At 40.9% G+C, this 72,089-nt stretch overlaps 1 protein-coding gene and 1 long non-coding RNA gene across 2 annotated transcripts; both read right to left on the bottom strand.

The window, feature by feature from the left end:
- Window positions 1–385: 385 nt before the first annotated feature.
- On the bottom strand, window positions 386–4,965 carry LOC118972895 (uncharacterized). The gene is made up of 3 exons (XR_005062031.2): window positions 4,883–4,965; window positions 2,049–2,221; window positions 386–692 (listed from the first exon to the last, which is right to left on the bottom strand). It is a non-coding gene; the product is annotated as an uncharacterized lncRNA (long non-coding RNA).
- A 14,026-nt stretch (window positions 4,966–18,991) lies between these two features.
- On the bottom strand, window positions 18,992–59,609 carry AQP9 (aquaporin 9). The gene is made up of 6 exons (XM_017671202.3): window positions 59,215–59,609; window positions 35,049–35,175; window positions 31,020–31,157; window positions 29,556–29,674; window positions 24,781–24,998; window positions 18,992–20,911 (listed from the first exon to the last, which is right to left on the bottom strand). Exons 1-6 carry the CDS (start codon window positions 59,323–59,325, stop codon window positions 20,737–20,739), a joined length of 888 nt encoding a protein of 295 aa, XP_017526691.1. The 5' UTR covers window positions 59,326–59,609; the 3' UTR covers window positions 18,992–20,736.
- Window positions 59,610–72,089: the final 12,480 nt, after the last annotated feature.

Here is a 72,089-nt window from a genome sequence, read left to right as displayed (position 1 = left end):
GACTGCCCAACCCATGGCATTCTGCCTCCACCTGGTGGTAGTGCATGGAAGTTATGTCCTGACCACCACCCACCTCCCCATTTCCCGTGCGAGCTGGGAGCCTCCGTTTGGGGACCTCTGAATCTGTAAAACCCAATTATAAAGACACCAGTTTGTCTCATATGATGCTGTCATCCTTATTTGGAATGCAGGGTCAGTATGGAGCAAAGACTATGTCTTTATAACTGCTTTACACCTCACTCTGTGAGCCCATGAAGCCTTAAAAAATAATTACCTTAATTGCCTAGAAAATATAAGAATATTGTAAGCAGACATGTGAAGTGCATAATTTGTGAAAATGTCTTAAGTGTATAAATCTTACTAGATTTTAATAATCAAATAAAACTCATAATGAATTTATTAATCAGATATGGTTCATCATATCCTGAGTTATCACAGAGTTCCACAGTTGTTAGCTGTCATCAGGGGACTTCATCCAGATGCTTTCACACAGGTAGATCTTTTTTTCTCTTTGCATTCTTTTTTCTCTTCAGTTTATTAATTCTTCAGCACTGAAATAATTGCTGAAGTTCATGAGTTGTTTTTCTCATGAACATACTTCATGAGAGCAGAAAAGGCTCAAACCTCACCTGTGCATTTCACTTCTTCGTTGGGGGACGTCATTTCACTTTGCTGGGGCTGGGCTTCTGGGTCTGTACAATATAGATAACAATTATGTATGTCATCAGGTTGGTGTAAGAGTCAAATACATGTGTGGGCATGTGCGCGTCTGCTCTCTTATTCAAATGTTAGTCTCGGCACCATCACTTGCAAACTGGAGACAAAGTTTACGGATCTGACTTCCTAGCCCCTAGCTGCCTTCTGCCCTCTATTTAGATCCCAGGACTGAGTCTCCCTGGAATATATCCAGGAATTCTAATTCCTTCTCAGCCTGCTGGTTCTCCTCCCTGCCAAGACCTCTCCCAAGCCCACACCCCCGGCCTCTCCCCCACCCTGCTCCTGGCCCCCGCCGTAGATGACAGCTACTCGTGCCAGAGAAGAGGCAGCAGGCCTAGCCTGGCCTGCAGTTCTGTGGCGTGGGAAGGGCCCCTGTGAGGGTGGATGGGGACCTAGATGTTGCCACAGAGGGGACAGATAGAGTTGCGGGAAATGGGGGGAGTGCAGGGGTGGGGAGACGAATCCCACTACCACCCAGGTCCTCTGATATAAATAAAACAGTAATATCTTCAGGTTGTTTTAGGAACAACCTGTGTGGGATTAATGGGATTAATACATAAATCAAGTAATATAGGAATCAGATGTCCAAATACATATGACCTGATTGTTTCTCCTACAACTCCTGATGCATGATCAATAACAGAATGAGTAAAGACAAAACAGTTCCTACAACTCGTCACCACCCTCACATGGTTTCCGTGTCCTTTAGGAGCATCACGCCCTAGGGCTGGACTCAGGGTCAGATAATGATTGTGTGTTGGTCATGTGTTGAACCCCCTACTCAGAATTCTTTGGATGTTTGGGTTCATTTGCTCAATAAATATGAGGAGTGCCTTTTCGGCATTACTCTTGCACTGTTACGCCTTGAGTCACCTGGCTGGCCCTTCCAGATCTTCGATATCTCATCGTGTCTCCTCCCTTATCTGGGGGACAGAGGCAGGGAGGGGACTGACAAACCTGACTCCAGGGGGAGGAGAATCTTATATCTCCTTGCCCTGCTTATCTCACCGAAAAAAAGAAGTTGGTGCCATCCACACTTTATCACCTCTTCCAAGCTTGCCTGATTGTTGTTCCTTCAGTAAGAGGCAAAGCCTCTAACTCCCCAGAATGAAAGGTGTGAGACGGGTTCTGGGAACCCGGAGGGCCCCCGGGGAGGAGTGGCTGAGTGTCAGAGGGGGCGGTGCACCCGGCCTGAGGAAGTAGAGCTCCATCAGTGGAAAATGGAGTGTGAGAATCATGGTCCTCACAAGAAAGGCAAATGCTGTCCTGTCCGTCCAGGCCTCCACCATGCTTTCTCCTGAGCTGGGCTAGGGCCCCTTCTCACACCTCACCTTCCCTAACCTGCCCTTCTCCACACACGTGCGCAGAGGGCTGGCTTGTGTTTCTTGCAGAGCTCATCCAAGTCGTGTAGGATCATGTGGCATGCATCTCTGAAACACCGCTTTGATGCCACACTCAATCTTACAAATCTAGTGTTAATTTTTGTCTTCATCTTGAGTTCTTCCTAATATGGAAAAAAAGAAAACATTTCAAATCTTCTTTTGGAGTGAAGTTGAGGTTTCCAACATTTTGGTCATTTTTATAAGACTTCAACTCACTGCTGTTTGGGGCCTCTAATGCCTCCCCCAACTCCCTTACTCCCTTCTGTGTAACGTCAACAATTTAGGATTTGCCTCTTGGCTTCTAAAATCATTCCCACCCTTGGTGATGCAGTTTCTGCTGAGCACTGGCTTTGCTGGAAAACCTGCCTCCCAGGTGATGGAGGCTGTATTACCCTATTGGAGTGGGAGAAGCTGCTGAGTTCTTCCAGAAAAAGAAAAAAAAGAAGAAAGCATGTGCTGACACTCTTCCTGCTGCTGAGGCCCAGGCTGCTTCCTGGGCAAGAGCCCACATCAGGCTGTGAACCTTCCAGAAAAAAATGCCAGCCTACTCCCTCCTGTCTGGAGTCTGAAGACTAAGGAGCTGTGGAGGCCCTGCAGCGCCCGGGGGATGTGTTGGGAGATTGGTTCATCCATTCATGGAGGCACGGTCCATGCCCAAACCTCACTTTAACACGTCTGACGTTGGAGGGGAAGGCCCGCTGGAGGTACCACTGTCTGTACGTCCAGAGCCTGCAGGCTGCCTCTCGGGTGGGACGACAGGGAGGCCAGAGCACCTAGGCCCCGTCTCCAGTGGGGTTGGCAGAATATTTCTGAGATAACGATTTGCCTTCAGAAAAGATTTCATGTGAGGTTTCTTCATTTAAAAAGCTTTTCTGTGTTTGAAACCATAACTGGTGAGACTGTCAACTATCTCATGTAACACCTTTCATATAAACCCAAATCAAAGTCTTTTGCATGAAATTATTGCCAGAAAACATTTTTGTTTCTATAGATAAAATTCTGGCTTGAAATGGAAAATGAGAACTATATAATCCAGTACCTTTTCCTCCAAGTCTCAGGTGCCAGAGAGCTTAAAGCCAGTCATTGTTCAAATGTCCTTACCTGCTCAGGTCAAGTACTTGATACATACTTTCCCTCAGCTGTTTTTAAAAATTAGACTATTTGTCTGTCCATCCATCTCTCCATTTTTTTTTTTGGACTGTGTTTTATTCTGTAAAAGGACCTGAGTCCCTGGCAAAAGTGGGTATGCAGGTACAGACCAAACTTGAGCTTATTCCTTGGACTGTAGAAAACATGGCCCTTTCAAAACTGCAGTAATTTCTCCACATAGTCAACTTCAGACACTTTTCAAGCATTGCGTGGTGAAGCTAGGAGACCCAGAAGGGGACCAGTTTCTATTTTTTTAAACAGAATTGCTGCACTCACTAGGTGAGAGGGCTGGCGGCGGTGTTGAGGGCCCAGCAGCAGGGGTTGCATCTGGCAGGCAGCTGCATCCTAAGGGATTATTTCTGTGGCAAGATTTGGCTGCCTTCCTGCTGCCTAGGTTCCAGCCCATGCTCCTGGGCTGGCTCTTCTGCTTCTGGCCACTTCTCTGAGCTTCCTGGTAGCTTTCTGTTAAGTTAATCACACTGAGTTTCTATTGCTTGCAACCAAGGAGTTTGACGCATTTTTAGTCAGCACATTACTCGCTTCGGTGATTCACTCCCTCAGTCAGTATTCTCTGAGCAACACACCTGTGTGGGCAGGCTTTCTCTTTCTTCACTTTATAGATGCAGAAATTGAAGCTCATGGAATATAAGTTCTGAAAATTAGTATTTTAATCTAGCATGTGGTGTTTTTTTCATTTCTGTATGATCTCCCTGCAAGCAGCAGAGTCAACATTTCATCTCAAATCCTGGAGGGACTTTTCTGATCACTGGGAAAATGTGCATGTTCAAGACCCCAGCAGTCATCTGCTCACTTGGCGTTACGCTCTTATCTAGGAAGAGCGTAGGTGTGATAGCCAGAGACCTTTCCTCTGTAAGAACAACATAAGCCCCGGTACCTGGGGCTCAGGGTAGGACCTTTTAGAACAGCACCACTGGGAGGCTGAATGGTGGGGAGGCAAGGGAGGGATTCGAAGGTCGTGTTAGAAGGACAGTCATATGTCATGATCATCATTTCTGCAAATTATCCTGCCTAGAATACAAAAGAAGCAATAGTTTTGCAAATTAATTCCACTGAAACAAAGAACTTCTTTCTCTGTTATTAAGACTGGGCTAAACCTTTCTTTCCCTTCCAGTGAAAGAAAAAGAAAGCAGTGCCAACAGTTGTAAAACATAAAACCTCCATTTTCCAAAGCCCTAAGCAGGCAATGGGAGATTTGGGGTTGTTTGATGAATTGATGATATATAGACAACCAACTTAAGGCTATTCTGCTAACTTAAAGGTCGCTGTTCTGTAAGGCATAGATAACAGAACCCTTCTTAATAAATATCTAGCAAAGGGAGTAGGGTTGGGAGTTTCGACAGTGGAAAGTAGTAAACTCCCTTCTGAAGGGGAGACCGTGGCCTTTCTTGGAGTCACATGTGTTGCCGGTGAGTAAAGGGAAGGGTGCGGTGGGAAGGAGGAAGTATTCTGTGGCTCCTGGCTTCACTTTTAATGACCTACAGATGAGCTGTGGAATGTAGTAGAAATTCTTAATCTGACACTCCCTCTTTGCCTGTCGTGCAGCATTCAACTTGTTCTTATAATGCTATTTGCTAATCCTACATTCCTTTTTTACTATGATTAATGTCACTTACCAACGTCTCCATCTTTTAGGGAGTAATTTAGCTTGCACAACTGACAAAGCTGTCATTTTTCAGTTCACACTGTGGACGAGGTGAAGGTAAGCTGTCCTCAGAGGCATGATAAGGGACTCAGCCGCCATCAGAGCCCTGTGTTGATCATGGTGTCGGCTTTATGTCTTCCTGATACAGGTAAACTTTCTCCACTCAACGGGGGTGTTGCTATCAGCAGCTTCAAGGTCCTTAGCCTCAGAGCTTTGCCACCAGAGAGGAAAAAGCCTTTCTCCCTCAGTTCTAATTTTTACAGTCCTCGGAAGGGACTCTAATTGGCTTGGATTGGGTCCTATGTTCAACCCTGGGTCAATCATTGCAACTAAAATATCTAAATGTAAAAAGATAGCCACTCTGATTTGGATCACATGTTATAATATAAAAAGGGATGGGGGCAAGAAATTGTTCCCCCAAATGAAGGAGGCATTATTCCCAGAAGGGAGAGGTGCTTGGCTAACCAACAAATATTTATTGAGCACCTATTATGTGCCAGAAAGCACTTTTAGAAGCAGGAGCCATGCCAGAGCTCTGAGCATTTTCAGAAATCTTGTGGAAAACTTTGGAATCCCACAGAGCATGGAATGGGGCTTCAAGCCCATCTTAACCATACTGCAAAGGGTTTGAGAGATCTTAGCTGGTATCTGGGTTACACTGTGTTAGAAATCAAATGAAAATAAAGTATTGTCTTTGATGGCAAGTAACTCTAAAGATAAGAGAATTTTTTGCCCCAGAAGTTTTCACTACTGGCATTAGTGTTCTTAGTAGTTAAGAAAATTGGTAAGGAACTGAAAGGCCATATGGTAATAGTGCAACATAGTAGATTTGTTGTCAGAAGACTTGGTGTCTAGTTTTGACCCTACTCACAACTGGATGGCTTTGGGTGTCTCAGGTGGGGCTCCTCAGAAGGCAGACTCTGAAATGGAGATCAATATGTAGGAGGTTAACTAGGGCATGCCCTTGAGATCAACACCTAGGGAAGGAGGAAGAAGGCCTGGGCAGAGGGAGAAATTGAGCTGGGATGCAGTCACAGCCAGGGCTCAGCCTGCCGCATGGGAGCTGTGGAGCTGACGTGGCCCTGCAGAGTCGTCCTGAGTTGAGACAAGGGGACTGCACTTTACACCCTGCATATCAGTCTGTCTTTGGGGGCAGGCTCATCTCAGAGAGGAGAGGGATCTTTGTTGGGGCAGCTCTTTGCAGCCCAAGGCAATCCTGGCAGGGAGTGCCAGCAGCGGGCTCTCAGCCAGCAGCATTCCTAGCAGCTGCGACTGGCTCTTTAGTCTTGGAGGGGCATCTGGTCAGCACAGCACAGCATCTGCTGCATGGGATGAGTCATTTCACTCCTCCAAGCCTCAGTTTCCACAACTATAGAGAAATTGGCTCACTTGGTCTTTAAATCTATTTCCAACTTTAAAATCTTTCATTACGGTATCAGGTATTTATTCGTGCTTGTTTCCTGAAGTCTCATTTCCTAAATATGCCTTTGAAAACACCTGGTGACACATGAGAAAGAAAAAGGAAAATGTTTATGAGTGAATTTGAGTAACTTTTAGGATATATTGTTAAGTGAAAGAAGAGAGGTACAAACCCCAGGTATAGTAGGATATCTTTTGCCCAGAAAGAAGGGAAAATGTTTGTGTGTGTGTGTGTGTGTGTGTGTTGCAAAAAGAAACAGAGGAAGGACAAACCAGAAATTAATAAAACTTACAAAAGGGAGGGGTAGGCCTGGGGTGGAGGGAATGGCTATGGGAATGTCATTGTCTTATATACTTGGAAAATTAAATTAAACTAAGGAGATGGGAAGAGGCGAACTTTATGTTGGAATGTAATCAAAAGCAAATGAATCTAGCTCTATGCTGCATCGATAAAATAGCCACACAGAGAAGAGAACTGATTCAAGTCAGTTTTGATACTGGGACTCTGGCTGACCATCCTTTAGTGGGATATAGTCTAAGAACACAAACAAGTCAATAGCATCTAAAGCTTTAGTGTGTTTATTACATTGGTGATTAGTACTGTTAGTATTATAATTGTGAAACTATATATAAATACTGGAGGAAAAAGCAAATAAGTAGATATGGTAATATTATTAGGAATTAAGACTTTACTATAAAATAAATGAAAACAGAAAATAAGCTTTAAAGTCTTTTATATTAAATTTGAAGAGATGAATATATATAATACTAACATGTTATATATATATACATTTATAGTTATATTTCCCAGCTTTTCCCAATTTAAAAATTTACAAGTAATGACACTTATTTACAAAGAGCACACTTACGCGCCAGATCTTGATGTGACTATCATTTTCCATTAAAAAGAAACAGGATTCCTTGGAGAACGGCTGAATCTAGAATTGGGCAAGGCAAATAAGAGGTGAATCAGAAATATTTTATATTGCTAGACAGAAGGAGGGGCTCACAAACCAATGTGTTCTTTTAAAACAGGATATAGGATCCATCTTAAAGGGGCTCCCTCTAGCCAAATCTGGGACCATTTGGACATCAAAGAGAATAAAGTAACTGATTATATCACATTAAACATAAAGGAAATTCATGAGACTGTAGTAATATGAAGGAAGGGGAGAAGGAAAGGAGGTTGGGGGAGACAGAGAGAGGAAAGAGAATAAACAGAAAGGTCTTTTTTTACAGAATATATAAATACAGAAGGAAGGATAAAATGAGGCAGTCCTTCTAAGCCCAACATAATGATGGATGCAGGTAAGGATCTTTGAAGGATGCTAAACAGGCGGGTGATAGGTTTATTCATACGAGATCAAAGTATTATCCCACAGGTTACTATTAACAAAGGAGATGAACATGTACCTTTACTCTGGAGAGATCTGGCTTTCCCCACCTTAACCAAGGGATCAAACTAAACATTACAAATACTGGGGCAGCCTGACCTAACGTGGCTCCTGCTATGATGCAACATGAATACAGATTGTCTATGAAGCATTCTTGCAGGGGATGTTTAACCTGAATCTGATCAAGTCAGCAGACCTAACCTTCAGCGTGTAAGGACACATTAAATTTCACCTTGAGGAATCAGCCAACCTTATCCAGAATGTGTAAAACATTCTATAAAATAACTAGACTCCTGAAAAAGTCGATGTTAAATACATTTTTAAAATAGAAGAAGAAAGAAAAAGAGCACTCTTCAGTATCTTAAAATGTTAAAGGCTAAAAGGCTAAAAACTAGCAATGGAGTGCAAGAATTTGGTACAATTGTAGAAATATAAATGCAAACTGGATGTTAGATTTCTGGAATTACTGTTTTTCTTCTTCTTAAATGTGATTATGTATAAGAATGTCCTTATTCCTAGAAGATACATGGTGAAGTATTCAGTGAAGAAATGTCATAAATGTCTGTAACTTAAAAGATTTGACAAAAAATAATAATCATATGTATTTTTCCTCCTGTATTTCACCTGTAGATGGATGGATGGATGGGTAGATAGATCGATAGAAAATGACAGATAAATTAAGCAAATGCAGCAAAATGTTAACGATTGATGAGTCCAGGTAAAGAATGTATGTATATTAGTTCAATTCTTTTTTCTCCAAAGTTAAAATTTTTCAAGAAAAAGTTGGGGGAAAATGCCTGGTTGTATGACAGAAGACCTTGAAAAGTACTTGGATTTTAATCTTCTAAATCTTTCATTGTGTAAATTGCACAATTAAAGCCTAAGGAGGTAAAGCAGCCTGCCCACTGCCACAGTCAGTGATCAAGAGAGTGCGGCCTCTGGGTTATTCCCACTACTCTGCTGTCTTATGAAAATTAACCTCTCGTGTCAAATTCTTTCTAATCTCTTTTAGCATTGCACGGACTTCTTCATATCCAAATGGCTCGGGGAGGGCAGGGCACACACAACGCCTTGACGTCGGTCCCGTCTCTCTCCCCGAGGCTGCGGTTTGCCCTTCTCACTGGAGCCGAGCATCTGGGACACAGGGCTCCCAGGAGCTCTCCGGTGGACCCACTCAGCCCGTCTCAACGACCAAGCCTTCACTGTCTGCATGTTTCATTAACTTGGGGCCACTCTCACTGACTGGCTGCAGCATGTTTCTTAATATTTTGGGGCTGATTTTCAAAAAGCATCTTTGCAGTATTGAAACAAATCAAACATAACCAAGTCAACACAACCATATCTTGGCCATACTCATTGGAAACCTCAGTTGTAAACAAAAGCTCCAGAAAAGTAACCTGAAATACACCAACCTATAAATAAACCATAAGGCTGAGTTTGCCCAAGAACATTTTGCAAGGTAGTGAAATAATGAAAAATAAACATGTTTCCCAATCAGCCCTTTTTCCCCCACAGGAAGGGAGGTAGTGGTGGAGATATGTTCTGGAAATCAAGCATAAACCACGGGTTTAAGTCTGCCAAGGTAGAGAAGTGGGAACAACTCAAGGATCTTTATTTAGTAAGTTCGGGTTGAACTCTTCTGCTGGTTGACATCTTCTCCCCACCCCCCATTTTTTCATTATCTCTTTCCTATTCTGATGTGCTCACAGCTTATGTTTTTTTGTTGACTGGAACACAATGATTTTGGTTCTTAATGTGTATTGGAAGTGGGTTATAAAAAATTTAAGACACTCAACCTCTTTTCCCCTACCTAGTTGTTGCTTACAATGAATCTCTTTTCAATGAATATCTAATGAAGGTAGCTGTTAAATAAAAATGAATGTTATATATAAAATTGTGAAATGTTATTTTCTACCTTGTAAAGAAAAAAAAATCTATCAGTATAGAATGTATAATTTATAGTCAGGCAGGAAGACAGTGGCAACAGGAAACAGTGTCACAGTTTCTAGAAGTCCCTGTTGCAGTATTCCATATATCCAGACAGCTCTCTTTGACTGGCTGGCTCCTGGACGCATCTGAGTTTGAGACCTACATTATCCAGTTTCAACTCAGTTAGATAAAATAATTTCTTTTGATAAAAATAGGTATTTATATCTATTATGGCACCTTGTGCATTCAAGACATAACAGATAAGTGATTTTACATTGCTTTTTTAAATTTGCTCCTCCCAGCAACCCTTTGAGATAACTGTAGTTATCATAACCACTTCAAAGATGGTAGGTATTCTGACTCTTGGAGAGGCTGTGTGACTTGCCCGTGGTCACATGGTTAGTAAGGAGCAGAGCCGGGGCTCAAACCCAGAGACTACGCTAGCTAGCAGATAACCAAGGCAAAAGAGAATGCTGAGATGCAGTATCTGCTGCTAATTTCCTTGAAGAGCAAAAAAGCAACATGGTAGTTTAAAAAGGAGTAGAGATCAAAGACCCAGTAATTGGGATTGAGAGCACATGGTTGTTTTTCTGAGGACCTTAGCATTTATTAGTTGGTAGCCTTTGGAAAAACTCTTTCCTCTCATTGCCTCAGTTTCACAATCTATAAAATGAGGGTGAGGAGACACTTAAGCCGCTGGCTTCTCTTGTACCTCAGCTGAGAAAAGATTTGTCGCTTTGCTTTGGCTCCCTCTGCTGGGCATTGAGGAGAACTCATTTGTTGCCCAAGCCATTTCAGATTTAATCCAATCATTTATGGAAGGCTTGTCCTATACAGGGTCCAAGGTCCTGGGGGGCTCCTGATTACCTGGTGAGGAGACTTAGTCTAGAAATGATTATGAGTCACTTTCTGATCAACACTGAGCAGAGCAGAAACAGTGAAGGTCTAAAGTAACTAAAGATTCTATTGTATGCATGGAAATCAGAAAATCAGAAAATAATATAATAACAAAAACATGGAAGTAATGAGAGCTAATATCTATTAAGCACAGACAATAGGCCAGGCACTCTCTAAGGCACATTATCCACGTTCATTTCCATTTTATCCTTAAAATAATCCTATCGAAGTTGCTGTTTATCATCCTCACTTTGCCCTGGCAGGGAAGTTAGAATCCAATTCCTTCCTTTACCAGATGAAGAAACTGATGCTAAGGGACATTTAGTGGTTTATCCAACATCATACAGCTGCCGTCAATAGGCAGAGCTAAGACTAGAAGCTAGTCCAGAATCTTTTTATTCCTTCATCCAGCTTCTCCAACTTAAAATCTGGTGGAGGAGAAAGAAGTAATATACCAAGACATAGTTAGCAAGAGGAAGCATATAATTATAAGCTTTGATTTTGAGAGTTGAAAGGGGCCTTTGAGGCTACCTAGTAGGACTTCCTGTTCAGACAGAAACTTCTCTCCGTATCCCTGACAGTTTCAACTCAAGCCTATCTCCAGTCCTAATTTTGTTCCCCGGATCTGTTCAGAATATATGTAAGTCCTCTTCTCTCTACAGCCCTCCAAGCATTTGAGAACAACTCTGGTGAACCTGTGAAACATCATGTCTCTGCTAACATCCCAAAATGTATTTAAGTCTTTCAAGTCATACATGAACTTTAGAATAAGATTCATTATAACGCTGCTACCCTCCTCCAATGAACTCGAGTGATGGCCTCCGATGAACGACACCTCCTAGGGTTTGTTTCCTTGTGTAGCCCGTCCCATCCTCTGATCTCCATAGAATGGGCAGAAGTGACTGCGCCAGTTGTGGTCCTACGCTCCGGGAGGCCAGCCACCATGTGAGAAGTTAAGCGTCTAAGCTGGAGAGGAAAGGCCCCAGGGAACGAGAAGCCCCATGGGGGAGAACCCAGAGGTCTGCTCTGCCGGTGCAAAAGCCCATTTTGGACGCTCCTGCCCTTGGGTCTCCATAATACTCCAGCCCCAGCTGCCCACTGAGCAGAACCGCAAGAGATTCCAAGCAAAAACCGAGAGAACCACACCATCAAACCCAGTCAGCACAGTGAATCGTGAAAGAAAAAAGATGTTTAAGCCACTAAGTTTGAGTGGTTTGTTATATAGCCATAGATACCTGAATGAACCCACTCAAAAAATATTTCCAGAACCCAGATGGGTCTGTCTAATGCTAAGGATGAAAGGAATAGTGTCTGTTTGTTCTGATACCATTAACACTATCCTGGATTTATTTTACACTTGTAATCATATCATTGCATTAAATGTGTAGCAACTATAAAGCCCTACATTTGTCACAGGATGGCTTTGGGCTACCTCTCTTCAATGTCTTCTTAAAAGGTGTTATGGAGCTAAATAAAGGGATTTTATATTTTTTTCCTTGATAGTTTTCTGCTTGTCTATTGTGACTCATCATTCCAGCTTGATATTTTTAGAAGAAATTTTTTTGTTCTTTCATCTGATATAATAATTATCCCTTATGTCCTCTGAAATTTGGCAAACAGGCCACACAAATTTTATTCAAATCATTAATAAAACTGTTGAATAGCACCAGGCAAATTCAGAGCCCTTTGGTAAGGCAATGAAGATCTCCTAATGAGTAATTTGTTCACTGATTGAGCAACACTTTTAAGAAATGATCATTCCCGCTATGAGTCAGTCTAATCTGTTGTCCACCAAGTTGCTTTTCTGCTTTTGATTCACAATGATACTGCAGAGAGTATCTTGCCTTGCTGAAGTCAAGGGATATTTGGTTTCTAGTTTTTCCCTGAACTTTGTTGGTAAAACACTTCAATAAAGTGGTTTAGATTTAGTCTGATGTGACTTCCTATTAATCATCCCCTGTAGGCTCTTAATAAGCACCACTTTATTTCTTATACAATCATGAACAATTCGTTCTAGAATTTGAAGAGTATAGGTTTGGCAGTCAAACACACTTGGTTTGAAATCCTACCTATTTTTACTGTGAACTAAGGCAAGCTCCTCAGTTTCACAGAGCCTTTGTTTCCTTATCTGTAAAATGAGAAAAATGATACTCTACACGGGTTTGATGGGACAGTTAAAATGAGACATGTATGGAAAGCATTTTGCACCATGCTTAGCATGTAGCAACTCAATACATTTTGGGTTTAATTATTGTTACTGTTTTCTTATTGTGATGATAAGTTGTTACTCAATCTGTAGTTTCTTTTTATTTTTCCAAGAATTTGAATAACACATGCCTATCCCTGGACTTACGGCACTGTGTTGAAGAATATAGCAAAGTAAAAATAGCGCTTTCTGATCTGCCATCTGTTACAACATTAACCATCTGCCCAAAGCTGTGGAACTATTCCTTTTCTTTAGTCTTGTTTTTCTTGCTCACAAGATTGATTAAAATGTGCCCCCCACCCCCACCCCCGGCTTGCACCTTTTCTGGCCCAGCATGCTCCACATGGTTCAGCTCATCTGGGGCTCCACCTGCTATCAGAGAGACCCACTGGGGCCACTCTTTTGTTTCTGCCAATTTTGCATAGCTCTGTCATCACCAGGAGTGGGGTGGTCAGACTTAGAAGTTTTTTAGCTCTGCAAGGATGGGGTAGAGAACCAGTTAACATTAAGAAGTCATGGGACCTAGGGCTGGGAGCAGGGTTTGGAAAAGCAGGACAGCACCCTAGTCATAGGGGAACCAGGGCACCAGGAAGAGAAATGAAGTAGAATTATAGTAGCAAGGACATGGTGACCACATCACAGAACCAGGCAGAAGGCTAATGCAGTGAGAGGCCAGAAAGTACCAAATTCAGGGTTCCTTACAAGCCCCTCTAAAATTGGTGGTACCAGATCTTGGGTCTGAGTTGAATCTCTACAAAGTGTTTGGTAACCCCAGTGGTGGGATTACTGAGTGGCTCCAGCAGAGAGCCCAGGAAGGTCCTAAGGTGTTCTCCAAGAGAATTTCCAAGATTCCTGACACTTGCTCATCCCAACCAGCAATTCTAGATGGTCTGGAATTCAACCCTGGAGAGCCCTTCTCTCACTGATTTCTGAGTTTCTTGAGAGTTGGCCTCACCATAAGACCGGATGGAAACTTATCAGACGCCTTTCTTTCATCAGGATGGCAATATTTGACTACATCTGAATGGGATCCAGACCACTGGTAACTCTCTGAGTCCTCAAAATATCAACTGTAGGTTAAACAGATCTGATAAGAATGGAGAGAGGCAGTGACAGATTACACTTTGCAGGGCAGTCATTTTTAATCCACTTTAATGAACTGAGGGAATGGTACTGGTTATAATTCTCTGGCTGGCTGTAGCATCCAAATACCCTCGAGTGTCACTCAAAAGTCATCTAAGACTTTTGCTGTTTCTTAACTTTTCAAAACTAAAAATTATGAAAAAAATTTTCTTGAGATGGAAAAATAAACCCCACCTCAAAACCACTTCCTGGAGACAATCTGTGTTAAAATTTTAGAGTGTATTTGAGCTAGTTTCTCTTTGCTCTCCTCTCCTCCCCTCCTTCTTGCCTTCCTTCTCTTTCTCTCTTTAGACTTTCAAGGGCAGAGTTGAGTCATTTAGACTTCTCAGTCATGGCACCCTGTCTACATTTGTATGTCCTTGGCTTTGTTTCTATTTTATTTTATTATTTCCCTCCTCCATGCCAAGACTCTATTCTTAAAACTCTCTCCTACCACTGGTAGCCATTCTGAGATGCTATGTTCTTGCATCTGCATGTGTCATTGAAGAATATATATTTATGCATTCTCAATTTACATAAATGGTACTTGCTATAGGTCTTGTTCTGTTTGTTATTTTTTATTTTTTAACTCAACACTGTTTCTGTGATCTGTTTATAGTACAGGATATCAGTCTGGCTCATGGCTGTTAACTGCTGCTTGGTGTTTGATAGTATGTATCTACAATATTTCATTGATCTATTTCCATAGCAATGGGTTTTTAGATTATTTCTAACATCCTGCTATCAAAAACTACACAGTAAACATCTCCATGCACATGGCTAAGGATCTGACTATTAGAAGTATATAGACAGGAGTGAGTTGCTGAGTCATAGGGATACACCTATTTAGTATCACTAAGTGCTTGGAGATTATTCTTCAAATGGTCATAACATTCTTGCATGCCCTAAAATTCACTTCTTTAAGGTATATGATTCCATGGTTTTTAGATTATTCAGAGTTGTGCATCTAATTCCAGAACATTTTCAGCACCTCTAAAAAAAACCCTGATAATTTGGCAGTCCTTCCCCATTTCTTTTCTCCCAGACCCTCCCTGGCAAGCAGGGACTGAAAATATACTTTCTCACTATAGATTTGCCTATTCTGGACATTTCATGTAAATGGAATCATACTACACGTAGCCTTTTGTGTCTGGTTTCTCTCATTTAGCAAATTGTTTTCAGGGTTCATCCATGTTGTAACATGTATCAGCATGTCACTCCTTTTTAAGACTGAATAATATTCTACTGTATGGAGATCCCACATTTTATTTAGCCAATTATCTGCTGAAGGGCATTTGGGCTGCTTTTTGGCTATTATAAATGATGCTTTTGTGACAATTCACGTACAAGCTTTCGTGTGGACATATATTTTCAATTCTCTTGCACATAAACCTAGGAGTGGAATTGCTGGATCATGGAGTAACTGGCTTAATTATTGTGGACTGTTTTCAAAAGCAACTGCATTGTGTTATAATTCAATGAACAGTATATGAAAGTTCCAATTTCTGCACATTTTTTATTATAGTTATCCAAGTACATGGGAAATAGTGTTTCATTGTGGCTTTGGTTTATATCTCCTAATGACTAATTATTTTGAGCATCTTTCTATGTGCTTATTGGCCATTAATATATCTTCTTTGGAGAAATGTCTATTCAAATCATTTGCCTATTTTTATTTATATTTTTATTTATTCATTTTTAAATTTTTTCTTTGTTTTTTTTTCTTTGCCTATTTTTAAACTAGGTTTTTTTCCTTTTATTATTGAATTGCAATACTTCTTTATATATATTATGGATACAAGTTCCTTATCAGATATATGATTTACAAGTATTTTTCACCTATTCTTCAGATTGCTTTTTCTGGAGTTGTATGAGTTCTTTATTTTGGGGGGCATCAGTCCCTTATCAGATACATAATTTGCAAATATTTCTCCCACTCAGTAGGTTGCCTTTTCATTTTGTTGGTGGCTTCTTTGCTGTGCAGGAACTTTTTAGTATGCCGTGGTCCCCCATGTAGAGCAAAGCAAAACTAGCTCAAATACACTCTAAAATTTTAACAGAGATTGTTTCTTTTTGTTCTCATTGCTTTTGCTTTTGGCGTCAGGTTAAAAAAATCATTGCCGAGACATGTCAAGGAGCTTACCAGCTATGTTTGTTCCTAGAAGCTTTATGGTTCCAAATCTTATAGTTAAGTCTTTAACCCACCTTGAATTAACCTTTTTGTATGGTATAAAATAGTGGAGTTTCATTCTTTTGCATGTAACTGTCCAGTTTTCACAACACTCCTTATTGAAGAGACTGTTGAGACTGTCCTTTCCCCACTGTATATTCTTGGTTCCTTTGTCATAAGTTACTTGACCATATATGAATGGATTTATTTCTGGGTTTTATATTATGTTCCATTGATATATGTATGTATATATTTTTATGCCAATATCACACTGTTTTAGTTACTATAGTTTTGTAATATAGTTTGAAGCCAGGGAGTGTGATGCTGCCAGCTTTTTTCTTTCAAAAGATTGCTCTGACTATTCAGGATTTATTTGTGGTTCCATATAAATTTTAGGATTATTTTTTCTATTTCTTTGAAAAATACCATTGGAATTTTGATAAGGATTGCACTGAATCTGTAAACTGCTTTGGGCAGTATGGGCATTTTAACAATATTGATTCTTGTAATCCATGAGCATGGAATATCTTCCCATTTATTTGTGTCTTCTTCATTTTCTTTCATTAAAGTCTTATAGTTTTCAATATACAGGTCTTTCACCACCTTGGTTAAATTTATTCCTAGGTCAAGGTCTATACCTAGCTCTACACCTGTGACTATATATACCAGTGGCTAACTAGGTTATATACAGTTTCCTTATGACGGCTAGGAGGCATCAACAATTGTATGAAAAAAATGTATAATCTAGCTTGCTACCAGTACAGTTATGAAACACACATTTTTTTGTGTGTGAGAGGGAAAAGGCCCACAGAGGCAAAAGGGCCTAATGCTCATAGAAGAGATATCTCTTGGAGGGGATAGGATCAAACTGTGCCTGGGCGGCATCTCCACCCCAACACAGTTCCATGGATTATCTCAGCTAATTTAGTTCATATATTCATGTTCATGCTCAGTTTATATGGGGACCATTCTTTCATTGATCCAGAAGAGCTTCTTTTGGGTAAAAGCTACTCCATTTCCAGCAGCAAGAAAGGTTTAGGCTTGGTGGATCATTCTATCTATTGTCGCTCTATCATCAACTGTCTATTTCTTTTTATAGAGACTTAGAGAATCAACACAGTAAGCCTGACCAGGACTACTGCTGCTTTCCTCTGTGTGCTGTGAATAGTAAACTTGTTATCTCAGAGAACTTAAATTCCCACTTTGAGAACTGATGCACATCTCTTTGTGGATGATGATTGGTGCGCTAGTAATTCTGTTGCACCTATCTAATTCATTTATTAAGAAGTCTTTGTGAAAAATTACCTGACGTTGAACTAACATGGCCTTTGGTAGGCTCTACCTCTGAAACTTTTATAAAAATGTTTGTTTCAAGTCCTTTGTCTCAAGTCCTTTTTCAATGGTTTTTAAACTATGTTCTGAAGATCCCCTAACACGCACACACCCAGGGTTCCTCTTCAGAGACCTCTCAGTGGCTGACTGGGGAGGGGGGTAAAAGAAGGTATCACAGGCAGGATGAAATTCCTGTTCCCTTACCTCACCTTCTTTCTGTTTATAGCATCTCTGGTTTACTGTGAGTACCAAATGAGATTTTATTTGAACAATAAGTCCTGAGGCTAAATAAAACCTGTAAACCATTCTCTACAACTGAAAACTGTAATTCTTTTTTCAGGATATTTGTGAGCACATACCTTTAAAAAAAAAAACAAGTATGTGCGTGTGTGTGTAAGCAATTTAAGGGAAAGAATGATTTACATCTTAAGGACTGGATTTTTAAGTGCGACCGTTTTACTCTGCTTATCCTGTTCAACAGCTGAATATTGACTCTGGCTGCTACAACCTTTGACATGCTCTGAGATCTCAACTGCTTAGAAAATCATAGAGAAACTCCCATTTTTTTTGACATTAAAATAAACGCTTCTATTAAGTTTTGTGATGACAAGGAAGAGAGGAGGGGGGAATGTTGTAATTTTAGCTCCTAAAGGATCTATTTTTAAAGTAGGTTATTTGGTTTATCGAATTGACTTCTGATACAGACCATTTAACCTCACAGATACTCTCTTGGATAAAAACTGGCCACTGGCAAACCCACTTGCAAACTGAGGGAGGAGGAAGATTTGATTTGTGTGTGAGCATTTGGAACCAGAGGACTTTTTTCCATTTTAAAAAACCTTCCTGGAGTTGATTTCCACATACATACATTTCCTTTTCATAATACTAGTCATTAGTCACCAAGCAGTTGAATGAGCACCTGCATGGATCATGGATTCCACAGTCCAACCTTAAAACTCAAATTTTGGGTTGCCTCTTCCTCTAATAATTATAATCCACCCTCAGGGGCTATTCCTGACTTGTTTGGTGTCCCTCTTCTTGCAGAACTTGAAATAGGGCACAGGGTTGCTACATCTTCTATACCTCTCCTCACCTTTTCTCGAATCCACGGTCTTTCAAGCTCTACACTATTGACATTTTCAGCTGAGTAATTCTTTATTATGAGGAGGCAGCTGCCCATAGTAGGATGTTTAGCAGCATCCCTGACTCCTCCCCAGAAGATGTCAGTAACACTCTCCTGTCCTCCCCTCCCCCAGTGGTGATGACTAAAAATGTCTCCAAACAGTGCCAAATGTCCCCCTTGCAGGAGTGGTGGGTAGAAGTGGGAAGGAAGCACTATGGAGAACCACTGCTTGTGAATCTATAGGATCTGAAGACTGAGAATTATACCAAGAATTACCTGGCCACCACTAGACATGGTTCTCAAATAAACCTTAGACCCGTGTAATTTAACCAGGTCGATGTTCTCACCCCTGGCTGCCCATTAGAATTACTGAGATATTTACAGATGACCAACTGGGCACTGGTAGTTTTTAAAAGCTCCCCAGGAGATCTCAATTTATAGACAAGATAGACAACCTCTGAAATACATATATTTAGCAGTCTTACTACTTATAAAAACTCAAAAAATATCCACCTATTTTATTTTAAGTAGGAAATATACAGGTAGTTTCAGGGCAAGAAAACATTTCCATGTTGGTAGATTATGGAACATAGGACACTGGAGACATTTCACATTTGCTTTTTGTTCTGTCACCTTGCAAAGCAGTTGGAACACTGGACACATCTGAGGATGCTGGGTTTTGTAACAGGCTGACTGAAGGTTCCCTGCTTGATATATAGAACAATGTATCTGATGCTTGTAACTCACAGAGACTTTTGACCACAGTGACATCCGTTACAGAACTTCACAGGGATGAGTCCTCCCACGAGGAAATTCCCGGAATAACATTTGTAATTGGCAGGGAAGGAAGATCAAGACTCAGTGAGACCAAGGGTGGGCCAGGAAGGGAGGCTTCCCGATCATGTTTCTCAGTGCATGAAAAATCACTGAATTGCCACATTTTTTGTTTGTTAGTGTTTCAGTAACCATGGGAATAAAACCAGACAATGAAGGACTTTATATCTAAGGATCCTAGAGAAATAGGTCTGGAAGGTGTACGTGTTCTGGTAGCTGCTAATCCCATGTAATCTGGCCAGCCAGGAAGGGCTGGTTAGGATTCTCCTGATCTTCTGACAGGTGTCAGCTACATTAGATTCAGCTTGCCACAGGGCCTTTGACAACTGGCTTATCTTCTCTAAAATTTGATTCCCTATCTGAAAAACGGGCAGCATGGCATTTATGTCAGTCAGTATCAGGATTAAATTAGCTAACCTGTGCAAAGGTGTTTTGTGAATTGTTGAGCCTAATAAGGTGACATTATCTTTACAGGGGCCTTCTATCCTGAAGACTCTACTAGACCAGGACCCAACAGCTTTCAGTTTTGGCTTCTAGGAAATATGCAGAAAAATGGATAAGTATAAACATTGACTTAACTCCTCAAATGTCTGTCCTCAAGCAGGCAGTTAGGAAAATACACTTGAGTTAAAAATACAGAGTGATGTATTTTTCATGACCAAGGTTACAAATGTATTTCAGGTTATTATATACTAAAAGCCAGGGAGTTCTTTTGTGCCCTCTATAATGCAAAGAGCAAGGGATTAATCTGATGCATGCTTTCCATTTAAAAAAATCCATTTGGTTTTCCAAAGGTATCTTGTCTCCTGAGGTTCCTGAATGCCACAGCATCCTTTCTTTCCCTGTGCGGTCCAGCTGTGTTCTACTGCTTCCTACATCCCTAGGTTGAGAGAGTGTCAGTATTTATTACAAATACAGTGGTACCACATAACTAGAGTGTGAACCCATTGGCTCCCTAATTTATGGACATATTAACTGAAATCTCTGTTTTGTCTTTCAATTTAGTTGTGGTTGATACTCAGAATGTAACCTTTGTGGATATCAAAAACAAGGCTTTGGGGATACTATTTTATACAGGTAAACTGAGACTATCCAAATAAGTCCATGGTCAAGGTTCCCGGTGATGAATGCTCACCCTGTAATAAGGATTCCCATCTAAGGATGAAATAAACAGGCAGAGAAGGCTATTTCAGGGGACAGTCGGTGCTGTCTGGGGGAAATTGGTAGAAAAGAGTGTTTGCAAACCTTCACTCAGATGCTTTTACAATTAGGTGTCCCACATGGCTAGCAGAGAAAACTGGGTGGATTCCACTGTAGTTGTGAAAACACAGACATCTGGTTTCCGTCTTTGCTGAGAACACCGGCTCAACCAATAGCAAACCCGGAACTGAGCACACGACTACATTATCACTTTAAGTTCATATTTCTCTGGTTTGTCCTCAGATTCTTCGGCCTCGAAGTCAGGGTCAGGGCTTGGGTGGTGGATTTCGATGACGAAAACATAGATGAGGCCTCCCAAGAAGGCACCAACCATAGGACCGACTACAGGAATCCACCAGAAGTGATTTCCAGCTCTGAAACCAAACAAGAGATTAGCGCTACACCGCTAGGCCTCCTCCTGGTAGTATGTCTAGCTCTTCACTAACCAGCTAGTCTGTCTCATCTTGTGGCTCCCTTTTAACTCAGCAAGAGCTAAGTATAGGGCACTCAGTGTGACTTGGTGGCTATCCCCCTAGATTTTCCAGAATTCTGGATTTCAGATCATCTATTCCATTGTTGTATTAGTACATGTAGGAGAATTTGTCCTATTTATTTTCCTTTCAGAAAATATAGACCCTGAACCCATTGTTAAACTGAGGGAAAGTTCAGCTAGATTATTTAGGAATTATTTTTCCTTCACACTCAAATAATGAGTCCTGGGGATTATCGCTGGAAAGGAGTTGTGGGAGATTCCTGAATATCATGGGTTTGTGAGGGCAATCACAACATAAACCATCAGGAAATTGTCAATGAATGGATGAATTTTTAAAACAACAAAGGTGGATATATGAATTGCCTATTAAGTATAATTAAAGTCAATGCTTATTTTTTCAGGTCACAGCTTAAAGTTTACTCTCTGATAAGGTTTTTGTGCCATGATTCACTGTCCCTTCCAGAAATCCTCAATGTTAGTACGTTACACTAAATGTATAGTTCTGGGAGGAAGCAGGTGTCTTTGTGAATTGACACCTTCTTTTCTGGAGACAGGAAATAGATTTAAATAACTCTGTAGAGAGGAACAGTATGCTCGGAGGAAAGCAAAACTATTAAATATATTGTTTAAGGAAATATTCTTTTCAGATAAAACTTTTTAAAAGCAGGGGAATGATAAATGCAAAAAGTTGGGATAATGCAGAGGAGGCAGAGGAAACTGGAGGGGCACAGAGATACGTAAAAGGATGTCACAGTGTTCTAGTCGGGGGAAGGATTCATGGCTGCTTTTTTTTATCGTTATGCTTAATAACTATTCATTGTTCCACGTGGCCTTTGACTCAAATTTTGATTCGAAAAGATAATAAAGAAATTAAGGAGACAAGAGCCCTACCCTTGAGCTTGTGCCTGGGTCATCCTGGAGTGCTCAGAAGTCTTAGATCAGGGGAAGAGCACGGAGACTGAGCACAGCAGCCACCAGATGTCACTCTCACTGCACAGGAGAGAGGAGGCCGCACTGCTGTTCCAGCACCCTTTCCCAAGCCCAACTCCAGGTGGATGTTACTACGCCTGGGCTTTAAAGAAGGAGGAGCCTTCTCTTTGGGTAAGCACATGAACAAAGTAGAAGCCACCTTATTTGGGCCATCATTTCCTTCCTTCTTCACTATTTTGTGGCAAATCTCTGCCGTTCAACAAGTTTAGGGTACAAGAGATCTGCCCAGACACATGCCCTCCTTCTTCTGACTGGACTCTGCCTTTTATGGTGGCTGAGCGTGTTGTGCCAGGGTCACAGGTCATAGATGGACAGCTCAGATGTGGTTTCCTGCCTGGCCCAACCTTACACATATACAGTGTCATTTTCATGCTATGATTTTCCGGATGTCAGGAAACTGTGTTAATTGATTAAGGTACCATTATCAGAGATTCATTACTTTGGGTAAACAATTTAAAAAATTAACAATACCCCTGAGATCCTTCATCCATTAAATCATTAATCCCTTACTGTGAATTAGGCTAGAGAATCTGGATGGGAAACATTCTCATATTTAAGGGAAAAGCAAGAGTAATCCAGGGTCTGATGACTCTTGTCCTTGTCAGACTCTCTGGTGTTCCACTCGCCTGGTCATCTGCTTACCCTTCAGGGGCAAGTGAGGATCTAAGAATGAATCAGTCTTGATTTTACCTGAGATCTTGGGTGTAGAGTCAAGCCAGGATATCCACTTCAGATGCTTACTTTAGACAAAGAACCCTAAAAGGATGGGACACTCCAGGGATCGTTTGGTTTAAGGAATGCCCTTACTATCCCTTCAAGGTTTTCTTGGGGACTTTTTGGTTGAGGATTACTGGCCAGCCCAATTCTACCTGGTTTAGAGCCATCATGACTGTTAGAGCTTCTGGCGAGTCACGAAGCAGCCTCAAAGGGAGGCCAGGTCACCTCGGGGCATCTTTGTTCGACACGTCGGGGTGTCGGTGTGACGCTAACAGAGGTGACGTGTGGGTGGGGATCGTGGTCTCCTAGAGTGAGGCTCAGGAAGGTGGGATTAAAGGAAACTCACAGGCTGATTCTGGGATCTGGGGATAAGGAAATGTTTCAGTCCTGTTTCTGACTCTCCATTGGAAGAGCACGAAGGGTCCTTCCCAGCTGGGGACACTTGGTTCCACCTTTTCATGTCCTAGTGGTGATCATTCTGGAACAGAGCTCCTCAACCGTGGCACTCTTAACAGTTTTTGGCTGAATAATGCCTTGTTGTGGAGATCTGTCCTGGGTATTGTATGGTGCTTACCAGTACCCTTGGCCTTGACCCACTAGATGCCAGTACCAACTTCCATCCCCATCCTCCCCAGCTGTGACAACCCAAAATGTCTCCAGACATTGCTAAATGTCCCTGGGGGCAAAATCACCCCTAGTTGAGAACCACTGCTCTAGAAAATTGTATCGTTAGTTTCTTAAACATAGAGAATGTTTCATGATTCTCTCTGAAGCCCTCATCTCCTAGACATACTGGCATGTAGCATTTATCCATTCTTTTATTCAGTAACTTTTGTTCAGACATTCTGTGCACCAGGCCCTATTCTAGTCCCCTTGGACACAGCAGTGAAAAGCTGTCAAGGTCCCCTGTCATGACGGTTACACTCCAAAGGCTCTCAGCCCTGCCTGTGGTGGTGATTTGAATGGTGCCAGTTATTTTAACTGCTTATTTTTCACACTGGTCAAGGCAACCCAAACTCTTGCTTAAACAGTCATCACATGCATATGACTACATGTGCAGGTCAGCATCTAGGGACACTCAAGGATTTTTTTCTCACAGCACACATTCAGCTAAAATGTGCTCACATGTGTTTTTTTCTATTTCTGTTTCCATGTTAGAGCCCTGCTTCCTGATGAACCAAAGTGAGTTCCTTTCCCACAAAGAAGTAAGTGGATGGTACAGACTACTGAGGCTGCATGAGGAGAAAGTGGGAAGGAGTAAATGGGCAAAGTTTGTCCTGAGATTGGTACCAACAGTTGGCATATTTCCTCAGCATATTCTGAGGCAGAGAGCATGGGTCTTGCCATTTCCTGTGTACAGGCTCTTAATGTCTGCTCTGCCAGGAATTTCTTACTCATACGTCAAGATGCCACTCAGCTCTCATTTCTTCAGCCACGCCTCTGCCAACTTCCTCAGGCAGTTAGTCACCCCCACCCCACTTGGGTTACCTCAGCACCTAGTTTTAGGGCTTAAGCACACTCATTGCTCAAGGCTAGTGTCTTAGCTGATTTTGTAATGTTCTTACCTAACACAGTGAACACAACATAGACAGTGTTCAGTGAAGGTCTGTTGTATGAAGGAATGAATGAAGCATAGCATATGGTTCACTAGAAAGAGCCCCGCAGTAGTGCTAGAGGTATTAATTCTAGTCCTGTCTTTGTCACAAAGTGAACCTGTAGACAGTCATACAACCAAAATATTCATATAAAACCACATCCCAACTGAGGAATTATCATCACTAGATAGAACAGGCCTATCTCTTTTCAATTTACCTGGAGCCTCTGTTTTTTGTCTCTCTGTGTTTCTTCCACCCTCTCATTCTCTCTCTCACACACACACCTTGTATCACGGATCACCACTGAAATGCTTCACACTTGTGACCAGAACATGCACGAGCCCCCCAGCCCCCACTGGGACTCTCCTGACCAAAGTGGAAGCACAGTGCTCCCCGGTAAGCCGCAGGGTGGCCTCTCTGCCTCACCACCCTCCACCACCCTACTTACGTGAAGACCTCAAAGCCCCATCCTGCCAAAGCAGTGAAAACTCTGGGACTCAGGTCTCGCGCTGGGTTCATGGCGCAGCCGCTATTCAGCCCCAGGGAGGACGCGATGGCGATGATCAGGAGGCCGACGACGACTGGCTCTAGGCCTCTGGGGACCCCCAAGTTTCTGGAGTCAAAAATGGCAAAGACGACCATGATGAGGAACATGGAGGCCACTACCTGAGCAGGGAGAGAAGGCACAGGCGTTAGCTGGTGTCTTGCCCACTTGCCCACCTCAAAATTCACCCCCTCTCATTCAAAACAAGCCAGTAATAACTAACACGCACTGGGTGAGCACGCCGTGCCAGGCTCTTCTGACTGCAGCCAGCCTAGATGGGGACACTAACACCACCCCCATCCACAGGCGGGCTCAGTGGCGGGCAGGTGTGGACCCAGGGAATCTGGCTGTAGAGATTCTGCCTTTACCACCCTCACCCACTAGCCGCTACCCAGCTCAACAGAAGGGCAAGGTGCAGACAGGGAAGATGGAAGAAGGGGTCATTCGAGCTGGCAAGAGATAAGGTGAGGCACTGATACATACACAGGTGAAGGAGATGAGCAGGAATTTCATAAGGGAAAAACAGAATCATGAAACACTTAAGTGGGAAAAGCCGATTTGTAATGAAAAAAATGCAAACAATGCCAAATGTTAAGGAATCCATTCCAGTTCTCTCAGGCTTTTCTAGTAGAACTAAACACATACCACTGTCAAAAGGAAATTCAGCAGTAATTTAGTAACAGGCATTTAAAAAACCCATAAAATTATTTTTTCCATTTGACCCAATTGGATATTTTAGAACCACACCATGGGAGTAATCTAAAATATGGAAAAAAATCACAAAACAAGTGTGCTCACTTAAAAGTTATTTATACTATTGAAAACTGGAAGTCACCTATGCACACATCAATAGGGAAGGGCTATAGTCCGTGGTATAGTCCACTAGAGAGCCATTAAAAACAATGAATATAAAAGCTACATGGTAACATTTAAGAATGTTTATGATATTAATTTAAAAAATTGTAAGTGCATTATATTTCACACTTAGAAACACACATAAGAGAAAAATCGTAAGAGAATATACGAACAGTAATAACAGGGATTCTGAAATGGTGGGTCATGGCTGGTATTTTCTCCACTGTTGATTTTCTAAACTTTTTAAACTGTTATTTTACTTTCACAGCTAAACAATAGCTACTATTTACTGAACACTTAACACATGCCACGTACTTCATTTTCTAGAACCCCCCCTCAAAGAATAAGGAATGCAGGACCTTCAGGGATTGCTAATGGTTGGAGCACAAGGGTTTTCTAATATCCATTTCCTTGACTTAGCTATATGTTTGCTAAAACCGTGGTCCTTAGAGAACCTGGTGACTCACTCTCTCTCAGATACGTGGATAAACCTCAGGCAAGGCCTGGCTAACCCTCAGTGGACTCCACTCCCCAGGAGCCGTGCAATTTCTTTGTCACCAAGACACTTGGTGAAATGTCTTGGAGAGAGGAATTGGAAGAACATGTAAAATTCTACGAGATTTCATTAGAAGAACAAAGTTGAGTGGAAGAGAGAAATGGGGGAAGAGAGGGAAGGAGAAGGCTGGCCGAGGGTAGAAAAAGGACTGCTTGTTGATTGCCCTCAATGTGTCAGGAATTTCATTGTCATGGTCTATTAGTCAGGTATCACTGATGGCGTTGATCAGAAGTCTAAACTGAGGCTTCAGAAGGTCCTGAGTAACTCATGCAAGGGCAAATGCATAGGGAGGGGCAGGGCTGGCACGTGTCTCCTGGGGCACTGCGGAATCTCGAGGGAGGCTTGTGTCATTCTCCTGCCTTGGAGTGGCCCTGAGTCAGGGGTGTCCTGGGCCCAGCTAACTCTGGAGAAGAAGGGAGGAGGTGAGCATCGCTGTAGGACTCAGTGGAGAGGGGCTGCCTCAGGATAGGAGGGTTAGTATTCAGCCTGGGGCTTTCCTCTGTACCTCACATTCTCAGAACAGCCAGAGTACAGGGAGGTAGCTGTGGGTCCAAATCACAAGGAACAAAGAAAAGCCAAGGTGTGAGAAAGAAAGTGAGCGTTCTTTCTCTCCTACGTTCAATGCAAAGGGCCTGTATTCACATGAGAAATTTCTAGAGGCCCTTGACAGCTCTTGACTCTGGTCTCATCTTCATTATAAGATAAATTAGGCTTGAATTATGGAAAATAGGATCCCTGAGAAGCCCTGTCTGTCTTACTCATTCGCTTAGTCCAAGCTGAGCCATCCCCTGGGGCCCTCCTTCCTCAGCAAATACGCAGCTAATTGCTCCAGTCAACCTGTGCATTTAGGCCTACCAGTCCCCACCCTCCCTGTCCTTCCTGACCTGCCTAGGTGAACAGGCTCCTGGCACTCTGAACCTGGAAACAATCACCTGGTCAAGCTCTTTCTAAACAGAGACTAGTGCCCAGAAAGGTAAGGAATCCCTACCTTCGGCAATCTCTTCCCCCTCCATCCCCTCCATCCCTCCTTCCTTCTTCACATCTTTTTCTGTGTTTCTGTCCCAAGTTTATGAAACAACAACCCTTCTGTCCCCTTCCTTCAGATGGCACCAGTTTCCCCTAGTTCCCAACTGGTTAATCTAGCCCCCAAGCTAGGAAGGATTTTAAAGATGACATACCCCACACTCTCCACCCTCTGGTGTTTGAATCTGCTGGAGAATATCCCCATCTCCACTTTGCAGCCCCAGAGGTTACCCAGGCAAGTCTCCACCACCTCTAGTCACTGTTGTCCTGGGGCAACACGGTCTAGTCCAGCATTAATTGCTAGAAAAAAATCTTTTATTGAATGTAACTTTCTTCTCATAATTTCATTCTTTCATGGACTAAATATTTTATAATTAGTATATAATATTATATAAATAATATATTTAATTTGTTAGTAAATATTTATTGAGCACCTATTTTATACCAGGCATTGTACTTCCACCAAATCTTCACCATGGGGGGGGATTATAAACCCTAACTCTAATCTCTTTTGCTGTTGACAGTCCTTCAAATTGTTGAAAGCTATCATCAGTCCCCACCACCTACCGACGCACACACCTTCTCTAGACCAAACGACCCCATTCTCCACTCATTGCTATGTGATATCCTCACCTTTTTGCTTCTTCTGCTTTGGAAGCATGGCTCCTTGAAGTGCGGCATTTGGAAATGAGTCTAACACTCCTGGTATAGAGTAAGACCCTCAACTACTGCATTTGAATACTGTGCTTCTATTAAAGCAGCTTATGACAATATTCCTTTTTCTGACATTAACATATCTCTGTATTATTTCCACTAAATTTATCCTATCATTCTAACTCATCTACACTTTCTGTGCCAAATTACTAATGTGACTAATTTCCTATCGAATTATAACCATTTTTGCATCATTCCTTTTGTTCTTACGTGATTATTTTGTTCTTCATCTGGATTCTGGATTCCTGGGCAGAGACTGTTTACAATGTATTTTCCTCATATTATTCACTCTATCTTATAAATAAGCTGGTAGGTGCTAATATTATCCCCATCTTACAAATGAAAACCCTGATACCAAAAAGTTCAATAATATGCTGAGGTTACACAGGGAGTTGGATTGGACTGTAGCTGAGCAGAACTGGTATTTATTTATTTATTTTTTGGGCGATGTCGGGCTTAGAGTAAGTGACTTCATTTGGGGCTTGCTGTCTTATTAATAATAACTACCATCCCCAAATTTAATGTTTTAAAATTGTAATATTTACTGTGCTCACAGATCCTGTGAGTGGCAGAACTGTTACTTTAATTCAGGTACCTAGATGTTTACAGCTCGTGTTTACTTGTCAGGCCCTCACATCCAGACACAGGGCTGAGCACTTACTGAACGCCCAATAAAAACTTGTTCTCTGTCTGGTTTACTGATCAAAGTAGAAAGGAAAAAAGCAAGGACATGAGGACATAGTTTTTTCATCCACCCACTGAATGCAGGTGGGCAGAGTTGGCAAACTGGAAGAGCCCTTTTATACACACGCCCACTCTAACCTGTTCCCTTGTATAAGTCCTGATCACAAGAGAAGAATTTAGAGCTGCTGAAGAAATATCCTTCCGTCCTTATTCCCTTCCTTCCTTCCTTCCGCTGCACTGACCATGCGGTACAGCAGCCTTCCTGAGATGCATTAAGGAAGGGAAAATCTATTAGGTTGACAATGTTGTTCCTATTACAAACTGACCGGAGTAGTTATGCTTATTGGCTACACCACAGATGCCTGGATGCAGCTCAGTAAGTGTCAATAGGATAGAGACACTTTCAGCTACCTTGAGAGTTTTGATGGAGAGACATGGGGAGACAGGGATCTGTGATACTCTAGGCTCAACTGCCATACTTCACAGTCCTTGAATTGAGATCAAATGTCTCTTCTTATGGACTCCACATTTAGATTATGAGCATAAATGAGACAGTAATAATGAAGCAAACCCCATTTGCCCCTACTGAGTGTTGAAATATCCAGTCATCTATTTTTTGTCTGTACCTCAACTGATGTAAAAACAAGTGTATGTATTAAAAAGGAAGCAGAAAACTCTCTTAATGGTATCAACTTTGGTAAAGGCAAAAATCTGTCAAGAAAGCTTGGGTTATGCCCAGTGACCTCTGCCTTAGGAAATACAGCCTTTCCTTACCTATCATGCTCCTATGCATTCGCCTTATTAGATCTTGTCACCAAAGTTGGGTCTTTGTTGAAAGCACACTTACCTGGTCTGCAAATGCATTCACCAAAGACAGATATGGAGCTGGGTATGTTGCAAAAATTAATGCTGTAGCATTTTCTCCCACGATGAGCAGTTTTCCATCAGCGAAGGTCATAAGTCCATCTACGGAAGACAGAACTCTGTTACACTGGTGTTCTCTGGGCAGGGGTGAGGGAGTCTGCGCCGGGTCTTGTGCCAAACACTGCAGTTAAACAATCAGGCTTAGCTTGGCAGATATATGTCATTTGCCTCTCTTCATTTCATAATAGGGTAGTTTTAGAGATGCTCAGAGAAATTCCAGGTCAAAGTTAGAAACCTTCAATGGTTCATTCCAAACTTGAGTCAATCCTTAGCTAGTAGATCCTGGGAACCAATCTTTTGGTAAATTCTTGGAATTTTTGAGATTGATCAAAAGCCAAAGTAGAGGTTGGACCTACTCTAGGCAGAATTCATAATTCCTGGAGGGATTTCAATAACCACTAATACCAGTCCAGAATTTGAGGTTATCATGGTACGGTGAAGATATCCTTAAAGCAAGATATGGAACAGTCCGAGACAGCCAGAGCCAATACGGCAGCAGCTCTGTGAGTTTCTGATCTGGTCTTGAATTCGCCTTTAGTCCTCTTAGACTCTAATTCTCAGAAAGACCCTCTTTGGGAAGAGGGCACTTTCCACAATGTATTTCTGTAAGGCATGGCTCATAAATTCTAGTTCCTAAGGGCTCTACCTTGAGAGTCATAATGTTTTAATATTTGCCTTGGGTTAGACAGAAGAAACTACTTTAATAGTTGATTTCATGGGAGCTAAAGATGTCTTAGTTTGAAGGGCCTTGGAAGTCATCTAGTTTAAGTCCCTCCTTTTCCAGAGGAGGAAGCTGGAACCAACAAGGTCAGATGACTTATTCTAAGTCACACAGCTACTTACTGATACAGCACAAAACTAAAGCCTACGTCTTATATCGTCAGTACTGTATTTTGCCACCAGTATTGTTGCAAAACAGAAGCTCTGGCTGTTGGATAGAAGGGGGAAGAGGTTCCCCACCCAGCCCATTTCTCTGCTGTGCTCCTTCCTTCAAAGACGTTGCTCCAGATTACTTTTCTAAATACTTACTCATCATTTCCTTTGCTACCAGTCAACACCTCCTATTCCAGCCAAATCAGACAAAGCTGTGGGGAAGCCACTGGCCTACTGCTAATTTTGTGCATGTTTGTACTGTAGTGCTAGTTGGGACAATGGATAAATAGACTTCCTTTAAGTTCTGCCTCCCCCACTTTCACTAAGAGACTTCATGAATTGGCCCTAATGATAATGTTGGCCTCGTTATTTAGAACTGAGAACTCTTAGAACTATCTGTCAATTGAAGAATGCTTCCTGTTCTTGCCATACCTCACCTCTTCCCACCAAATAATTCTGACTTTCATATCATGCCCAGCTCTCCCTAACCTTTGGACTCAGGGGCCCTACTCACCATAGTAAATGCCAAAGAGGGTTGCAGCCCCTACGAAGGCTCCCAAGAACTGGGCTCCCACGTAAAATGGAAATTTGAACCATTTCATCCGTCCAAAGAGACACATTGCGAAAGACACAGCTGGGTTGATGTGACCGCCTGCAAGGAAGATGAGATGATTATGAATATCAGAGGGCAGGCCAGAGACAATTGTTACAAGGAAAACCTTTAGAGAAGTTGGGAAAAACTTAGTCTTCTAGGTAGAGAATATTTGTGAGAGGAGACAGAGGCTTGTGTGTATGTGTGTGTGTGTTTATAAGGAGGAAGGAAGGGCTGATAATTATCATGGCATCATTAGACACCATTTAAGAAGTTTAGCTTCCTGAAAAGGGGATCAGATAGAAAGAAACTTGTCTTCAAATGGCTTATTTTCTATTTACCTATTTCCTATCATCTATCATCTGTGTACAGGTTTTACCTATCTATAAAACAATAACCACAAAGAGATTAATGTAAACTCTTCATTTCAATATTTTTAAGCCTATGTACTTATACAATATAGTTACAAGGTTTAAATCTATATCTAGCAATTCTTCAGGTCATGTCCAGAGTATATAAAAACAAACTTTGGACTGAAAAGAGATGTCTCTTTGAGGGGAAATGACCCTTGGCTGGTGGGCTGTGCCTCTCACTGAGGTATTAAGGGGCACAGTTTATTTTGAGGTCATTGCAATCTTAGAGTGTATCCTTCTCAGTTCTTCTGTATAAACAATGTATTTCTTGACACACAGAAATGTAGTAACACTTCCGTCACCGCAACCTGAAGTATGGCAAAAGAAATCATCTTCCTTGATTCTCATGCAGCCACAAGATCAGAGAGAGGGTTTGCTCTGTAGTCAGTCACCGATACCCCCAGCTGGACTTGCTAGTAACAATATTTATTGGACACTTGCCAAAACCAGTACTATAGGGGGTATTGCCTGCATTTGATCCCTGCAAGAACCCAGCAGGATGGATACTACTCCAATTAACTGGTAAGGAAACCAGGGGCATGAAAGTAAAGTAACTTTCTTAAGCCCCATGGTTAGTAAGTGGTAGAATTAGGATTCAAATCCAGGTTTATCTGAACTCTAGAGTATATGTCCTATATTATAACACTTCTAGATCTTCTTCCCCATGTTTATAAAACCTTCCCTGCCTTTGTGTGCAGAAAAGAAAAAGAACTTCAAAAATATATAGCAGAGGTCTTTATTCAGGTAGCTCAGACTACAAAGATTTATAGAGAGGGAAAGTTGCTCGGGAGTTGCTTGGGATTGTCTGGGATGGTGCTTTGCAAAGCAATGAGGAAATTTTCTCCCTGCAGAGATGAGTGGCACCCCTGGCTCCCCCTGAGGATAAGGCAGGGCAGTGTAGTGGAAAGAACATGAGTCCCTGAGTTAGAGAGTGCTGCACTCAAACCTTGGCTCTGCCTAGGGTGTTGTGGTGATCAGATTACTCATATAAGGAGTACAGGAGTGCGGCAGGGGCCCACAGGCCAGAGATGAAAGTCTTAAGTGAGCAGGCTGAACCCTTTCAAGGTTCTGGTCCAGACAAGTCCCCTCCTCCCTACCACCCACAGACTCTTCTGTGATAGAGATAAGCCTAATATTTTATTTGCTGTTGAGCAAACAATTTTTCCTCTTCAATGAATTTATATTACTTATAAAATGCTACATGAAAAACAACCACCACAGTCTAGGTACAAGCAGGCAGCATCAACACTTTTTTGGGGCAGCTGCCTAATTAGGATGCTGGGAGCTCTGATGGGCAGACCACTGGCATGTTCACAAGGGAGCAAGGTGTGGTGACTTCTTTACAGTAAAATGATATTTTATATTTCAAAAGCAGATGTGAACTGACCTTACCAGTCTGTGACCACAAAATGGGTCTCATTTATGTTCCTACCCAGTGTACGATGGTTCTTTTTATGCTCCATTTACACTGGTTATTTTCAAAGAAAGCCTCACATGTGCCTGCAAGAGCAGCAGCTGCAGCCACCATGAGAAAGTCACCTCCTACACTCAGTTTTCCTCCCTCTCCTGTTTCTGTAGCTACTATAGGCAATGCTGACACTGGTGTGAACGTCACGCGTGGGCCAGTGTACTGTCTCTGCATGTTCCCGAAGCCACTGGTCCTCAAGGGGCCTGGACAGCGCTGGGTTCCAGAGATGGGGAGACAAGCTCCCTTTTGCAACTCCATGCTATCTTTTGTCAGACAGGCTCAGAAATGGCTCTACTTGTATTTTGGGGTCTCAAAGTCTCTCACAAATAATTTGGTCAGATCTTGACCCTCACCTAGAACCAACATCTAATGAAAATAGTCCCATTGGTTCTGGCCCTCTACCCGCTGAGCCCAGGGACTTAACCCCAGTGTCCGGGCCAGAAGGGAAGGCTTCATGCTATCCTTCGCTACCTTCTCTCCTTCCTACTGGTCTCCTTCCTACCTTTTTTCTTCCTATGGTGACTGCTGAAATCCGCAAGTATATCAGTGGATGCAAACAGACATGGACAGTGGTGTGGGGAAGCCTGTTAGCTCCACTGGTAGGGTCTGGGATCAATTTGTCCTAAGCAAATATTTGATGATGCTCAACTCAGGGTGTTATGCAAGCAAAAGACTCCAAAACCACATTCCTACCTAAAAAACACCTGAGAATATGCCCACACTTACATTGCACAATTTATGGAAACCACACTTGTGTGAACGTAGTGGGGGCCTGTAGTGGAACATCCTGCATGCTTGTTTTAAGCCAGGAGTGTGTTCTGTGTCTGCTGTCAAGGCCTGCACTGTGCTGGAGCCTTGGCACAGTCAGGGTGTGTCCCCTGGTTATTCCTGTGCCTTTAGGGGGTGATACAGTGCTGCGATCACCAAAAGGCTCAACAAGAGTTTGAACATAAACATCGCTCATGCCACATAAATCACATATATAGGAATCTGTAAGCTGGACTGCCCCAGGACCTGAGTCTGACTGTAATGTGGAAAGGGTGCCAGCCAGCAAATAACTGTTCCAGGAGCCCAGCCTGAGGAAACTCCCAAGGAGTCTAAGCAATTTTTCTTTAGTAACATTTGTCACCAGGCCAGAAGGCTTGACTGCTTACAGGCCCTGCTGGTAAAGCCTTTCCCACAGGAGACCATTGAAAGTACTGTGTAATAATGAGGACATGAACTTTGTTATCATGGAGTCCTGGGTCCGTCTTTGCCCTGCCTTTTTATCAGCTGCGGATTTCCAGCAATTTACTTAATCCCTTGGAGTTCCAGCTATCTCTGCAGAATGTTATTGGAGACAATAATACCTGCCTCTGAGGGCTGCTATGGAGCAGAAGGAGAGAAGTATGCACAGTGCCTGGGGCAGCAGCGCCCAGCACACAGTGGCTCCCTTTCTTTCCTTACACCAGTGGTCTTGCCTGAGCGTTCTGAATGGACTCTGAGGGCCTTTGGAACTGGATCATTTCCACAGTCCCTTTGTAAGTTTCCAGGCTGCATTAAATATAGTTTTATTTTGCTTTTCAGAAGCTTGAGAATGATTTCTTAATCAGCGCACCTCTTCAGGCAGAATTAGACCAAGACCTTCTGAATCAGACCTGCACTTCCCTGAAAGCAATAGCCAGGTTGCGAGTGGCTGAGATACTCCCTGATTGCTATAGCTAGAGGTCTGGGAACTTGCCTCTGTTGGAATGGTCTTTACTGGGCTAAGCATGGGGTATGTGGGAAATGGCTTCCGAGTATGGGGTAGAGCAAGTAAAAGGTCATTTTTGCAGATGAAGAATGTAATGTAGTGGCCAGATTTATGAATCACCCACTTCTGAGGTCGAACCGCATCTCTGTCTCTTGCTAAATGCTGCCTTGGCACACAAGTCACCATTTTCTGGTTATTTTAATTTTATCATCTGTAGATATCAAATACACGTTATTGCAGGATTGTTGAGATCTAAATAAACTGAGGTATATACAGCAACCGGCATTGTGTCGGCACACTGGAATGGCAGACTTGATTATTATCATTTCATCACTCACCAGAGACACCTCCAGTCACGTAAATGGCCACCGTGACAGCCATCGCAAAGCCAACATTGATAGTGACAATTCCTCCAAACTTGCCTCGACTGAGGATAGCTTGGGCAACAGAGCCACATCCAAGGACCTGGAAAGAAAGGAAACTCAACAGGTAAGTGGATACGGACACTGTCAAAGATATAACAGAAAGTCACAGCAACAAGTATTCTTTAAGCAAACTTGTAGAAAGGGCTGCCTCAGGGTTCATGCAAATCAAATTATAATGAGTTACCTATGCACAGACAACAAAATGCTGGTCCCAAGGCCAAATATGGCTTACAGGTGAGGTTTTTTTTGGGTCTGCACAGTGTTAAAATTTTGCCTACGTCTACACATTGGGTAAGTTCATTCAACATTCCAGATTTCTGGCTTTTATTTTAAATTAACCTTTTTATTTTGAGATAAATGTAGATTCACAAGAGGTTGTAAGAAATAACACAGAAAGATCTCATGTACCTTTTACTCATTGGCTCCTTTTCATCAATCAGATGAAGTAGAGTGGCAGTTGGCCACTCCCTTTAAACAGAGTTAGCGCTCTCCCAATTGGCTCACTTCACTCATGCAGGCCTCCTTCCCGACCCCTGTAGGTGTTATAGTTGGTGATCTCTGCTCTAGAAGCTCCCCCTATAAGCCAGGTCAGGCTCACAATAATATGCACATCTGACAAATGGAAAGGTCATTTGCACCATGTTTCATGCGCATGTCCGATGTGCATGAAAACAAAGGAAAATGGTGGGGGGATAGAACTGGCAATCAGGCCTTTCTAATCCCTGTATGCCTTCTCCCTGATGAGACTGCTGTTCCCTAGAGAGCAGAGGCTGCCAAACTTACTGTTCCTGGTAGTCCCTATGACACCAAGCACACTCTGCTAGCAGCTGTGCAGCAAAAGTGAAGTATGACAGTGAATCTCCCACAGTTTACAGCTGGTAGAGGATATTTTGGAGATGCGGATCAGCATTCAGAAATGTTTGGAATAAACATATTGTGATACATCCACTAAGCAGAGTACTATGAAGCTATAAAATAGAATGAGGGAGATATGTGTGTACCACAGTGGAAAGAGCCCGAGGTATATTATTAAATTTCTAAAAATATGCAGAGCAGTATGAAAGCACATTGCCACTTGTATGAAAACACATTATATGTATTTCTTCCTATATGTATGAGCTATCACCATGAGAACACAAAGAGAAGAAAATGGGGTAGGAGACAGGGGTAGGGGTAGGAGGTAGGGAACTAGATGACTGGGACAGGTGTTAGAAGAAAACTTTTCATTGTGTATCTGTTTTTTTAAAAACCATGTGTCTTAGTCTGACCATGCTGCTATAACAAATTCCAAAGACTGGGTGGCTTGCACCAGAAATGTATTTCTTACAGTTTTGGGAGCTGGAAGTCCAAGATCAGGGTGCCAGCATGGTCTGGTGAAGCTCTCTTTTGGAGTGCAAACTTCTCTTTGTCCTCACCTGGCGGAAGGGGTGAGAGGGAACTCTCGGAGACTTCTTGTATAGGGGCACTGGTCTCCTTTATGAATGCTCTGCCCTCGTGACCTAATCACCTCCTAACAGTATCACCGTGGGCATTAGGTTTTCAACAAATGAATTTTGGGTAGAGGACACAAACATTCAGGCTGTAGCAACCACATAATTCCTAATTCAAAAAAATAGGCCCCCTATATTCATTGGGCAACCAATTAAAACCATTTAATCCTGGTCCATTCAAGAACCACTTGGTGGGGGAGGGTTACAAGGCAAGGCTGAACAGCCGCACATCATTTTGGTAGGAAAACAACAAGACAAGTGACCCTCAGTCATCCTCATGCTGTGATTTCAAGAACTAGTGTGGTCCTGGAAAAATACATCCGAGACTGGAGGATCATTACATCAATGCTCTTTGCACGTCAAGCTGGTCAAGCTTTCTAGAATACAGAGCCCAGTTCGGATTTCATTACTAAAGAACAACAAACCTCAGAGAGGGCTCAGCATCAAGTAATGAATATTATTTAAGGGCATGTGAGGAAAGGTTTCAGAAACAAATATAGTAAAGGAAAAAGACATTAAGAGTGTGAAGGCTTCTCATCAGGGAAAGAGGATCAGCTATTGTGTCTCTTCTCAAAGAGATGAGAAGGGAAGTCCGGAGCTGAAATGTGAGAGGCTGCGCATAAACAATTTCCTGATCGTGATAAATTAATTCTAAATAGCTCCTCTGGGGTGCATTTGTGAGGTCCTTTATAGAAATACAATTTACAAACAAAGGACATTTAATACATATACCATGATTTTGGTTTACTCTTCCTTGCAGGCAGAGAAATTACCTAGATGATCCTTTAACATCCCCTCCAGTCCCCAGTTCTAAGATATATTGCCTTGCCTTAGTTAACTGCTGGGTAGTAGGGAGAAGCAGGCAGGTTTGACATCTCAAGGGATCATGCTACACGCACACACATGGCAATCTCGGATTTAATCACAGGCCTGGCTCCAGACCCTCCACTGAATGCTGAATAAAGTTACAGCAAGAATATGTGCCCTTATCCCCTTTCAAAAAAAATCCCGAGTCCCTTTCATAGCCTACCAATTTTACCCTCACTTGACATGAGTTTTTTCTAGAATCCCCATCTACTATAATAACTGTCAGAGTTAGACCACACTGGTGTCTTTCTTTTTAATCTAGAGGTAATTAAATGCCCTGGGTGCAACTTCCAAGCTAGCTGGCGTTTTGGTAGCATCTTCTGAAAAGGAGAACAAAATATTACTGACAACTGGGAGGACCCAACTTAGACCACTGAGACAAGAAGAAACACATCCAGACACGACTCATCCTCAGATATTACTGCTTTCTGGGCAAGCGTCTTCTCTCTTTTATGGTCTGATAGCATGCGCTTGTGCTAGTCTGGAGGGGGCAAAGAAGCTTTAAATGGCCAAGTGGGCCCAGGGAGGCCTCTGCCCTGTGAAATTTCATTATGATGAAGACTCTCCTCTTCCACCCCAGATGCTGAAATTGCTTTTTTTATTTTTTTCTTTCCTAGGGAGGATAATCGAGGCTATGAACTGCAGGGAGGGCAAGCAAGAGAAATTAGCAATGTAGGGACTTTAATTACCCTCCTCAGAAATTGCCACTCAGAAGACTGCAGCCCAGATTCACATCATTGCTTCTTAATTTTAAAATACATGTATTAGAGGGTGAAAAAGCAATGAGGAAGTCAGGTAACTGCCTATTGGTATCTTCCCTGGTCTGCCTTCCCCACCTGCATTGACAGCACCAGGGAAGCAGATCTTGGATATTCTAATGAATCGTGGTTGATGGCTGGGGACTTGACCACCCACTCTGGTTTTCCTCGTCTGTGTGCCCAGTGTAACTGTTTCCCTTCAAAAATGAGAGAACTGTCCTTTGTGGTATAACTGAGACATATTACAACATGATTCTCTGCCCTAACCATCGAGTACTGCCACACCACTCCCATTCCTAGACATAAAGAGACCCTATCCATCCTGTCTCAATTTGCTGGGCCCCCTATTTGGAAAGATTTTTTGGACACACCAGTCATCCATCCCTATTCTCATCAAACCTAACCTTTCTTCTCTGAAATTCCCACATGCTACCCATACTATGTAATTACTACTTAGTTGTTTTCCAAGGGCCTGATCTTGAGTTCCTTATCTAGGAACCATCTCTAAGATTCTTTCCCCATGCCAACAGCCCGTAATAGGCCAGTTTGTTCTGTTTTGTTCTGCTTCCTTGGGTGTCATGTTTCCCAAGTCCATCCTTACTCTGGTGCAGGACATCTATCGGCCCTCAAGGTCTCCCACCTTCTTGTCAGGATTTAGCATCTGCTCCATCTAGCTGCCTTCTCCAGAAGAACTGGAAAAATCACAAAACCATGCAGGGGGGATATTATAAAGCCATATATTTGGTTTTCATTGTGTCCTTCACTGTCCACTCAAATCTCATTCACTTCTCATTTGTAGTCTCCCAATAGCTTCACCAAGCCTTCCCTTCTGTCCTCTGCTTAATCCACCCAAGTTCCTTTCTGCAAATACCACTACCTACTACTTGACTCAGCACCTATAAGAGGCCTTAAAGATCAATGGCAATTTGGAATATCACATACACATTGTGTTCCAGTTTATCAGTGCTGAGTAACTAATTACCTCCAAACCTAGTGCCCCAAATGCTATGATTTATTTTGCTTATGAATCTGCAATTTGGGTGATGTTTGCCAGGGCGTCTCATCTCCACTCCATCTGGTGTCAAATGTGATGGCTCAAAGTTGGAGAATTAGAATTACTTGAGGTCTCACACAATCCTGTGTCTAGTGGTTGATGTTGGCTGCCAGCTGATGCCTTAGCTGGGGTGTCGGCCCAAACGCCTGCAAATGGCCTCGCCATGTGGCTTGGCTTCTTCACAACGTGGTGGTTAGGCACCAACGATGAGCACCATGTAGGCTCCATAGCCTGTGTTCTTAAACCCTGCACCACCCTCTCTCTCAGCCTAGGCACTATGCTCATTCTGACTCAATGGCACAGAAACTGGATCTGATATAAGCACTCTCTCTACAGTTCACCTAGTCCTTTCTGGACTACCGTTAGGCATAGGGAGCTTATTACATCAGGCAGCTTCTTCTGTATAATGCTTGCTGTTCCAGTTGCTGGGGAGTCCTTTCTTATATGAAGTTAAAGTCCTCTTTCCTACCATTTCTGTTAGCTCCAGGCCTACTCCTGGGACCATGGAGGACAAGCCTCTTTCACATGTCAGGAACTCCAGTAGTGGAGAGAGCATATGGTCCTCCCTAGTTCTCCTCTCCTGGATGCCTGTCACTTCATCTCTGATATCTGGATCTCCTTGGATTCCCAGTGAGTCTCACCTGGATAAGCTCTAGGTTGTCAGCATCCCTAATAAAACACAGAGCCCAGAAATGGACACAATCCTCCCTTATCTGTGCTTCCAGGAGGTACCCCTAGTCATCCCCAATCACCTCGAGCAAACATTCTGGAAACATCTGGTATTCCTTCCTCTTCTCTCTATTGGCCACCTAGTGCCAGTCATTCCAAAACCTTCTAAGCCTTCTTCTGCAGCCTTCAAGTGGCACCCCCAGCTCCAGTGTCTCTCCATCAGTGACCATGCCAGGTGAAGTGCCAGGAATACACTGACCATCATTGCTCAGGAAGTGCCAACACGAACCCTCCCACTTGGTACTCAGGGCTCTCCTGTGCCTTGCCTCGTGATCCCCAGACACTTTCTGCCCAGGATCTTCAGCATAGATCTTTTGTATCAGTCTGGCTGGTATCCTAGTCACCTTGAGTCCTCTGAGCTCATGACACTCGTTTGCAGATGTGCACACCTGCTGATGCTATGCCTCCCAAAAGAACATCCTTTCCCTGCACCTTCCCCAACCACATCCAACCTATTCTTAACACTGAGCCAAAATTCTCCTTTTCCTGTAGGGACCTCACAACTGAAGCCCTGAGAGGCTCTGCTGCTTCTCCTGCCACATCCTCGCAATGTCATTTCACTGTATTCACCTTGCCGGTGTTTCCCCACCAAAACTATAATATAAAGTCCAACATGGCAGCTCATGTTTCTTTATGTTCCATGCTTATATAATGTTTGATGGAAGATATTAACATGTCTATAAGCAGAAAAAACACCGTGTAAATGTCTTTTCAAGAGAAAAAGTTAGTTTGGGGGTATATGTGAAAAGTGGGAAAAGTGATATCTAAGAAATATGCGTTGGAACTGCTTGGAAGTTCCCAGATGAGCCAGGACCCCTACCTGGTTACTGGACACAGTGTAAAGCCCAACACGATGATGTGATTACCACAAACTGAAATGCTGGGAATGGGGATAGAGAATAATAAACTCACAGATTTTATTTCATTTGACTCTTCTCAAATCTCTTGTGTATTTATCACCTCCTTTAAAATGTAAACAAGATGTTTCTAGCAGTACATAATAGACACCCAATAAATATTTTCAGTGGATATGTAAAAACTGAGCCTTTTCAGAACAGCAGTAGTTAATAAAGGTTAGGAATTCCTTAGTAAAATGTTTGCTAATGTGTGCAACCTGGGGCCAGGGATCACTGGGGAGCCTTGCAATTATTCAAGGAGTCTACGATTCTTCCTGTGCATCAAACACTGTCCATAGAAAGAAAAAATAACATGTCTTGTATCTACCTTTTGTGGTCCAGTATTTTCAGCATTAATGGATACTTAAAGAACAGTTTCTATCTTGGAGCTCTTAAACATTTTTGCAGCTAAAAGGGGCACCTTAGAAAAACACCATCACGGAAAAACACTGTCATGGACTTGGGAAAAAAGGCTGTATGAAATGTTTGCTACCTGTACTCATCTATTTAGAGTAGTGTGGATAAAAAAATACAAATACCAGCTACCATCTATTTGGTGTGTTCTTCACCCCAAGTTCCATGCTAAATACCTTACTTGTATTACTTCATCAGTATCCCATTATTAACTTATGATCATCCTGGGAGGGAAATGTCATTATCTCCATTTTATGGATGAAGAAACTGAGGCTGAGAGAGGCCAAGCAATTCATCCACTGTTACATAATAAAAATAAATGAGACAGAGTGAAAGACCTATACCCTGAAAACAACAAGTCACTCTTAAGAGAAATTAAAGGGGACACTAACAAATGGAAACTCATCCCATGCTCGTGGCTAGGAAAAATTAATATTGTCAAAATGGCCATCCTTCCCAAAGCAATATACAGATTTGATGCAATCCCTATCAAATTACCAGCAACATTCTTCAACGAACGGGAACAAATAGTTCAAAAATTCATATGGAAACACCAAAGACCCTGAATAGCCAAAGCAATCCTGAGAAAGAAGAATAAAGTGGGGGGAATCTCATTCCCCAACTTCAAACTCTACTACTAAGCCATAGTAATCAAGACAATTTGGTACTGGCACAAGAACAGACCCACAGACCAGTGGAACAGAATAGAGACTCCAGACATTAACCCAAACATATATGGTCAATTAATATTCGATAAAGGAGCCATGGACATACAATGGGGAAATGACAGTCTCTTCAACAGATGGTGCTGGCAAAACTGGACAGCTACATGTAAGAGAATGAAACTGGACCATTGTCTAACCCCATACACAAAAATAAATTCGAAATGGATCAAAGATCTGAATGTAAGTCATGAAACCATAAAACTCTTAGAAAAAAACATAGGCAAAAATCTCTTAGACATAAACATGAGTGACCTCTTCTTGAACATATCTCCCCGGGCAAGGAAAACAAAAGCAAAAATGAACAAGTGGGACTATATCAAGCTGAAAAGCTTCTGTACAGCAGAAGACACTATCAATAGAACAAAAAGGTACCCTATAGTATGGGAGTATGGGAGAATATATTTGTAAATGACAGATCCGATAAAGGCTTGACATCCAAAATATATAAAGAGCTCACCTTCCTCAACAAAAAAAACCCAAATAATCCAATTAAAAAATGGGCAGAGGAACTGAACAGACAGTTCTCCAAAAAAGAAATTCAGACGGCCAACAGACACATGAAAAGATGCTCCACATCGCTAGTTATCAGAGAAATGCAAATTAAAACCACAATGAGATATCACCTCACACCAGTAAGGATGGCTACCATCCAAAAGACAAACAAGAACAAATGTTGGTGAGCTTGTGGAGAAAGGGGAACCCTCCTACACTGCTTGTGGGAATGTAAATTAGTTCAACCATTGTGGAAAGCAGTATGGAGGTTCCTCAAAATGCTCAAAATAGACTTACCATTTGACCCAGGAATTCCACTTCTAGGAATTTACCCTAAGAATGCAGCACTTCAGTTTGAAAAAGACAGATGCATCCCTATGTTTATCACAGCACTATTTACAATAGTCAAGAATTGGAAGCAACCTAAGTGTTCATCAGTAGATGAATGGATAAAGAAGATGTGGTACATATACAGAACGGAATATTATTCAGCCATAAGAAGAAAACAAATCCTACCATTTGCAACAACATGGATGGAGCTAGAGGGTATTATGCTCAGTGAAATAAGCCAAGCGGAGAAAGAGAAATACCAAATGATTTCACTCATCTGTGGAGTATAAGAACAAAGGAAAAACTGAAGGAACAAAACAGCAGTGGAATCACAGAACCCAAGAATGGACTGACAGGTACCAAAGGGAAAGGGACTGGGGAGGATGGGCGGGTAGGGAGGGATAAGGGCGGGGGGAAGAAGAAGAGGGATATTAAGATTAGCATGCATGGGGGGGTGGGAGAAAGGGGAGGGCTGTACAACACAGAGAAGACAAGCAGTGAATCTACAACATTTTGCTGTGCTGATGGACAGTGACTGTAAAGGGGTTTATAGGGGGGACCTGGTATAGGGGAGAGCCTAGTAAACATAATATTCTTCATGTAAGTGTAGATTAAAGATAACAAAAAAAGAGCGAAATAAAAGGGGGATTACTCCCTGATAGGATAAAACTAACTGCAAATCAACGATGAATGCTTGCTTTACATATCCTTAATTTTGATCTTTTAAAGGGTGTCAGATGATCAGCTATGGAAGTATATTTTTCTGATAATATTCCTTTCTCTTAAAAAAAAGCCATTCCTGTGTGGTGATCTCCAATAGGTTCTTCACAATGGTATAAAGGTCATATCAAAGTGTGGACAAAGGGTTTGTTTGTGTTTATACAGAGGATCAAAGCCTAATTTGGCTACCCAGAAAATGAATTAAGATACGATATGAAGAAGAACTTCCAACATCAACATCCTCTGGAAGAGTCATTCCAGAAGATGATCATCAAAAAACTTCAACAAAGATCCTGGCGCTGTTGCAGTTGTAGCTGCAGTCATCCCACCGGTTCCTGGTCTTGCCATTGGAATGAAGAAGGAGATATGTAAGCTGGCCTGTGCATACAGTAAAACAACAAATTTGACTGGATCTATACTGTCGGAACTCAACCAAGAATTAGAAGAAGTGCAAGTTGCAGTGCTCCAAAATCATGCGACTATAGACTATCTACTGTTAAAAGAACATATGGGATGTGAACAGTTCCCAGGAATGTGTCGTTTTAATTTGTCTGATTTTTCTCAAACTATTCAAATTCAGTTAGACAATAGCCATCATATCATTGATAAGTTTTCACAAATGCCTAGGCTATCTAACTGGTTTTCTTGGTTTCACTGGATATGGCTGGTAATTGTAGGTCTGCTTTTCTTATGTAGCTGTATTCCTATTATGTTAATGTGTGTATGCAATTTAAGTAGTTGTTTGTTAAAACCTATACATGCTTATGTTACTCTACAAGAAGATATGTCAAAGAAATAATCAATCTTCCCATGTTTTCTTCTGTCTGCTACTTCTATAGCTTTTCTTCTTCCTTCCTAATTACAATCCTTTAGTAGAATTCATGCCTCATATAGAAAATTACCGAGTATCATAATTCTTCCAAGTGGTAAAGATACCTCAAGACAAATGCTGGGCATAGAAGCCACAGGGCATAAATCTGCAAAGAAGTAAAAAGCTAACCTTTTCAAAGAATATTGCTTCTCTCTCACTTACCAACTTTACATTTTCCTGTATAGCCCTGGAAGATGGCTGGTTAGCCAGAGATGGGTAAGATTCCTCAAGGGAGGAACAACCTCAGACAGGCACAGTTGCAGGGGGGCCATCAGGTGAGAAATTGGGGATCAACAGAGGTGAGGCTTAGAACCTCACCCCCGCTGTTTTGAGAAAAATCTTCTGCGTCCGTGGATGTTTTGTTGCCCTTGTCTAGCTTGGATTAATACTTAGTCTATAGGCACAGACCTGATCATCTACATTTGCCCTCTCACAGCACTAATTATGTTTTCTAACTTTATATTGCATCTACCTACCACTTCAGCATTTTATTAAAAATAATAATAATAATAATAAGGGAGAAATGTGGGATTCACATATAAATCAAGTATAAAAATCAAACGAATAATCATATCTGACTTGATTGTTTATAGTTCATAATGCGTGATCAAAACCGAAAGTTTCTGTGATGACTGCCCTTGTACTGTTCACCATGTAAGAACTTATTCACTATGTAAGAACTTGTTCACCGTGTAAGAACTTGCTCGTTATGCTTCAGAAGGTTGGAGACTGTTGAGAATTAGGCTTGTGGTTGATTAAAAGATTGTGCGTTGAGTCCCCTATACAGAATTTTATTGCTGTTAACAACCATTTGATTAATAAATATGAGAGATGCCCTCTCAAAAAATAAATAAATGAATGAATGAATGAATGAATGAATGAATAAATGAATAAATAAATCAATAAATGAGACAGAACTAAGATTTGATCCCAGGTCTCTGTTAGTCAGAGGCCTGCACTCTTAACCGGTACACATTAGATGGAGCAAGAGGTCATCAGAAGCAACCAGTGTCCCAAGAATTCATGGAAATATTCAGGGAGAACACTGGGGGGTCATAGGATATAGGAGAGGGGTCCAGTTTTCCTATCTGCATACTGAAAGTGAAGGGCTGTCCTGGGATGTCGAAGGACCAGGAGACCCCAGGCAGCAGCCACCTGCTACCCACCTACCCAGGGTGGAAGGCCTCCCTGTAACCAGGTGCGTCAGGCCAGGGAGAAGGGACTGGGGCTGCAGCTCGTCTGGCAGCCTCCTTGTGCCTCTTGATCCTTGTGCCGGGACACTTAGCTTTTCTGCTGACAACAAATCTGGTGGTCTCTTGGCTCAGAAAAATCCCAATATTTGTGCTTTTTCACCAAAGCTTCCCATGACCTAAAGAAAAATTATTTTCAGCCCCATTTCCCTTCTTTTTTCAGAAATTAAAGAGATACATAGGCGATTAAGTACAGCTTTTCAGTTTATAGAAAACCTATTTTTTTAAATTTCTCTTTGCTGGATTTCTGGCTCTCTTCATATAGAAAACTTCTACAAGATGACCAAGGACTCACCAGGGGAACTGACACCCGAAGGCAGAGTTAAACCCTTTCCTCTCTCGTTCTTTTTCACTGCCTCCTTTCCTCAGAGGGTGTAAGTCTGCGGTCGTCGGCAGAAAGCACAGGGCGTCCTGCTAATGCTGACAAAACCTGCCTACCAGTGGGAGTGCGTGGGCTGCGAAACCGTGGGGCAGGTCTTGTCCACCGTGAGGAACGCCATGTACGAGCCACATAGGTTTTTGTGGCACTGACAGGCATTTGGGAGACTTCTTAGCATTCATATTTATCCTCAACACCGAGGTGCAAGAAGTCAAACCATTCCCCCACCCCTGCTTGCCCCTTTAGAACCTTTTACTGAGCCAGCGTCAAAGACGGCCACCCAGGGGCTATTCTAACATGCCCTGATATCTCCAAAGCTCACTTGGCTGGTATTTATTTATTCGTTATTGTTCTCATAGGTTGTTAATATCCTCTAATCCAGGAGTGCCTGTTTGCTCTGTGCCGTGTGGGCAGCACAATGGGCCCCAAGAACGTGAGTCATATATGACTGTTTACCTGCAGGCACTCTTGGAAATAGGTAAGGAATATATTTTAAATAAACTTTTATACTTTGAACAAAAATACCCTTCAGTAATTTGTCATTAAATCATGCAAACTTTCATAAAACAGAAGTCAGTATTAAAAGAACATGTCTGTGGCAACACATGTGTTTTAAATAAACTGATTTGTGTGTGAGTATCAGATAGGAATACACACACACACACACACACACGCACACATAAGTTATAAATACTTTATTTCATCCCATAATAACTTGAAGGGGAGGAAAACTCTGCTGCTTTCATCTAAAGAAATCTTGGGTTAAAGAAATTAAGTAATTTGTCTGGGGACAAACAGCTAGTGAAAAGATCGCTTGGAACACAAAATTAACATTTGTGTCCAAAGTTTATCTTCCTTCACTTACACTAAACTGCCCTCAGCTGTACCTGAGTCAAAGAAGTAGTTTGTTCATATTTGTGCTTTAGAAGTCCATCTTTCAAAAAATCACATTGTAGGAAATTAGGATCCCCAAATCTACAAGTGCCCCTAATCAAGATTTGGCATTCACTCAGCCATTTCTTCCTTTCTTCATTCATCCTCCATGGATATATACGTACACTTGAAAATTCTCAGTGTTATGCCTGGTGCCTGCTGGTAGCATGGATGCAAAAGAAAAATCAGACACACATCCTCTAAGAGCTCACAGACCAGAAAGAGAGGTAATAAAGCTGAGAACTGATAAGAATCTTAAGAAAAGTATGGATGAAGTGTGGCACTGTTAGTCAGGGATATACGCTTGTTAATAATGAGTGGCTTAAGCATTTACGCCTAGGGAAGGTATGCGGGGAGTTGCAGTTTTGCAATTCAGCCTTCCTAACTAGATAGTGGCTATTTTGACATTCAAGTCCCCCTAAATCCTTGAATCATTTTATTAATATCCCAAATCATCAAATCACCAGACATACCATTAAAACTGAGATATATTGATATATCCACATGAGTGTATAACAGATTGGCCTAATGAGAAATTTGACTAAGTTTATATGAAATCAAGATTTCTCTTCTGATATTGCCTGAAATAAAAATGGTTTTCACATTTTTGCCTTGATCAATTTTGTCAGGTGGTAGTATAGGAAAAGAAAAGAAAAAACCCCAAATCCTGTAAGTAGGAATACAATTTCCAATAGTCAGGCCTCTTGTAAACAGATGATATTGAACAGAAGACTGAGACCCTCGCAATCTTTCCATTTGCCCTTTCTGGTGAGAACATTGTGTTTCCAGAGAATGTCATTAAGGACACTTTAGAGCAGAGTTCCACACTGGTGGTCCATGGCTAAAGTCAGACATGAGTAGGACTGACTCCTAAGATGTGTTTTATTTGGCCCACATGGTGATTTTTTTTTAATCTTAGAAATTGTTGCCGGTATTTAAAAATAGAAAAATTACACATAGAAGTCTTAGCTCATGAAAAGCACTCAACAATTAGCTGCTGTTGTTACTATTGTCACTGCATGTGGATATAATCACATATACTGAATATGCATATCTAACAAGTGGAGTGGGATGTGGGACTTCCAGTCACATGTACAGTGCAGGCTGTGGGGCCAAGGGTTCAGAGCATGTACTGACAGACATGCTCAAGACTTCTGGAAAATCTGATAAAGCCCTAACCCATTACTGCTTGGCCACAGTGAGAGGGTGTGGATGGCAGATGCCCCCTAAAACAGGGCATACAGTCTCCACTTCCTCCCTAACCCCTCCATACCCACTTCACTCACATAGGTCATCTGCCTGGTCTCAATAAGCTTTGGATCTATTGACCTGTCTTAACTCCTGGAAGGAGAAACCCATTTAGTTTTTGGTGCCAGTGATTTCCTGGCCTCATAGCTACCGTGATGATAACAGACCTGGGCTGAGATGCAGCACAGCCTCCTGCTTCCCAGAGGACTGAGCTGTGGCTACCTTCAAATGAAGGACTGAATACAGGCAAAACTTTAGGTAAAGTGGTGGTGATAGGGAGACCAAAAAAATCCATGGTCCTCGTTCTTAAGAACGGAGTCACTTTGGGGCTTGCCAGAGGTTTGCCCCCTCCTGTGAACATTTGGGTGTTTGTAACTGGAGAGGAAGGAGAACAAGCACCGATCTGTCAGTACATGCTCTGAACCCTTGGCCCCACAGCCTGCACTGTACATGTGACTGGAAGTCCCACATCCCACTCCACTTGTTAGATATGCATATTCAGTTTATGTGATTATATCCACATGCAGTGACAATAGTAACCACAGCAGCTAATTGTTGAGTGCTTTTCATGAGCTAAGAACGTCCATACCTTATCCGTTAGTTCTCGCAGTGACCCAGTGAGTCAGGTCCTCTTATGCCTCCATTTTACAAATAAGGAAATGAAGCTGAGAGGGGTTCAGAGGTCAAGAGAATTTCTCACATTCACAGGTAGTAAGCGATGGGACCCAGGTTTGGTTGCACCTAATCCTGGGCACTTGGCAGTTGAATGAGCAAACATTTACAGCATGCGTACCGTGGGTCAGGCGCTCTCACATGTATCACTTCCATTATTCCTCCTAATACTTAATCCTCATTTAAAAAGTGGAAGACTGAACAACCTGAAAAAGTTCGTATAGCTACAAAGTGGCAGAGTCTGAATCTGGAGCCAGGTTTTCTGATTCCCAGTTCTGTGTTCTTCCTCAAGAAAACTGTCCCAGTGGGTCCACATGTTCCTTTTATTAGCACAGAATGCATGCTTATGCATGGCTTTCCAGTCAGTTAGTTTTCCAATTGGAAAATAATACTTTCTCAACCATATCAAAAATAGTCGCAAAAAAACAGGACTGAAACCTCAATATTTTAGTTAAAAATAAAGCATTTGTTGGCATGCAGCCTGAGAGAATATCAGGATGAGATCAATCATCCCTCAAGAACCAGCTGTACTTGAAAAGAGGTGATAGTAGGGCAGGCTCATAAAAAGAGTGGAATCTGAGATTCGGAGAACCAGGTGAACAGGCAGATGGCCAACCTCAGCGCTCTCTGAGCAGAAAAGAGTACCAAGAAAAAACCTGGGCCTGAGAAATTAAAGAACTCCATTCTTTCTCCTACGCTGAAAAGAACAAAGCTCTCCTTTTCTGACCTACACCAGGCATCCATATCCCTCAACTCATCCCAAATAATGCTGGGTTGGACAAGAAATGGATCATGACCGAGCACTGGAATAAGTAACTAATCAAGTGTGTGCTTATTAAGACATGAACATTCATATTAGGATAACCATGGGTCTGATTACGCTGGGTGTGGATGGGGGTTACTGAAGATAGTTCTCCCTTTATTCAGAGTGGCCCAACAATGCTCGGTACACCTTGGGTCACTTAATCTGGAAAATCTATGAAAGCAGAGGAATTCTGGGGTAGATTTGTTTCTTAGATTCATTCTAGACCCTGCAATTCCCAAAATATGTTCCACAGATCATCAGTTCCATGAGATGCTCGTCAAGAAAAGGGACTTGTGGTCAAGTAAGTCTGGGGACAGCTATCTATTCTATTACCTTCCTTGAGTTCACAGTGAACATTAAAGGCTCTGATAATTCCTGCAGTTGCAAAAACTGCTCATTAACTTGGTTTAACCCAGTATTTACCATACATATTTAGGAAGGATAGGATATTTTCTTTCACTTAATTCTTATTTGCATTTTGTCAAACTAATGTTCTTCAGAAATCATTTTGAACAATTCCCTTAAACACAAACTCTTCTGAATGAGCTCTTTTGTAGGGAACAGGGATTTGAAGAAAATGTATGTAAACATGTACAAAATTACAAAGAGTATACAATAAAGTATAAGAAATTCATCTCTTTCCCACTCCAGATTTTGTATTTTATTCTTCACAGGTAACTAAAAGTAATACTTTGTGGTACAATTTGTCAAAAATGTGTATGTGTGCATGTGTGTTTATACAAATGGGAATATTTTAAACATACCACTATCTGCCTGCTTTTTCAATTTAGTAGCTTAGAGAGTCTTTCCATGTCAGCATATGAAGACCAGCCTCATTATCTTTAATGGATATGTAAAAGCATTGCAGGAATGCACCCCAATTTCTTTAACCACTTAACTGTTGAAAGAGGCATAGGTTTTTGGTGAGGTTCCCTCCAAAGAAAGTCTAAATTTTCAGGCAGAGACTAAGGCATGTGGGCTAATTCTAAGATGAGAAGGACTAAGTTAAGCCCTTAGGCCCCTTGTTGGTGTCGACTGACTATTCCAGGCCTGTGTCTTAGCATCATCAGCCAATCTATTGAGATGTGGCCTGGAGACACATTTTGCTGGCATGTTTTCTGTTAAAGCCTTTGCTTTGCTTTGTGGGTTCTGTGAACTCAACAGTCCTGTGTCAGCCGTGAAGTAAGTTGCTCACTAGCTGTATGGAGTAGCCTTCACTGCTGGACTGTCTGGCATTGGTCGTTTCCACTCCTTATCTCACTTTCATGAGGCTTTGCTTCCTCACTTTATGGGGTATCTACATCACAAGACTGATGAGTAAAGAGGAGCCGACTTCCACTCTCATTCCGATGTTCTCCTGTCTTTTTAAGTAGTGAGAATATGTTGCAATGGACTTTGTTACTAAAGAAAAACTAGCCAAATCCACTCTGGGAAGTAGAAAATAAAAATAGTTCTTCTTTGAAGTCAGTGAGGATAGGAGTTTTCTGGGTCAAAATGAAAACTTAGGGATCAAAATCAGAGCTCTGTTTGGCAGAATAAAGTTTGGTTTAGGAGTTTGCAACCCTTAGATCAGTGACCCAAAACAACCTTTCTCCCCAGATCCTTTTTTGTAACTCTGAAATTTCCCTGGCTAGTCTGGCCCTTCATGTTCATTGCTGTTAAAGGGAAGCCTGCAGGAAGTCCTTTAGCTGATACTGACTCAGGGTCTAAGGACTTGGAGAGAATCAGCCTCAGTTGGAGAAAGCATGGGATTTCTTAGTCATTTATGGTCACACATCCCACGTGGGGAGAAATATAACTCAAGAATATACTTTTTCCAAAGTGTTAAGGGTAAATACTTAAAGGATGGAAAGAATAAGGAGAGGAGAAAACAGAAATAAAGAAAGCTGATCAACTCAATGGGAGGATAAAAAAAAAAAGTCAAAGCAGAAACTACTGAGTGGAAAACAAAGAAACCATATTAAAAATTCAAAAGAGGATACCACAACAGGTAAAAGAAGAGATGCTAAAAGCCATCAACAAATACTATGGAAAGTTATTTCAAATCATCGCTTCCTCTGTATGAATTTTCAGAGTATTAGCAATTTTAAAAACTACACTTTAACACAAATGAAGTATAGTTTCCTAGAAAACAGACCCTCAAAATGTCATTAAGAATAGAAAATTCAAATTAGACATAAATTTGAGAGACATCTTCTCTCACACACCTCTCTCTCTCTCTTTCAACATACATGCTAAGAAATCTTTAAGGAACAGATAATCCTCATTTTATACAAAGTGTTCCAGAAAATATAAAAAGAGTAAAAGGACTCCAATTCATTTTATGAGGCTAATGTAACCTTGGTAGCAAAACTAGACAAGGACAACATAATAAAAAGAAATTATAATCCAAATCCTTAACAAAGCATTACAAAGTAAATGCTGCATGATTATGTGGGGATTAATCTCAGTAACATAAGGATGAGTCAATGTTAAAAATATTTATCAGGGTGATTTTCTGCATTAACAGATAAAAAAGAAATGCGTATGCTTTTCAAAGGATATAGAAAAAGGTGTTTTTATAAGATTCAATACTCTTAATGAAAGTTTCAGGAAATGAGGAATAGACAGGAACTTCCTTACTCAACTTAGGAGTGTCTACCAAAAATCTACAGGAACTATCACACTTAATAGTAAAAACATGAGTAGGTTCTTTAAAGTTGGGAATAAAACAAAATGCCATAATTACAGCTTCTAATGACACTGTAGAAGAGGTTTTAGTCATGATAATAAGACAAGAAGAAATTAAATATTTAAGATATTTAATTTATATCTAGAAAGAAAGAAATCATTCTCGTATTTTTTAAAAAAATGTCTTGTCTGTATCAGCATGGTCCAATAGAGCATTTTGCAGTGAGGGAAAAGTTCTTATGGCTGCTCAGTGTAGCCGGTAGACATGTATAGCTCTTGAGCACTTGAAATAGGACTAGTAAAACTAAGAAACTAATTTATTAAAGTTTAATTTTAATTTAAGTGGCCACATGTGACCAGTGGCTATCATATTTGACAGCTCTGATCTACATGGAATATATAAGATAATCTACATTTGCTTGAACTAAGAGAATTACCAAGTTTGCTGAATACAAGGTCAATACAAAGAAAACAAAATTGTTCCCAAACCCTAGTAAGAACCAATTAGAAAATATACTTTTTAAAATGTACCATTCACAATAGTAATAACTCTAAGATATCTAGAAATAAATCAAACAAAAGATATATATATGACTAAGTAAATTATAAAACATCAGAAAGAAATATGAAAGGCGGGTCTATGAATGAAGAGCTAGTTCATGTTCATAGATGAGAAGATTTAATATTTTAAAGATGTCACTTCTATCTAGAGTAACATATACATTCAATGCAATTCCAGTCAAAATCTCTACAACGTATTTATGGAACATGATAAACTGATCTTAAAATTCCTGTGGAAGAATAAAAAGCCAAACAATGGCCAAGATTATATTGAAAATAATAATAAAGAATAAAAATGCCAGATAACAAAAATTATTTAGAAGGTGATTATAACAAGAATAAAAGGCACTGATGTGGGTCTGGACTGAAACATCAATGGAACTAAATACAGCCTAGACATACAACCACATGTCTATGTGGACTAGAATATGGTAGAGATGTCATCACAATCAGCACAGAGAGGACAGGCTGCTCAGAAATGGTGCTGAAACAGTGGCCTGTCCCTCCAGGTGAGAGGCACTTACTCTATGCCATACACCGACTATGATTTAAACTCTTGGACTTTCACGTAAAAAGAGTTAATTCTCATCATGAATTATGAAATGAATGATGAATTCTCATCATGAAATGATGGTGCATTAGGAATGACTGGGGTCAAAAGCAAATGTGAAAAACAAAACACAACCTATAATAAGAAAACAGAAAATATCTTTAATGTCTGGATTTTAAATACATACCAATAACCTATAACAAGTCAGAAAAAGTAAAAACAAAAAACCAAAATGTGCAAGGAATTAAGGAATGAACAAGCAATTTACAGAATTAAATTCTGATTTTGAGACCTGGGCTTTCTTAAAGTGACAGAACACCTAAGCACATAAGTACAAATGGATGGAAAGCTAAATACTGGACATAAATTCTAAGTAAATAACAAGAAGCAGGTGATATTGACCATGGACGTTCTGTCTGATGTCCTCCTACGGTGGGAGCAACATCTGACAGCTCTGTGATCACGCAGGGCTCTGTCCCCTCATTTGAAAGACACAAGGGCTGAACACCAGATACCACCTCATTCTGAAGCCAGTGTGCAACAGCCCGAGGATGGAGGATCCCTTCGTGGCTCTGGCAGGCAAGCCATCTGTGGCCAGAATCAGTCAGACACTGTGGCCAGCAGACGCTTCTCACCTATCATCTGTTGGTAAAATGACAGCTCTAGCTCTATGCGACCCTCACCCTGGACATCTCAGGCTTGGTGAGGGGCCTGGCTCTGCAAAGCAGTAAGCTAGAACCAGGCAGAGAGGAAACAGAGAAAGGGCAGGCGAAAGAGCTGGAAAGCCAGAGAGGGGAGTTATGGGGTCTCTTGAAACTCACTTCCCAGGTCCTTTGCTCTGAGCCATAGGGTGGTCTCAAGGAGAATCCAGAAAATAGACGTACAGGGGAAAGCACGGTGCAGCGCATGGTCAACGTGATTGTTGGAGACAGGAAGACATGGCTGACCCACCCTAGTTCCCTGGTTTTACAAAAGGTTGGAAAGTGTTTGTAGGTGGTAAAGAGGTACATAAGCTCTAAGCTAATAGATGTATAAAATGTCCCTGCTGGGATTATGTCTGTTCTATATAATCATCTTTTGACACCTCTACCACCTAGTATATTTTAGGCTTTCAAATTAATGAAGTGCTCTTGGACTTCCACATAAAAGGAGTTAATTCTCATCAAATGATGGTGCATCAGGAATGACTGGAGTCAAGATCAGGCCCAGCTCTTGCCTTCGTGGGCTGAGCGATCTTGGGTGAACCTCTTAATTACATTATACCCATTTCTTCATCTGGCAAGATGGAATTGGCCATCTCCCTCATCCCCATCCCCCCTCATATTCATACCCCCTCACTCCCTTTCTCCTGCCAGGATATACATAAATATAAAACTAAACAAGAATCAAGATGAGAAAGCACTCTGTGCCTCTTGGAGGGAAAGCACAGCGGAGACCCAGGGCATGTGCCTGCATGAGGCAGGGCAACTGGGCTCTGCTGATTCACAGGGTGCAGGATTCCACCAGCCTGTGCCTCAGCCTCCCCATCAAGAAGAAGGGCCAACGACACCTGTTTCACCCTTATCTCTGAGTTGTCCTACCAGTACTTGGGAATTCTAAATAATGTAATAGACCAAAACAGACCTGAATTATGTCCTGCAAAACAGACTTACTTTCAGAAATGACTTAAGAACTGTCCTATTTCACACTAAATGCTAACCATATATTCTTTTGTTCCAAAAGCTCTCTAATATGAAGTAGACTTACTGCAAAATCTGAACACACTTTGTAATAATAAGTTTACAGCCAGCATATCTGCAGATCCTTCCAGAATGGAATGTCAAAGTTGGTGACTCTGGCAAGGAGCAACATTCGATCATAAAGTCATGGAGGAAGGCAGGAGCAGACGTGAGAAACACCGTGGGGAGGGAATTGCTCATGTGCCATCCATCCTCCCTCCCTCCCTCCCTCCTGCACTGCCCACTCCCTAAGCCCTCCATATCCTGTGTCCCAGACCTCTACCCTTTCTAGTTCCCCTTTAGGGCATACAGCAAGGGTATTATTTTTTATCAGAAGTATTTACTTTTTCCATTCGTAGGAGATCCCAAAAGGTAAATCTCTACTGTGAAAGCTTGACAGGGTGGGACAAGAATTTAGGTTCTTCTCCAGTGCACAAGTAGATGCTAGCCACTCAGTAAAGTCCAGGCCTGAAAGAAGGCCCTTCCACCACAGGAGGAAATATGGCTGCTTGATGGGCTGTTCCCCCCAGCACCTTCAATAGGATGAGCTCTGTATCAAAAAAACCTTGAAACACTTGAAGAAAGAAGAGGGTATTCAGAGTAGTGAAGACTGAACCTAACTATTATGAGAAATGACTAGAAATCTTGGGAGGCTCAACCCCCAAAAGAGATTTTAATTCAACACACATTTATGGCGGCCTATTTATGTATGTGCAGAATTTTGTGGCACATGTTGGGGAAAGGAGCCTGCAAGATGACCAGGAGGAGACAAAGTAGCTGTTATCATGTAAATGTTCCAAGCGCTCTAAGGTAGAAGAGGGGGAGCACCCAGAGAGGGAGGAGGGAGCTGGCATTGAAGGAGCATTTTGTATGTCAGGAACTTTACGTGTAGTGTGTACGGAATGTGCAGTTTGAAAGCACCAGGCCGCGAGCCCACATCCAAGGGCCTGAGCAGTCCGCCGTCCTCTGCTGCCACCTCACACCTGTCCACCCTCTTTGAGCAGTCTTTTTTTGCTTTAGAAAAGTAAGGACATTGGTTTTGGGGCACAACTAATGGTCTGGTCTCATCAGATGCCCACTAGCTAAACTCACATGCCTGCAAGTAAATGAGAGCTAACTCATGGATCCAATCTATGGAAATGTTAAAGCAGAGGGAGTCTGATTTACCATCCGTCAAGGACACTGCAGAAGGGATTCCAGCAATGGTTGGGACACGTGTGGAAAGTGCAGTCTCTAGAATTAGGGAGAATCCCAGTTCCTGTTTTGGCCAGTTATATCTCTTTCAGACCTCATTTCTCCAACTGCTCATGGGTGATAATAAAGCCTTCCTAATGCAGCTATGGTAAGGGCTACTGAGTGTATGTAAAGAAGCTAACATATATAAGTACTTAATACACGCACCTGCTTTTGCAGCTCAAGGTTTCTAAACCAGTTCTCTGTGACAGGGAGGTGCACTGCAAACCCCCCTTACACTAGCTAATGTGCAAAGGCCTGCCTATCCCCATGTGTAGGCCAAATTTGAGCTAGTTCTTTGGCTTATCAGCTAATTACACAATGTTAGTTGTAGTTTACAAATAATTTTCCTGGACCCTCTCTTCTTTTCATGCTACCAGCAGGCCTTATACGTCATTTATACTACAGTGTGAATGAGTTTGAGATGCTTTCCCTAAGAGCAGGTTTTGAGAGGAGGGAAATCTGATGGCACCAGACTCCCAGTTGGGTCTAGGGGGAAAACCAACTTCACAAATCTGAAGTCCTGCGTGTTTTCTGCCATCTTTTTAAGTGGTCCCTTCTCCCAATGCCTTATCAACATGCAAAATTTTTACTAGAGAAAGCAAGGTGAAATGTACATTTCCTAGTAAAGCAGAAAAAATTACCTTGGATAACCTTTGAGCAAAACCATGTGGTTAAAAATTATGTTTATGCAGAAACTTCTTGCCTAAACATCCCCACAAGCCTCAGCAAAATTGAAGATTATAATTACAATTATAGATTCCATCAGAATTTGCTTTAGAAAATAAATATACAGTGTAGATAGAAATGAAACCTTTCAGGAAATGATTGGAGTTAGCCAGAAGATACAAAGTTTAATATTTCAACATACAATATTAAGACATTTCTTTAGCTCCCACTTTGAATAGTAGGGGAAGACATGCTACTACTTGCATGAGTGGAATAATGAATGGATGAAAACAACTTTCACTTAACTCGGAAGGAATGGAATTATGAAACAGTTTCTTGTTAAGAAATAAAGAGGGTTTTAACTTTTTCAGTTGCAAAAGGGATGTTTAGCTCACTTCCTCCTTTGTGTTTTCTGCAGAGAACTAAGAATTGCAACTCATTTTTATTCACTTCTCTGTACCACACGTCACTATGGGGCTGAAGTCAGTATGTGGTGAAAACCACTGCCCTCTTTGGGACCAAATTGTCAAGTAATGTGACCCAAGGGTTTTTCATATTGCTGAGGGCAATTTTCCAGAAAGCAGTGAATGTAATCGGAGGAATCATGGGCTTTTATTTCTCTTTTTTCTGAACTGCCCCTCCCAGCCATCCGCCTGGCCCCGTGGGTGAGGACGATCAAGAAGGAGTGCAAACACTTGTTCACAATGCCTTGGAAATACTTGAGTGAAGCAGTTAAAAAGAGGTTTTCAGATACGGAAAAACTTATGGCTCTTTCTCACTTTACACTAGGTGTGTTTTTTGAGTTTACAGTCATATCTCAATTTTGGCTTATTCTCCTAAATTATTATGTATTTATGCGAAGCAAAGAACTTTAAAAAATATATAACTGAACATAAAACATTAGTTTCAGTTGTACAACGTAATTATTTGATATTTATATATGTTGCAAAATGATCACCACAATAAGTCTAGTTAACATGCATCACCATATATAGTTAAAAAACTTTTTTTTCTGATGAAAACTTTTAGGATCTATTCTCTTAGCAACATTCAGATACGTAATACAGTATTATTAATGCAGTTACCATGCAGTGCATTATAAAAGCCCTTTTAATGTACAGAGTTTATGGATAATTCTCTATAACCTTAAGAAAAATCAAATTGTTAATACCTGAAGTAGGGAATCATTGAGAAATTAAAATCAGTAGTTGTTACACATGAGAATAGTCAGGCATTTAATTTTCTATTTGCAAATGATCTGCCTCCAGTTAAAAACTCAGGATCTAGACAGTACTGGAACAGGAAACAAGATGAAAGCCTGGAGTCCATCCATTTAACTAAATTTTCCAGTCCTTTATTAACAGCTGTCCAAAGCTCCGAGATTTTGTGAGGTTCTTTGAAAGGAAAATCTTTGAGATGTTCTTAGAATCAGTCCTTCCTTTATATATAGAAGGTCTCGTAACTGTCTCATCAAAGATATTTAGAGATTAGTTCAGGTAAACATGAGGCAAAAATTATACAAAACCGAAGCCAGATGATTGCACAGTACACTATTTCTACCTAGCGCACTTTATAATTTCTTAAAAGTCAAGCGATCTAACAACACAATCTTTGCCAAGCACTTGTAATAAAGCTGTGTCTTGCCATCTACATTTATTGATTGTATCAATCCTTATTTCAAATGACTGAGTCACTTCAGCAAGCAGGTTGTAAATCAGTTAATCAATGAGAAAAATTTTTAATGGCCGATTTTAATCCCAAAGCTGTCTCAGAGTCTGAGTAAATCTCTGAAATGAAGAAAGTAGTTCACTCCTCGTCTTCCACCCCCATCAACTCATGTGGCTAAATGGAAGTGAATAAGTGGAAACCTAATATTGTGGCCACTAAGTAGCCAAACAGCCTGGAAGTAACTTGCTGTTTCCTGGAGGAGATGGATCTAATGATGAACTTAAAAGAAAACAAACGAAAAGCAATCTCTTCACCAGCAGGTAGGTAGAAAGGGAGGCATTACTGGATCAGAATTCAGGAAATCAGGAAATACTTACAAGCATTATAAATGTGCCCAAGAACTCAGAGAGTGTTTCTTTAGCTAAGCTGCTCTTCAAGACCAGTCTCTGCTTGAAGCTTCTCCTCTTTTGTCCCTTCTCAGGATGCATCTTGGGGCTTCTCCAAGGACCACTCTTTCCACCAATATCTGCTTCTTCTGGTCCCTGCTTCACTCCCAAATGAAAATGGAAGTTTTGACAAATGCTCACAGATTCCTGGTGATGTCTGGTGAGACTCTCTGACGGTACAAATGCTGTACCAATTAGAGACTGTGACTTAATCCACTTCTGGTGAAATTGTCATCTCCTGTTCAGTGCTGTTTATTTGAATTAGCGAGCTACAACTTGAAATTCACAAACGATCCTTCTTGTGCCTGATAGATTAATCATTACCTTTTATTCTCAAGGTATTTTTTTTTTCTGTTGGCTTAGGTTTTTTTTCTCCAAAAGATGAGAAAAGAGATGTTGTGCACGCTGTGTTGCCAAACCACAGTGATGGGCTCCAGTCCAGGAGAGATTTACATATTACACAATTGCAGGCTTCTTATTTTTTTCCCCCTATTTAGAAGTGGGTGGTTGGGGCGTAGTTTGGGATTGTCAAGTCAGGTGTATATACATACATCCAGTATAAACATTCTTTTCTGAAGGAGCTTTTCATGTAAGAAATTAGACATGTGTTGTTCTGCAAGATTAATCACTCTTGTTTTCTTGCAGTATAATTTCAGTGATTAATGACACGTCCTTGAGGGTGGTTAGAACCCCCAGTCCACTCCGGAGATGCAGAAGTTAACAGATCACTGCACGTTTCCTACGGCAAGTCTGTAGGACAGGATGGGATCTGCTCCCCAGTTACCATAGCAGGGCTTCATCTGCTGAGGACAGCTTGGGATCCAAGAACCAGAAAGAGGGAGAAGACAGACTGAGTTTTTCTGAAGAAGGAGCCAATTTGAAAACCAAGTCACACCCCTTTATTTACCATGTAATATTTAAGCAAAATACAGAGAAAATAAATAATAGCAGCTTGAAACTCCATATTGCTTGGAGATCACTGAGCCAGAAAGAGATGAGTCTGAGTAGATGCCATCCCAATGAGACGGGAAAGACGTAAATATACCTAAACGAGGCTCCTAGGTTATACCATTTAAGTTTGATGAGTAAACATTCTTGTAGGCAACAAAGTTTAGGACTAGCTTCTTGTCATGTCAAATACTCCAGCCCTGTTTTTTCAAAACTGTTTTTCAAAACCAGTTTGTCTGAAGAAATAGAATCCAGCAGTTGTTTCTGAACTCTAAGGCGGTCCCATGGAATTAGTACCCACGCTTTGTGCTTCCTCCCATCCCTCCCACAGGGAAGCCGGCTATGTTTCAGGCCCTCCCTTATCTTTGCAGGAGGCCCACAGTCATTTCCAGCTCAGGAGGCAGGCAGAAAGGGAGGGAACAGAGGTCTGGAGAAAACAGCTGTTAAGAGTCTAAGAACAGAAGGAGACACCTAATCTGTGGGTGAAATACAGAGTTTAGGCCTAAAGAAATTACCCTGCCTGAGGATATACCATTGTAGAACCAGGACAAGTATACAGCATTTGGGTTTAACTCCTGGTGAAGTTATTGATACTATCATCTAAAAGAATTACTTATGACCATGCTATTCCCTTGTTCCAGTGGATGGACCAGAGAAACAGGACTTGATTGCCGTGGCTACAACCAATGCCACACAAGGGTGTCCTCTGGTCTCTGCACTCACTCATCTCACAAATATTTATGGCATACTCATTCCTTGCCAAGCACTTAGCAAAACACACAGGGCTCATGCCCTTTACGGAGCTTAGAGTCTAGTGAGGGAGACAGACATAAGTGCAATAATCATACACACAGAAATATGAAATCACAACTGAGATATATGTTCTAAAGATGGGGGACATATTTCTATGAGTGAATATAAGGGGGATTTCACCTCATCAGAGAGATCTCTGATGGCTTCCCAAGAAAATCATGGCTGAGCTGAGCTCAGAAGTCAGGGTAGAACTTAACCACATGAAGTAGGGAAGGAAGTGCATGTACAATGGTCTTGGGGGTGGAGGCAGGGACCAGTATGATGCCTGTCCAAAAATGAAAGAAACCCACTACGGAGGGCTCCCAGGAACACAAAGCAAAATGAACCTGGAGCCATGCACAAAGATCAGACCATACTGAGCCTTGTTAATCATGTTTAAGGCTAAAAGCAATAGCAAGTCACTGAGGTGGTTTAAGCAGGAACACAACACTATCAGATTCAAGTTTTTAAAAGATCATCCTGGCTGTGATGTGGAGGGGGAATTGGAGGGTGCCTGCAGTGAGCATATGTAGACCCACTGGGAGATATTACAGACTTCCAGGACTGCGTGGTGCCTTTGACAATGGAGAAAAATGGAAGGATTCAAGAGTTCTCCATATCTTAAAATTGGAAGGACTTGGCAGATTGGATATAGAAGATGAGGAAAGGGGACTCATCGAGGTTGATTGCTGGGTTCCTGGCTTTCTGGGGAAGAAGGTGCTAAGCACTGGCAGAGGAAACACTGACCCAGGACAGGATACCAGGGAAGACCATAAATTCTGCTATTGCAGGTTGAGCCTCAGGAGCTCTCTGGTGTTTCTGAAAGATGTCAAGCAGGAAATGACATGGGTCTGGATTCAGAAAGGTCTATGTGCTCATAGAGGTGATAATTGAAGCCATGAATTTAAATGAGGTCACCTAGGAGAACAGTTTGAAGAAAGCAGAGGCTGAGTTTGTGAAACTGAATATTTCTACTCAGAGGAGAATGAAATCTTTATTATTTCTTTTATTCTACCTTTAAGTGACAGTCACATTCTTCATCTCCACTACAACAAGCAACATATCACACATAACTCACTCACATCTCCAAAGTTCCTCCTGGAAATATGAGGCTGCTTAGCTTCATTCATTCATCCATCCATAAAAAGACTTTTATTGAGTATTTACCATGTGTCAGGCCCAGCATTAAGCAGTGGGGATTCAAAAATGAGGAAGACAGATCTCTATTGCTAAGGAATTATGTAGTCTAAGTCACAAAGACCTCAAAATGAATACATCATGTAGTAAAATAGAAGTATATGCAAAGTGCTGAATCAAAATTCCAGCTATTGCCGCATGGATATCTGAGATGTCATTATATATTGTCAACATATTGACTCATGCTGCCACCAGAAGTTCTAAAATGGTGTTCCCCTGAAGGCAGAGTCGTGCGAATCTCCAGGGCTAGCCTACCCAGCTCTTCTTATTCCCCTTGACTCTGTCCCACCCTGACCCCAACATTCTCTTCTTCTCTATCTGGTTTAACCTTGAGTAACAAACTTCACCTCCACACAAGGGTGTCAAAACACCTGGCATTCATGAGGATGACCGTCTTGTCCTCTGACCTCACTTCCCCAACCTCCTCTACTTTGACCAACTTTATTTCCACTCCAGATCAGAAGCCCCTTTGATGGCAACTTTTGGGTCCATCACCACCTCCTCGTTTACATCAAGACGTGTGTCACTGACTGAAACTTCAAGTTCTCGAATTTCACCCACTCTCTGACTTTAACAAACTTGCCTCACTTCCTCCTCATAAATTCTAGTTCCTCAGCTTCTCCCTCTCGGTTCTTACTCAGCACATCACTCAAGTTACTGATGCGCTTGCTAGCATCTCAGCTTCCACTGAACCACTGACTTTCTTCTACACCCACACTGCCAAAGTCCAACTCTGAGTATACTTTTCTCAAATATACTAAAAATATCGAGTATTTACATATACTCACATTTTATATTTTTATTCATATATACTTTATATTGTATATTATATATATCTTATATTTATATTGAAATCTACTCTAAAAATATAATCACATTTTCCCAAAAGTACTCTCAAATTCAAGAGTACTTCTCAAGATACTCTCTTCCCAGGCTGTTGAATGAAGCTGGAGAAAAATAATATAAATGTATTGATTGGCCTTATTTCAGACCATTGTGATCTAGCATGAGCAGTGGCCCCATATCCTTAGTTAACCTTTTATTTCAAAGGGTCCAGATTTTAGTGTGCATTAGGTCAGTCACCTTCAGGGATTATGATTTGGTAGATCTGGGATGGAGCTCAGGAATCGCACAAGCATGCCTGATAATTCAGATACCATGCCCTATTTCATTTTATGCAGCAGCAATATACCTCTTTTATGCCCTTCCAGATCCCAGTTCCAACTCTCCTAACTCAGCAAAAAAATTCCCCGAAGTATTTTGCTTTTAATTTTCCCACTCTTGATACACTTTTTGATGTCTTTCAGGTATAATAGGTTGATCCTCATTATTCTTTTCAAATATTTATTAGCCAGATGAACTTGAGAATCATTTTTAAGTTCCATCTCCTCCAAACTATAATGGAAAAGCATTAACTTTATTGGTAAAGTTATAATTCTTACTTTTCCCATTCAGAAGTATAATTTCCATCTCTCCATTTATTCAAGTGTTTTTATGTTCTCAAGTGAAGTTACATTGTTCTCTCCATTGGATCTCGAAAATTCTTAAGTTTATTTCTAGGCATTTGATATATAGTTGTATTCATTTTTTGGAGTTAGGATAAGATCTCCTTTTTTATTCTAATTTCTAACTGACCATTACAAACAAAACTCTATTTCTGTGTATCTTGTATCTGCCCATCTTAATGAACTCTCTTATGGTTTCAAATAAGTTTCTAGTTGATATTGTAGTGAACAATGTTAGTTACCTACTTGTCATCTACTAAACACTCTTTCTAGAAGTACCAGTTTTTATTTGAATATCCAGCTTTTTCTATGCAACTAGAGGTGATGGGTGGAGGGCTGATTATGCCCAGGTTTAGGAGTAAACAGAGCTAAGTCAAAGCCTATCAGAATCATTTCCATACCTTTGAAACCCTGCCTGTGTCAGGAATAGTGATATGATTCGATTTGGGCCAATGACATTTGTGAAGAAGCTTCTTAGGGCTTTGGAAAGGAGTTCTTCAGTTCCCTGGAAACTATAAGATTCCAGTTCTCTGTCATACCCAGAAATGAACAAAGGAGCGTATAGCCCCAACTATTATAGACACCCATCCTATAGCCTTGGGGGAAACTAGCCTTCCAGTTAAGTTGACACTGAGACTAGCAGGACATGAAGACAAGATATACTTGAGTCCTTGTTAATGTCACTGCATTATTGGATCAATGACCCCCGAGGGCCACTCCATCTCTAGGCTTGCAGTTATGTAAACCAGTAATATTTCATATTTTCAAAGGCAGTTTGAATGGGATTTCTGTTAATTTCAACACTAAAAAGCCCTAACTTGTTTGGCATTCTTAGACTTTTGAGATAGAATACATTAACTATAAATAATCATAATTTACTCTCTTCCTTTTTAATACCTTTATTTATTTTTCTTTATGGTATAGGCAGAAATCATTATAAAAATATTGAATCATAATAATGAAGACAGGCATCCTTGCATTGCTCTTAAATTTAAAGACAATGTCTTTAGTGGACCTTTCATTAAATTTCTCGTTTCTTATTTATCATGCTAAGACTTAAAAAAAATTAACTAAGAAACATTATTTTAAAAATAGGAAATGGATGTTGGATTCTATCAAAAGTTTTTTGAATATTTTATAAGGACATTGCATTTCAAAAAGTTTTGTTACTCAGGTTGTGATACATGTATACATATGCTGTTAGGTTTAATTTTTCAATATTCAGTTTTTGATTTTTGAATTAGAAATTCACAAGTAAAATTATAAACAGATGATTTGTGTTTTATTTGTCAGACTTTGATCTGACTAACAATTGATGTTCATGAGCAAATAAACTTGAAAGATTTCCATATTTCTTTATCCTATGGAACAGTTTAACTCAATAATTATCTGTTCCTTAAAAACTGATGGGCTCCATTTATATACAAATATGAGTGAAGCTCCTCCTTGGGTAGTAGACCTTTGAGAATGTTTTCATATCTACTAGAGTAACTATTATTTATATGTCTCAAGTGAATTTGGGTTAGTTATACTTTCCTAGAAATTCTTTTATGCATTGTAAATTTTTCAAATTATGGATACAGATATAGCATACAATTTGAAAGTATCCCTTTTCATTTCAAGCATTATTTACTTATAATTTCCTCTTTTTTTCCTAGTCTCAGTTGCCAGAAGTATTTCATTTTCATTGTTATTTTTGAAAAATCATGCCCTGATTTTGTCATTAGTTTTATTTAGTCAGCTCTTCATTATTTTTTTGTATCCATCTCCTGAATTATTTCAATTTCTTTTATTGCTCTTATTTAAGTTTACTGGTTAATCAATTTATTTTTATTCTTTCTTGTAGAAGTAATTAAGGCTGTGAATTTTCCTCTGAGAACTGCTTTAGTTGTATCAATATATTTTGATATATTGTATTTCATCATTAATTCTTAGAAAAAGCCATCATTTTGTTTGATTTCTCTTAGATCAAAGAGTTGTCAGTGTGATTTTTTAGCACAGTATCCAAGGAAGTTTTATTAATATCTAGCTTTCTTGTGAAATATTCAGAGAATGTATTCTGTAAGATCTCAAATTCGTGGAATGTACTGAAAATGTCTTCGTGGCCTAATGTGTAATCAAGTGTTTCAATGTTCTACAAACTTGTGAAGGATATTTTTGCATTGCACAGTTATATATTCATATAATCAAGATCAAAGCTTACTTAAATTTGTGTTACTTTATAATACTTGGTGGTAGTTATCTATTGCTGCATAACAAATTACCACAAACCTAGCCTCTTAAAACAATACAAACTTATTATCTCATAGATTGTATGGGCCAAGAGCCTGGCAAGGTGGTTCCTCTGCCCAAATCTCCCAAGGTTGAAATCAAGGTATTGGACAGCTGTGCCCTCATCGTAAGGCTGACTAAAGATTTCTAAGCACCTCAGGTTGTTGGTAGAATCCATGTCCTTTTGGTTGACAGAATATGGTTTTATTCTGTTCTAATTTGTTGGTTGGGAGATATTCTCCTTGCCTAACAGTTGCCTTCAGGCCCTTGCATGTGATCCCCTCCAAAGGCCCTCTCAGACTTCCAAATTTCTTAGTTTGCGAAAAGCCCAGTACATTTTAAAGGCTCCCCTAATTTGATCAGGCTCACCCAGGATAAACTCCCTTTTGTTTAACTCAAAGTCAACTGATTAGGGATCTAAATTATAGCTGCAAAATCCCTTCAGCCATGTAACATAACATAATCACAGGAGTGATATCCCATCATATCCACAAGTCTGGCTCACACTCCAGGAGAGTGGATTATGGAGACTGTATACACCAGAGAGTGGGAAACCTTGGGACCAACTTAGAATTCTGCCTACCACTTAACCTATCAAATTCTGAGAAAAGTATGTTCAAATTTTCCATCATGATGATTTTATGGAATTCTTATATTATTGGAAAATGTTTCTTAATATATGTCTGTGCTATGTATTGTGTCAACTTGACTAGGCTAAATGCATTTCCCAGAATTCTCTTTTCTGTATATTTCTGGTTAGAGTGAGCCAGAATACATCTGTCCTGCAAGATATGGAGGAGAGAACCGAGCAGCAGCCATTTATAACTGACACATGATGCTGCTGGCCTGCTGGTTCGCACTGCTGATGTAAGGCAGTGGCCAGGCTTGTACCTACTCCATCTTCTAGATCTTCCTTCAGCTTCATTGACTCCTGCATGAGGTGTGTGTGTTTAACTCCATGATGAAGTGTCCCAGCTTCTGTAGGACAACCATACTATCAAGGTCAGGGACAACAAGAACTGACACAGATGTCGACCGGTGTCAGGCTGTACTTGTGAACTGATTGTGCTGGTAGGTTCCAGCTTGCTCATGTTCTCCACTTTCCATCTGTTTTCCCTTCCTAACGGCCTGCCTTGTGGACCTCAAACATGTTCTGCTTTGCTAGTAACTGAACAAATGCAAATTAAAACCCCAATGATTATACCAATCAGATTGGCAAAACCAAAAACATTACAATATCCAGGGTTGGCAAGGGTTTAGAACCACTGCAACACCAGTGCATTGCTGGTGACAGCATAAATTGGTATAACCCTTTTAAAAACCAAACCCAGTTTGGCATCTAATAAATTTGAAAGTATGTGTACCCAATGACCCAGCAATTCAATACCAAAAAATACAACCTGGGAAAATTATTGCCTAGGTGTACCTACAGAAACATACAAAAAGTTTTCTAGAAGCACTATTTCTAATAGTAAAACAACTAGAAACAACCCAGATATCAATCAATAGTTAGGTGGATAAACAGTAGATTTTCACAACCAAATACCATAAAGCACTAAAAATTAATGACAGAAAAACATAAGTGAACTTCAGAAATACAATGCTGAACAAAAATAACGGGTTGCAGAAAAATGCGTAAAGAATGGCTCTTTTTACATTAAGAATAAAAACATACAAAATTGTTCAGCATACCTTTAGAGACCAGAATAGGGGGTACATCAGTGAAGAACTGCAAAAGAATGACAAAAAGGCTCAAGGTAGGGGTTACCTCTCAGGGGAGTGGGACGAGGAAGGGATTTGAGGGACCACAGAGGGGACTGTAAGGTAATGGTCCTATTGCTCATCATGTACTGAAAGGTGGGTTGGTAGGTTTCATTACATCATGAATTTTTTTATCTTATATTTGTCTTATTAATTTAAAGGAAAAAACAAAACATAAACATTGAAAAATAATGGAAATAATGAGCTTGCTTACTCCCTCTGCTGATTCACTCTGTATGTCATTGAGAGAAAAACATTTTTAAAAGATGATTTAGCTATAGAATTCCCTTTCCTAAAACTCAATGATTCCCCATTCTCTAAAGGGTAAAGTCTAAACTCCCTGGACTGATACTCAAGATCTTCCACAAATCTGGCTCCTCCATACCTGCCCAAATATGTATGTCAGTATCTCCCAGCGTGACACATTCCACTTCATCTGGAAGGGCCCACAGAGGTCCCGGAGGGGCCATGCTCCCTTCTGCCTGCAAGTCCTTGTTTGTACTGTATCCTTGCATCTGGAATGCCTGTCCTCTGCCTCTTTTCCTGTTCAGACCCTACTCACTGTTTCTTTGGAAGGCTGTGGCCACTTTCTAACTTGTTTATGAATCCTTCCTCACAATTCCATTGAACAATGCAGTCTCCCACATCAAATGCCTATACCACTCACAATGTGAATTACTCACTTAACCCTTAACCATATACAGTTTGTTATCTCTTCTTGTCTGTGTTGTGTGCATGTGTATGCACATGTGTGTTTTTTCTTCCCAAATAGATTATAAATTCTTTAAAAATAAAAAATATATTTTACATTTGTTGGTATGGCCTAAATGGCTTAGCACAGTAATCATTTGCCATACAAATAAATAAGCTTCCAAAATATTTTTTCATGGCATGGATGCTCTGAAAATGCCTCAAACTAAAATCAAACTTGGAAACAGTTTTTTAAATTAATTCTAATGCTAATGTATTGGAGTGTATCTAGTTTATGGCATGTGCTATGACATTCAAATTTCTAAGTGGCCCTTCCTCTTCAGACAACCCTCACTGACATGGCATTCTGATGTAGCCATTTTTTTTTTTAATGGCTTGGTGGAATTTATTTTATTTTTTATTTTTTTATGTTTTATTTATTTAATTATTTAATTAAGGTATCATTGATATACACTCTTATGAAGGTTTCACATGAGCAACATTGTGGTTACTACATTCACCCATATTATCAAGTCCCCCTCATACCCCATTGAAGTCACTGCCCATCAGTGTAGTAAGATTTTTATCAGGCACCATGGTACAGGGACATTTTTACATGACCCAAGAAACAAACTTCTAAATGTTCAGCTTAAACAAATTTATCAGTGATATGTTCAACAGACCCTCCATCCTGTCCCTCCCCCTCTGTCCTGAGACTCACCACATCTATGACCGCTGGCCAGGGGACTTCAGGAGTGAGGTAAGGAATGGTGTGTCTTAGAGGTTGATGAGGAGTAGATAAGGCTTTGGGAAGGGATAAGAGAGTGAGTACACAGCTACATCAAGGTGGTCCTGTCAGATACTCGGCTTCAAAATACCACCTTATTTTAAGGTACTCCATTTTCATGAATTAAGAAAACCTACAAATCTGTTTTTACCAAACAGGCAAATCATCTCACAATAAAATTATCATTGTAGAAGTACAATTTAACAAGTATTTATGAAGAATCAAGTATGGGCAAAATGCTGGACCTTTTTAAAAAAATAGCTTTCCACAGTTTATCAAGTATTTACATAGGTTATTTATATGTATCTCAAAACAATCATATCAAGTAAAAGGGGGAGATATAAATTGAAATTTCATGTTACTTGCCTGTCTCTTGTGCTATCCTATGAATGCCTAGAGGGTTAGAAATCATGTTAACCACTAGATACCCAATAGCTGATGTATCCACGGCACATAATGTTTCAATAAACACATATTGAGTTAGGGAGGGAAGAGAACCCTCATTATACAGTTAAGGGAACTAAAGCTGAAGAAAGAGCAGTTACATTTCCAAAACCATGCAGTTAATGGGAGAATGAGGATTCACATCTGAACCTTTGGGCCCTAGATTCAATGCACCTTCTAATCCATTGCTCGGACAAAATGAAGAAATCTCATTTTGTCACAAACTGAAAGGAATTTGGCTTATGAGTGGATGTTGATTCAACCTTTCCTAGTTTCTTTATGAGTATGCTATTTCATAGAATGAATACACTACAATTGTGGAAAGGTTTCTTTGGTAGAACTGCAGCAATCTGTGAGAGTGGGGCTGTGGCCAAGGGCTTGATCCTACAAGTGCCAGCTGGCCTGGATGGACTCCACAGCCCCATCCATGCATATCTCCCAATTCCACATAGCTGATCACACAGAGCAGGAGTGATCCTATACAAATCTACCTCCAGAAATGCAAAAAAAGATGAAAGCATGTGCCCTACTGATAGTGCATTAGGAACAATAACTGTGTATAGGGCACTTAGTATTATAAATACAACTTTAGTATTTCAGGAGTCTAAATTATTCATTAGGTCAGGGATCAAGGTGAGGAGTCACATGTCCCATGAGGACATCCATTCTGCTAAAAGTCCATGCACTCCCCACTAGCCAGGATGCTGGACACAATATCTTGAGAAAAGCATTGAAGTCTCCTCAAGTCTCTCAGCAATTACAGGAGGAGCCCATTGCTTGCTTTTTGAGCTCTGCCAGGGGAGAACCCCAAATGCCTACTGGTTGCTATGTAATAACAGCTCAGTGTACTCTCCATACAGTCATGGGAATCTGGAAATTCCTTCTTGTTCTAGAAAATAGCTATCAGCCTTTCAGTTTGTTATAGCATCAGTCATGTCTGTAAAAGTGCTAGATCAGAAGGTTTTTATTCCAGAAGCTACTCCATGACTTAAAAATATAACTCTCAATGAAGCACAGAGGGCAAAAATCTGTGTTTAGAGCTCTTTTCAAGGTAGTCTTCTCCTAAATTTGCACTTGTTATAGAACAATGGGGAGAGAGAGCAATGATCAGTGGTCCCTTCTCAGTAAAAGGGAAAGTAAAGGCTTTAAGTAAAAGGTGACCCTTTTCATTATCCTTAGAGAAGACATGGTATCCTTACCTAAAGAACATTCTGGAACTCTCCATAGACCTCCAGGAGAGTCCCATGAGAACTGAGGCACACATGCAAGGAAGTTTCCCTCATTTCCTAAATCCACCAAGGGTTTAATTATTATTGCAATTTTTTAAAATTTAACTTTTAAGCTGGTGAAAAATATAATTACAATGACTTCTAGAAATTTTAAGATAAAATTATATTGTTTCGAATAGACCATTATCTAGGAACTCACTGAAAAATATGCCACTGGCAGCAAGATCTTTGTTCTTGGTAGTGAGTTCAAGGTGTATTTTGAAATGCCATATTTCTAAATGGAAGTATGCTCTTGAAACATCTCTAGACATCTTCTGGACTACGATAGTGGCTACTCATATGGACCTTTTGAAGATTACTCTCTGAATAACTGATCCAACCCCCACTAGGCAAAGTGCTTGAAGAGCTGAATTGATAAAAAATAACCAATAAATTAATGACTATATAAGCAGTAAAGAAAAAATGTAAAAGTATACTTCATTTTGATTGAATGATCTAAACTAAACTTAGTTATGGCTAATGTGTGCTCACCAAAGGGATCTTTGACTTTCATGTCCTCTATGATCTGTGTTCATTGATTTTCTGGGTACAAAGACGAAGAACATCTGTTTACTCAAATATTTGCTCAGAGAGAACTTGTTTAAGGGAAAGTATGTTGACTAAGTGAAGCAACGTTAATTTCATTTTTCTTTACTCTGTGATATCAAAGGGTTTGACTGTTGAAATTTGGTATGCTACTAAAGGACATGAAGGAAAACATTATAATCAATTTAAAACAAAATGGCAATCGGTTACATTTATCATACGAGTATTTAATTTATAATTTAAAAATACCTATTGTATTTGGTGCATGTAGAGAGGTAAAGTGCTATCTTGAAAGTGGTTTAATCTACTATCTGAAAATACATTGAGCATTTGACTGTATTGTCTATCTAGTATGATATATTGTTCTTAACCACATTGTTTCAGTTCAGTTCAATGAACATTTTTGGAGTATATAAGTGTGTGCCACTATGCTAGGTCTTGGGCACAAGAAGACCAATGAAAAGCAGCCTGGGCCTTTAAGATGATCTCACTCCAATTAGGAAATCACTTAGATTGGTGGGAAACCACATAAATTTGGTAAATGTGTGAATGACTGAACTGAGTAGCCATGGAATTCCTGGAAATTCTTGCTCAAAA

Source organism: Manis javanica, chromosome 8 (assembly GCF_040802235.1).
Source record: "Manis javanica isolate MJ-LG chromosome 8, MJ_LKY, whole genome shotgun sequence".
NCBI lineage: Eukaryota > Metazoa > Chordata > Mammalia > Pholidota > Manidae > Manis > Manis javanica.
The sequence above is the reverse complement of the archived record's forward strand: the minus strand, read 5'-3'. Positions and strand labels throughout refer to the sequence as shown.

What these genes read in the sequence shown, in the direction of transcription:
- AQP9 (XM_017671202.3), bottom strand. Translation starts at nt 59,325, where the DNA reads ATGCATCCTGAGAAGGGACAAAAGAGGAGAAGCTTCAAGCAGAGACTG. An exon ending in TGGGCACATTTATAATGCTT is followed by an intron (nt 35,176 to 59,214) that starts GTAAGTATTTCC and finishes CTTTCTTTCCAG; the next exon opens with GTCCTTGGATGTGGCTCTGT. An exon ending in CGTGACTGGAGGTGTCTCTG is followed by an intron (nt 31,158 to 35,048) that starts GTGAGTGATGAA and finishes TCTTCCTTGCAG; the next exon opens with GCGGTCACATCAACCCAGCT.